The 72,089-nt window shown below is 45.6% G+C and overlaps 1 protein-coding gene and 1 long non-coding RNA gene across 2 annotated transcripts in view; one reads left to right on the forward strand and one right to left on the reverse strand.

Annotated features, from left to right (window-relative positions):
* The first annotated feature begins 13,389 nt into the window (after positions 1-13,389).
* Positions 13,390-56,564, forward strand: ADRA1B (adrenoceptor alpha 1B). Its single transcript, XM_068278315.1, has 2 exons — positions 13,390-14,644; positions 55,143-56,564. The coding sequence occupies exons 1-2, from the start codon at positions 13,675-13,677 to the stop codon at positions 55,619-55,621; spliced, it is 1,449 nt and encodes a 482-aa protein (XP_068134416.1). The 5' UTR covers positions 13,390-13,674; the 3' UTR covers positions 55,622-56,564.
* A 12,532-nt stretch (positions 56,565-69,096) lies between these two features.
* LOC137564434 (uncharacterized) overlaps positions 69,097-72,089 on the reverse strand; it is a 16,299-nt gene continuing 13,306 nt past the window's right edge. The window contains exon 3 of the long non-coding RNA XR_011030595.1: positions 69,097-69,180. This is a non-coding gene — a long non-coding RNA (uncharacterized lncRNA). The remainder of the gene's footprint in view (positions 69,181-72,089) is intronic.

Below are 72,089 nucleotides of genomic sequence, written 5' to 3' on the forward strand. Positions count from 1 at the left end.
CAGTTAATGCACATAATGACAGACTGCGTTTCTGCAGTAAATGCACATAAGAGCCTGCTTTTCACCAGTTAATGCATGTAATGACAGACTGCGTTTCCGCAGTAAATGCACATAAGGGACAACTTTTCACCAGTTCATGCACATAATGACAGACAGCATTTCCCCAGTAAATGCACATAAGAGACAGCTTTTCACCAGTTAATGCACATGACAGACAGCCTTTCACCAGTTAATGCCCATAAGAGACAGCTTTTCACCAGTAAATGCACATAAGAGACAGCTTTTCACCAGCTAACGCACGTAATGACAGACAGCCTTTCACCAGTAAATGCACATAAGAGACAGCTTTTCACCAGTAAATGCACGTAATGACAGACAGCTTTTCAGCAGTAAATGCATGTAATAACAGACAGCATTTCCCCATTAAATGCACATAAGAGACAGCTTTTCACCAGTAAATGCACGTAATGACAGACAGCGTTTCTGCAGTAAATGCACATAAGAGACAGCTTTTCACCAGTAAGTAAATGCACGTGACAGACAGCATTTCCCCAGTAAATGCATGTAATGAGAGACAGCATTTCACCAGTTAATGCACATAATGACAGACAGCCAGTGTCCCCAGGTGTATAGATGTCCCCAGTATATGAAGTCAGGCTAGTGATGGTGGACTGGGGGCCCCAGGGCACCTCAGGCCTGGCTAGTGGTGGGCTGGAGGCCTCAGTCCTGGCTGGTGGTGGTGGGCTGGGACCCCCAGGGCAGCTCAGGCCTAGCTGGTGGTGGGCTGAAGGCCTCAGGCCTTGGTGGTGGTGGTAGGTTGGGGGCCCCAGGGCAGCTAAGGCATGGCTGGTGGTGGGCTGGGGGCCGCAGCACAGCTCAGGCCTGGGTGGTGGGTGTTCTGAGGCCCCCCAGGGGGGTGCTCAGAGTCAGGCCTGGTGGTTGGTGGTGGTGCCTGCTGAGCTGCCCTAGGCCTGGGTGGCTGCCTGGTGCACAGTTGCAAAAAAACAATTTAGCAGTTGGCTGGCTGGAGTAAACAGGACAGGACACCCTGACCCACCACACCCACCTTGTCGGAGTTTCGACTCCTGAGTCCTGCTGGCTGTCTAGCTGACTGATTGGCTCGGCTCCAGAGTCCAGCCTTCAGTCCTGTGCGCTGTCCGTGGGTGCCTGGGTCACTCACTGCCACTGGATGTGACTGAGTGTTACTGACTAGAATGTCAGTGACTCTGCACCCAGTAGGTGGTAAGGTGCCCCCCCCCCCCCCCCAGTACAGGTAGTAGGGTGTCCCCAGGTGGTGGTTGGGTGGGTAGGTAGGTAGCAGTGTGTGGGGTTTAGGTAGGTGTGTAGCAGTGTATTAGGTAGGTAGATAGCACTGTGTGGGTAGATAGGTAGCAGTTTTTTTTTTTTTTAGGTAGGTAGATAGCAATGTGTGGGTTAAAGTAGATAAGTAGGAGCTTGTGGGGTTTTAGGTAGGCAGGTAGGTAAGTGTGCGGATAGGTAGGTAGGTAGCAGTGTTTGGGTGGGTGGTTATTTGGGTAGCTAGGCAAAGTTTAGGTAGCAGTGGGTGGTTAGGTAGGTTGGTAAGGTTTAGGTAGGTAGGTAGGTAGGCAGGCAGCAGTGGGTGGTTTCTGGTAGGTAGAGAGAATAGGTAGGTAGCAGTAAGTGGTTATGTAGGTTATGTAGGTAGGTAGGTAGTGTTTCTCTCCCCCCTCCTCCTCCCATCAGACCTGCAGATCAGCGCGGCGAGCAGGGACAGAGACCTCAGATCAGCGTGGGACCCGGCTGACAGAGCGGCACACAGTGAGCAGCCGCGCGAGTCAGTTCATATGCAGGAGGTGACGAGTGACGTCACTTCCGCATTATGACGTAGTCGGGTCCCACGCTGTCTGTAGTTCTGCTTGTTCCGCTCGCCGCGCTGATCTGCAGGTCTGATGAGAGGGAGGGGAACATGGGGGGCAGGCGGCAGCCCAACCCGAGCACCCTGCAGGGGTTGAGGCCACAGGCGAGCCAAGCAAAGCAGCAGGGGCAGCAGCGACTGGGGGGGCTTTCATAGGGGCTTACAGTTTGTCAGCTGGGGCTTCAGCCCCGGCAAGCCCCAGTGTAGCGCCGCCCCTGCTGAAGACACTCAGGAAGAGAACTCTTTGAACTGGAACTGAATAAATACAATGGCCCGTATGCAATTAATTTTTACACCTGAGTTATCTCCTAGGAGATAATTTTCATCTTCTCTGTGAGACTAACTTTTCAGCATATTACAAATGAAAAAGTACCCAAAAGTTAGTGAAAAAGTCCTATCAAATGTATTTAGAGTATTTTCTCGCTTGCTGGTGACTTAACCACTTGCCGACCAGGGGATTTTTCAATGATCGGTGCTGCATGGGCTCTACAGCCCGCAGCACCGATCAGGAGTGCAGCAGGGCGATCAGACTACCCCCCCTTTTTCCCCACTAGGGGGATGTCCTGCTGGGGGGGGTCTGATCGCCGCCGGCTGCATTTGCTTAGCGGGGGGGCTCTTCAAAGCCCCCCTCCGCAGCGTTCTCCGCCGTCTCGCCGCTCCCTCCCTCTCCCTCCCCCTGTGAGCTGCGCAGGACGGATTTCCGTCCTGCACATTGAAGGATAGGCTTCAGCCTATCATATGCCGGCGATCCCCGGCCAATCAGAGGCCGGGGATCGCCGATCTGCCTTACGGCGCTGCTGCGCAGCAGCGCCGTATGATGTAAACAGCGGGGATTTCTTCCCCGCCTGTTTACATTTTGCCGGCGAGCCACGATCGGCGGCTCTCCGGCTGTTCAGACACCCTCCGTGAACTGACATGGAAAGGCCGCTCGATCGAGCGGCCGTTTCCATGGTAACCCGCAGACGAACAGTTTACGCCAATCGGCGTTAGCTGGTCGTCAAGAGGTTAAAAGGCATTTTATGACAAGTTGTAAAAATATCACCTAGGAGAAAAAGTGAATTGCATATAGCCCAATGATTTATTCATGAAAGCGCTGGAGAAATCGCTTTACAAAGCGCTTTTTCAAGAGCTTTGCAATTTCCCAATACTTTGTATTAAAGTGCAAATGCTCAGGAAATGGTGCAGGCGCCGCGTTTGCGATGGGATAGAATGCTCATCACTCATGTGAGAACACTCACATAGACTAACATTGCAGAAACGCTTTTAAGGCAATTCTTAAATCGCCAGCGCTAAAGAATAAAAAAATAAAAAACCAAAACCTAAAACGTTATTAGTGTGAACCAGGGGCGTAACTAGAAATCACTGGGCCCCCCTGCAAAACTTTAGATGGGGCCCCTAATACCTCCAACCCTCTCACCTCCACACACTTTCAGCACAGGTAAACTGAGATGCAGTCATTAGAACAACTGTGCAGAAAACAGGAAGCTTTTTCTCTCCGTGCCCAGACTCCTCAAGCATCACTACAGGACACAGCACTTGGGAAGGGGTAGCAAGGCTCGGGGTAGAACAGGCTGTACACAAGACCCTGCTGAACACTGAATAGGGACTGTCCACAAATCTTTGCCTGCAAAACTTTGTATGATTCCTTATCAGTGGCTGAGGAGATGCAGTCATTAGAACAACTGCAGAAAGTTTTTTCTCTCCTTGCCTTTAGTTGTCAGTCTCTCAGGACGGGGCCCCCTGTGGCTTCTGGGCCCCCCTGCGGCTGCATCCCTTGCAGGGTCTATTGTTACGTCCCTGGTGTGAACAAGCCCTAACTGAATAGGTGCTGGCTTACTAAATAGGAAGAGCCGAGATTCAAACCGAGGTCTCGGGTCAGATTCTCTGAAATCTGCTAATCTACAGCGATTCACTGAGATCAGGTGTTCTATATAGATTCACTGAGATCTGGTGTTCTATATAGATTCACTGAGATCTGGTGTTCTATATAGATTCACTGAGATCTGGTGTTCTACAGAGATTCACCGAGATCTGGTGATCTATAGGGATTTATTGAGATCTAGGGCTTGATCCACTAAACTGTGATAACTCAAATATCACACCTTATCAACGATATCGCATGTTATCAAAGTTAACATGCCTTATCAGCAGGGGCGTAGCAATAGGGGGTGCAGAGGTAGCAACCGCATCGGGGCCCTTGAGCAAGAGGGGCCCCTAGGGGCCCTCCCTCAGCTACAGTATTCGTTCTCTATTGGTCCTGTGCTCATAATAATCACTTCTATAGATACTTTGAATAGTAGTAATCATTAACAAACTGTTCCCCAGCCCCTTCTTGAACCTCTGACACTGTAGTTACCATTGGCAGGTTTAGGTGCGTCGTATCAATTGTTATGTATAAAGTGCTTAGGGGGCCCCAATGTAAAACTTGCATCTGGGCACACAGCTCCTTAGCTACGCCACTGCTTATCAGAGTAGCATAGGGAGCGCTACGAACTTATGCCTGATAATTGGCAATGGCACTCGTCCTGCCCTGAGCCCCTGCGGGTTTGTAGTGCTCGCTATGCTACTCTGATAAGGAGTGTTAACTTTCATAAGGTGTGATATCTTTGATAAGGTGTGATATTTGAGTTATCATGGTTTAGTGAATCAAGCCCCTAGTGTTCTACACATTGCAGTCTACATAGACTAAGGTTGATGTCCGAAACAATGCAGTAAGCACTTTTTTACCCCGCATGCAAATCGATGTCAGGCTGTTGATCATTTAAGCATGCAGACTGTAAGGGCGGAGAAAAGTTTTGTTCAGGTTTGCTTTAAAGGGAAGGTTCAGGGACAATAAAAAAAAAATCCAAATCCACTTACCTGGGGCTTCCTCCAGCCCGTGGCAGGGGCAGGAGGTGCCCTCGGCGCCGCTCCGCAGGCTCCCGGTGGCCGACCCGACCTGGCCAGGCCGGGCTTCTTCTGCGCTCCATTATGCGTGTCACGCCGGCGCGCTGACGTCATCGGACGTCCTCCGGGCTGTACTGCGCAGGCTCAGAACTACTGAGCCTGTTTATAACAAGTATAGTTGATCATTGATCATTGCTACAGTCCCTGCCCATAAATGTATAATGAGTATATTTATAAAACATTGAATCGGTTTACCTATGAAACATTGCACCACATGTCTGTGTCTACCCACAACATACAGGAAGCTGTGTCCTCCTCCCAAAGACAAGCAAGCAATGATGAAGGCCAGAGAGTCGGTGGACCGCTCTCTGCTGCTGGGGCGCCGGGAGGTCTCAGAGGCCGCCTTGTATGCCCTGGACACCTGCCCTGATCAGCCTGAATGCTTGTGGGGCTTCTGGGACTCTTTCATCTCCACTTACTTTATTCTTAAACAGAACTCTCTGCTCTAAAAGACAGCAACAGCATAATAACCTTTAAAGAAAAACATTTCTTTGTTACAGCTGATACAAATTCTGCAATAAATCTGCAGCATTACTGCTTCCTGCTTTCAAGGAAGCAGACATAGGGTTAGCATCCTGTGTTTACAAATTAGTTGCTCTGCTGTGGCAGAGGAGATTCCTGAGTTGACACAGCTGAGAGATCAAATTTCAATAGTGATTAGTCACAGATGAGGGGGAATTAGACAGGCTAAACTCTCTAAATACATACAGGGTGCATTTCTCTATGTCTTCCTTCTGTCCAATTTTAACCCTTTCTGGACCAGCACCCTCTGCCCCCTTAAATACCAGAGGGTGCTGGTCCAGCAAACCGCCGCTTCCCGACGAATCGCCGCAAGTTACCGTCGCTCCCGCCGTACACGCCGCTCTGTCCCTGCCGCAGGCTGCTCTCTCTGCCGTCGCTATGACGACAGAGCGCTGTGCGCTGGTCAGGAGCCGCTTTCATTGGCTCCTGACCCTGTCATTCCATGTAAGCCAATGGGAACGGCTTACAGTAATGACAGGGCCAGGAGCCAATGAAAACGGCTCCTGCCCGGCTCACAGTGCTCTGCTGTCATAGAGGCGGCAGGGCATCACATTGCGGCGGGGGCAGAGCGGACCGAGCGATGGGGACGGGCGGGGGCGCGCGGTCAATGGGACGTAGAGTTTACGTCCGGTCAGGACCGCAGCGCCCCCTGCCCCCCGTAGATTCGTACTCACTCGGTCCGCAGGTAGTTAAGGAATTCCCGAGGTGTGTTTGTGTTTATGTGTGGTTGTGGTTGGGTTGGGGCAGTAGTTGTTCTGAACTTCCCACACTCTCCCCCACCTGGGTGATCCTTTACAGCCTGCCACTAATTAAGGAATTAAAAGATGTAGAACAGTGAATAAAATGTGAGCATACACAGTTCACTTTTTTTTTAATTATCACTTTTATGAAGCTCCGTCATCTTCTATGGCATTGTATGAGGGGATCTTAAATAGGAGGGTAACAGTTGTTTGCTTTTATCTGCCATGCAAGGTATTCTTCCAGTGTAATGCAACTTGTAACTGTCAGGTTCACCTCTACTCTCCCTGCATCGCTTGTCACATAACTGCAGAATGCCGGTAACTGTTTGTTCAGCAGCATTAACATGAAGCCTGCATCCCGATCCCCCCAAACCCATAGGTGAGGAGAAGATGTGATAAATGCCGAGAAATTATCAGAAGATACGGTGGCCCTTAGTCAATTCTCTTTTTCTCCTAAGTTTTTTCCTAGGAGATCATTTTTCATCTTCTGTTTTAAATAACTTTTCATCACTATTACAAAAAGTATCAGAAAGTAGGTGAAAAAGTACTGTCAAAATTATTCTCTGTTTGCTGGTGACGTGAGGCCAGTTTCACATCGCCAGCCAGCGGTTTCATATCGGTGTGATCGCATTCGCACCGCCATAAACCAACTTCGGAGATACCAGCATTAATGAGCATTAGGGCTGGTTCCCACTTCGAGAGCTTTTCTAAGTGCTTTATGATATTAAAAGCTCTTGCTAATGTTATCTTATGTATGTGTTCACACTGGAGCGAGGTGATTTTGTAAAAATCCCCCATAGCGTTGCATTAGCAAGAGCAACTAAAATCTCTAGTGTTTAAAAAGCTTGTGTAGTGTGAATCAGCCCTGAGGGCTTATTCACACTGGAGGCGCTTTTGGAGTTTTTTAAGCACTGGCGATTTTTCCAGATTTCCCTGAAAGCGCTTGTGCGATGATTCTCTATGAGAGAGTTTACATCTGAGCAGTTTGTTTGCGATCCGCTCAGATAAGCGTTGCATGGGCCATTTTTGAGGCGATTTGCCTCAATGGAAGATATAGAAAAACCGCAAAACGTTCACAAAAGCGCTTTGTGTAGCAATTGTGTTCACGGTTTTAAGAATAAATACATTGTATTTATTCTTTTCCGGATCAAAGAGTTCACTTCCTGACTGACGTCAAGGAGTGAAAAAATGGAATCGCTCTGCAAAAGCGCTTACAAAAAATGCTTACCAAAACCGCCCAACTCACAGAAATCTCCAGGAAGGGGGGAAAAAACATCAGAAAAAAACCAACGCTAACAGCAGCGGAACGCAATGTGAACGAGGCCTTAGGCCTCATTCACACCTAAAAACACTTGCGTTTGCATTTTTGTGCGCTTTTTTTTTCCTCTCCTGGCGCTCCACTGCACACTGCGTTTTTGTAAAAAGCGCTTTTCTAATCGCTTTTTCAGAACGGTTTTGTAATTCAATCGCTGACGCAAGTCAGAAAGTGAACTCTTTGACCCGGAAAACAATAAATACAATGTATTAATTCTTAAAAACGCTGACACAATCGCTGCACAAAGCGATTTTGTAAGCGTTTTGCGTTTTTCCTATACCTTCCATTATAACAAAAACGCCCCAAAAATGGTACAGGTACCGCTTTGCTGAGCGGATCGGAAATGAACAGCTCAGCTGTCGCTCTCTCATAGAGAATCATTGCACAAGCGTTTTGTGGGTGATTTTCAAAAACAGGGATGGTCGTAGTCAGCCAACTTCGCTACGTTGGAACTACGCGTATTTTTACGCAAATACGCTTCGCAATCTACGGCTCCGAAATCAACCATTTTGCTACGTTAGCATACTGTAGACTACGCATTAAAATACGCAAGCTTCACGTATTGCGTAGCGTAGTTGATGCGACCGCTTATGCCCTTATGCGGAAAAATTTCCGCAATAATCTGCTAACTATGCGCATACACAAACTAATATAAGCATACATTCCACCATCCAATGCGGAATTGTATGCGTATAAAGGGCAATTTCTGCGCTTGCGCAATGACCCATATAAATGCAGTTACCGCACGCGTAGTTGACTTCGCAATACATACGTCAACTACGCGTAGCGGGCGAAGCTTCGCATAGCGGGACTACGGCTACGCGGAAATGCGTACGTGTAGTTCTTAAACTTCGCCTACGAACTACGATGCGTAGTTGCGTACTATGATGCGTAGATTCGTGCTGGCGTAGTTTACGAGCAACCCTGTTCAAAAACGCACCTAGTGTAAACGGCCCTTAATGTGATTTTTGGCAGAAAAACACACCATAAGTGGGGCTCTCTACTGCTCACTACCTGTGGCGTAAATAGGTGTTACGAGAATTTTTTCCGTCGCAGAGATGTGAAAAAGTTTAAAATATCTGCGGCACCATTTACTTACATGACTTCTGGTCAACGTGCATAACCACAGATGCTGTCGCATAATGCGCTTATGTGTTCCCCTCAGATCGGATATTTACGGCACATGGCATCCAATCTGAAATGTCCCATAGACTTTCATCGCTTTAGCCTCAACCTGCGCTAAAAATGGGTAACGCAATGAAAACGCGCCAGTGTGAGATTGAAATTAATTAAAAATTGAATAAGGGCCACGATGTGACAGAGAAGTGAACAAAACGTAGGATGGGAGGGAGAGGACGACCGCATTCTGGGCTATATTGACTTTTTCTCCTAAGTTTTCCCCTAGATGATATTTTCTTACCAAGCAAGAAAATACTCAAAATAATTTATCTTTTTACCAACTTTTTGTTACTTTTTCAAGTGTAATATGCTGAAAAGTTATTTTAAAAAGAGATGGAAGTCTCATAAAATAACTGTTTTTCTTTTAAAATCCTCTTTAACATCAATGCCCAAACTGAAACGCCGCCACTGAAACAACAGTCAGTAAATCACCTCAAACTCCCTGGGGCACATTGCGGGGAGCGCTTCCGTGAAGAAGCAAAACTTTGGGCTGTAGCTCTGCCTCTAAACGTGTCCATCTGTGCTGATCGCCGCCTCTACCCCGCCCCTTTCAGTCTTCTTTCACTGAGAGGGGCGGGGGAGAGGAGGCGATCAACACAGATTGATTGGACTGGAGGCAGAGCTACAGCCCAAAGCTCTGCCTCCCCGGGCAGCAAAATCCACGACCAGGAAAGTCATGGATTTTTGCTGGGGAGTTTGGGGTGATTTATTTAGTGTTCAGCCGCGGGGATGCGGCGTTTCAGTTAGGGCATTGATGTTAAAGAGGATTTTAAAAGAAAAACCTGTATATTCAGAGTCTCGCTAATGAGAAGATGAAAATGATATCCTAGGAGATAACAGAGGAAAAAAAGTTAATTGCATATGGGGCCTTGATTCTGAGATTGGATTGTACATGATTTTTTTGCATTTTGGAAATCGCGGGGTGTATAAAGGTAAATGTGGTGCCTCGTCCCCACAGTGGTGCTTCCTCACCGTCTCCCCAGGCTGCTCTGATCCCCCGCTGGATGGCCCGGTACATTGCTGAAGTCGCGCATGTGTGGCCTAGCCATGAGTGCGCCCCATAGGCGGGAGCCTGCACAGCACTACAGCGCAGAAGCAGAACACTCCCGGCCACAGGAGTGCACGTGCCCAGGGGCTGGCAGAAAGCCCAGGTATGTATTATTATTTAGTATTTATATAGCGCCACCATCTTACTTAGTGCTGTACAGAGAATATATAGTCTTGTCACTAACTGTCCCTCAGAGGAGCTCACAATCTAATCCCTACCATGGTCATATGTGTTTATGTATGTATTATCATAGTCTAGGGCCAATGTGTATTTATCTGTATGCTTTTGGGATGTCGGAGGAACCTCTTCTCCGCGCTGCACCCCGCCCCGCATCCCAGCGTACACTGTGTCACTCCGTGACCAGAAAGTTCAAATAGAGCGCCCTCCATTTGAACTTCCTGGTCACTGCAGTGACACAGGAAGTTAATGTACGCTGGGATGGAAGCAGGAACAGAGCTGTGCAGCGCGGAGAAGATGCCCGGGAGCCAGCGTCAGGTAATGCATACCTGATCGGATCGGCCGCCGCTAGCGACGCGCTCCCTACCTGCGGGCGATCGGCGGTATTTTTCCGCACGGCGCGATCGACGGACCGATCCGATTTCGGGAGGAAATCGGATCGGCGGGTGCGTTTAGCGTGAACGATTGGCAGCAGATTCGATCCCAGTGATCGAATCTGCTGTCGAAACGGCCGCAAATCGGGCCAGTGTATGGCCAGCTTAAGAGTTTTTTGCGTGCTAGCTAAACAGATTAAAAAAAACTGTATATTTAGGTAGATTGTTGTGTTGTGCTTACAGAATGAACTACACATAACATTACTGTGCAAGATGGCTGCTTCCAGTGCTTGCTTCTGTAACCAGTGAGGAAGTGTGATTTTTGCAAAGAGGCAGGTAAGAGTCTAACTATATAAGGAGTTGGAAGACAGGTTTTTTTAATGGTATGTTATGCCATACCGTAAATCCTTGTTAATGAAATATCCGCTAATTGCTGTCAGGCAAACAAGGACACGTTGCTGGTGTTTAGCCCTTGTTGCTGAAGGCCTGCTGCGTGAAATTAATCTCCTCTACCTTTGCTTTAGTTTCTTTCCACTTACATGTCGCTCCTGTAGTGTGTAATTACACCGTGTTTGTTGTGCTTCTGTGCGTGGTAGAGAAAAGAGATCATAATCTTTGCAATGCCTATGCCAATGTATACTAAAACTCTCTGTAATGTAAGTGGTTAGGCAGTAAACACAGGAAGTCATCACAGGAGATCACAGTGGCCGCCGCGTAGGTATAGATCGCAAGCCGAAAGCACGAATAAACAATGACGATCTTTTTCCGGATCTCACCTGAGCTGTGAGCAATCATAATGTGTCTCCAGATGCAGAAACCCAATAACCTATTACTACTATTAGCAGAAGATTATTCGACAACAACAAAGCATTTGTAAAGCGATTTTCTCCCACAGGACTCAAAGCGCACATGCTTGTCTCAGATCAGTACATAGTGATGTGTACCGGGGAAACAGTTATGTGATCACAAATGCCAGACTCAACAGGTGAGTTTTCAATTTTGATTTTAACGTGTCCTAGGTTGGAGCTATCTTAGCAAGGTATTCCACAGGGTAGGAGCAACATGACAGAAATCTCTGGCTCCAAAGGTTTTTAGTGGTCAAGTTAATGGATCCTTTTGATCTGAGGTTGTGGGTGGTGTGACGCAGCTGCAACAAGTGTTAGCATGCCGATTTTAAAAGGATTCTCAATTTAATGGGGTAGCCAGTGTAGTGAGTAAAGGAGCGTGATAGCCTCGGTATTCCACCTTGACATTCCAGAACTGGGGCCTCCTGAACCTGTATGAGAAGGGCTCAGCAAAGAGGTGTGCGCGTCCGTGCTCCCACCCCGTGATTGACCACACCCACACTGCGCATGCCTGCCCGTGAATTAGTAGCCCATTCCCCTGACTTGGCTAAAAAATAGCCCTAAAAAGCAATGACCCACCATTACGCCAGCGCACCAATGTGCTACCGTAAATCCCCCATGCAATGAATGCGCTGGAGCATTCCGGTGGTTGATATACTGTAATCCTACCATAGTCATAGTCTAATATCCTACCATATTAATAAGTATTTATATAGCACTGACATCTTCTGCAGCACATTACAGAGTACATAGTCATGTCACTGACTGTCCTCAGAGGAGCTCACACTCTAATCCTACCATAGTCATAGTCTAATGTCCTACCATATTATTATTATGTATTTATATAGCACTGACATCTTCTGCAGCACATTACAGAGTACATAGTCATGTCACTGACTGTCCTCAGAGGAGCTCACAATCTAATCCTACCATAGTCATAGTCTAATGTCCCACCATATTATTATGTATTTATATAGCACTGACATCTTCTGCAGCACATTACAGAGTACATAGTCATGTCACTGACTGTCCAGAGGAGCTCACAATCTAGTCCTACCATAGTCATAGTCTCATGTCCTATCATATTATTATGTATTTATATAGCGCTGACATCTTCTGCAGCACATTACAGAGTACATAGTCATGTCACTGACTGTCCAGAGGAGCTCACAATCTAATCCTACCATAGTCATAGTCTAATGTCCTATCATATTATTATTATGTATTTATATAGCACTGACATCTTCTGCAGCACATTACAGAGTACATAGCCATGTCACTGACCGTCCTCAGAGGAGTTCACACTCTAATCCTACCATAGTCATAGTCTAATGTCCTACCATATTATTATTATGTATTTATATAGCACTGACATCTTCTGCAGCACATTACAGAGTACATAGTCATGTCACTGACTGTCCTCAGAGGAGCTCACACTCTAATCCTACCATAGTCATAGTCTAATGTCCTACCATATTATTATTATGTATTTATATAGCACTGACATCTTCTGCAGCACATTACAGAGTACATAGTCATGTCACTGACTGTCCTCAGAGGAGCTCACACTCTAATCCTACCATAGTCATAGTGTAATGTCCTACCATATTATTAGTATGTATTTATATAGCACTGACATCTTCTGTAGCACATTACAGAGTACATAGTCATGTCACTGACTGTCCTCAGAGGAGCTCACAGTCTAATCCTGCCATAGTCATAGTCTAATGTCCTACCATATTATTAGTATGTATTTATATAGCACTGACATCTTCTGCAGCACCTTACAGAGTACATAGTCATGTCACTGACTGCCCTCAGAGGAGCTCACAATCTAATCCTACCATAGTCATAGTCTCATGTCCTATCATATTATTATTATTATGCTTTTATCTACCACTGGCATGTTCTGCAGCATTTTACAGGGTACATACTGTATGTCAAGTCACTAAACAAAAAAAAAAATCGTGACAGATATTTACTGAGAGAAAAAGATACTTTCAATGTATCTAAATATAGAAGAAACTACTTATCTTTGTGTTCAGCAGGTAACGTTTCAGGAACAAAAACTGATACAAACAAAAGAGGAAAAGAAATATGACACCACATACAGTGCAATAGCTGAGTTAACCACTTCCTCGGATGGACACACTGATTTATTGTGTGCTGATTTAATGGGTCGCCTTCGGGTAAAGAAAGATACAATTATTAAAAGAATTCTGGCTGCAGAGATTGCTTCTCTCTACTTTGCGAACGAAAAGAAAAAAAAAAGTTTTGTTCTGCCTCACTGCGCCCCCTGGTGGTCAATCCTCAGAAAGGCCCATCTAGCCGTGATGTCACTGGTGAGAAAGCTAGGCAGCTGGATGCTACAAGCTATTCCTTCCTAGATCTCCCCAAGATGTTTGCTGGAAGCAGATTGTCAAGTCTCTCCTCGCAGAGCGGCATCTTCTGTCTCTTGCAGCCCGACTCCCAGCCCTGGGTCTCCTCATCTCACTGCCACCCAGAAGTGGACCTCCACACACCCTGAGGCATTGATGCAACTCCTGCAAAGTTAGCTGAGAGGTCCTCCTGACGGAACTTTCCCAGCTCTGCCTCCACCTCCACGTGCAGCATCCAACTTTTTACCTGACCATGGAGGACCCCTTGGACATGACTGCTCCTGCTGCTGCTGAGAACTTCTCAAGTTTCTCTCCAAACGTCTCCTGGGTCAATGGGAGCTCCATACTTGCAAATCAGACCAAAGGCAACGAGACCCATGTGCCACTGGACTTAACTAGGGCTATGATCCTTGGATTCACCTTAGGAGCCTTCATCTGCGCGGCCATCGTGGGCAACATCATGGTCATCATCTCAGTGGTGGCCAACAGACAGCTGAGGATCCCCACCAACTACCTGATCGTCAACCTGGCCATTGCGGACCTTCTCCTCAGCACCACTGTCCTGCCCTTCTCTGCCACCCTGGAGATAGTCAAACGTTGGGTGTTCGGGAGAGTATTTTGTGATATGTGGGCTGCCATGGACGTTTTGTGTTGCACTGCCTCCATCTACAGCCTATGTGCCATCTCCATAGACAGGTACATTGGAGTTCGATACTCTCTCCAGTACCCTACTATAGTCACCAGGAGAAGGGTCCTGCTAGCCCTGTTGTGCGTTTGGATATTGTCTACTGTGATCTCCATAGGACCACTGCTGGGATGGAAACAGCAAGGGGCCACCGATGAGTTTGTGTGCAACATCACCACCGAGCCATTCTATGCCATCTTCTCCTCCATGGGGTCCTTCTACATCCCTCTCATCGTCATCCTGGTGATGTACTGCAGGGTCTACGTGGTGGCCAAGCGGATCACCAAGAACTTGGAGGCTGGGGTGATGAAGGAGAAGGCAGACTCCAAGGACGCCAAGGAGTTGACCCTCAGGATCCACTGCAAGAACATGCAGGATGGGTCTCCCAACAGCAAAACCAAGAACCAGCAGCCCAGGAGCTCCTTATCTCTAAAACTGCTCAAATTCTCCCGAGAGAAGAAGGCAGCCAAAACGCTGGGCATAGTGGTGGGACTGTTTATCCTCTGCTGGCTGCCATTCTTCACCGCCCTGCCTCTAGGTAAGCCATAGGAACCATTGCAACAGGTGTGGTGTGATGTCTGTATAGGCAGGTGCAGCGCCTCCAAACAAACTTCAAAGTATATTCTTATATGAAGATACTAAAGGGAATGCAGAGGGTCTTCGTAATATTTCATGGATATATTGTATAGGACTCCCTTATTATCATTATCCATCATTTATAAATGACTAAAATATTATGCAGCACTGTTAACTAAATAACAAGGGGTGGTAGATACCAACTGAAGCCCCCATGGTCCAAGTATTTTTTGAGCTAGCCTTAAAGGGAACCTGAAGCGAGTAAAATTATTTAAAATAAACACATGGGGCTCGATTCACAAAGCGGCGTTACCTGAGTTTGGACATCTTAAAGGTTAAGACGTCCAAACTGCAGCGCAAGGGACTTAGCACGCACAGAACGTCACACTCTGCGCGGTAATGCGGTACGCCGAAAGCGTCACCCCGGTGCGCGCGCAACGTTGCATGAGGTGCGACGAAAACGGCGCATATGGTGCCCCTGAAAGGTTTCAGGGGCACCATATGCGCCATTTTCGTCGCACCTCATGCAACGTTTCGCGCGCACCAGTGCGACGTTTTCAGCACACCGCGTTACCGCGCGAAGTGCAACATTTTGTGTGCAATGTAGCTTTGCGTGACTATTAGTGCGCGCAAAGCTACTTTTCGTGCACTAAGTGCACTTAGTGAATCAAGCCCATGATGTAGCTGCAAATTAATATTACATACTAACCTCCCCATCAGTTCCTCTCAGAGGCTCACCATTTTCTTCTAACAAGGATTCCTTCCAGTTCTGACAAGATTTTGACAGATCTGAAATCTATCAGTTGCTGTCAGTTATATATCATTTGCTTTCAGTTATAACTGAAAAGACAACTGATGTGCAAGGTAATGTCTGTGTTTCCCTATGGCTCAAGCGGGCGATATTACAGTGTGCTGACCCAAAAGCTGTTACATGGCCATTGTTAAAATGGAGGATGAAAAATTCCATTGATCACAGAGGACAAACAGGATGCAGGAGAGGAGAAAGAGATTGATGAGTAGACTACATGGGAGGTAAGTATGACGTGTGTATGGTTATTTCCACTTTTCATTTTCAGTTCAGGTTTGCGTCAAACCTGGTACACACCTTCAATTTTGGTTAGCCAATGACTGGTCAATTATACCCCTCCATGTAGAATGAATGTCAAAAGATTTGAAATACTAGGAGCAGATTGTGTAGGTCAGTGTTGGTTGCGAATTTTCGCCTAAGTCATTTTCGCATCGAAAATCCCGTTTTCGAAAATCTTCAGAAATATTTGCGTTTTCGACCAGCATCGAAAATTGTATGCGGACGCTTATGCGTAAAAATGTCCGCAATAATCCGCATGGAAATTCATTGTATGCGGACGCTTATGTCCTTATGCGGGGAAATGTCCGCAGTAATCCGCATGGGAATTCATTGTATGGGGACGCTTATGCCCTTATGCGGAAAAATGTCCACAATAATCCGCATGGAAATTCATTCTATGCGGACGCTTATGCCCTTACGCGGAAAAATGTCCACAATAATCCGCATGGAAATTCATTCTATGCGGACGCTTATGCCCTTATGTGGAAAAATGTCTGCAATAATCCGCAAGAAAATTCGTATGCGGACGCTTATGCCCTTATGCGGAAAAATGTCTGCAATAATGCGCAAGAAACTTCTCTGTATGCGGACGCTAATGCCCTTATGCGGAAAAATGTTCGCAGTAATACGCAAAATGATGGGCATTAGGCGAAAATTAACGCGAAAAAATTCGATCGAAAATTTGCCTGTCAAAACGAAATTAGGCGAAAATTCGGCTAAACGAATTTTTGCATTTTCGCTCATCACTGGTGTAGGTAAGCTCTCATACCACATGGAGGAGGTAAAATTCGTCAGTGATTGGCTGATGCAGGAGTATGCACATTTCGTATGCGAATTTAAACTGACCCACCGAATCCTGCCAAAGTAGAATTCAATTGGTCCATTTTCAAGCTCCATAAAGTTGCATAATCCTGCATGAACTTGGAGGGTTTTTTTTTTTGCATCTTTTTGGCCATCCCTCCTGGCCCCCTCCATAATGTGCTTGTCTCCTTCATTTTGTGCTCATATGATGATGCCATTGCATGCGTCATGGAAAATGTGCTGTGATAGGTGGTTGTGGTACTTTAGCCCCACCCTCTGCATCAGTTTGACAGTGGGGGAGCAAGAACATGGGTGGGGTCAGCCTAAAATTGAGGCGAAAATTCTCTATGAGGCAGGACAGTCATTTCTATGGCAACGAAGAGGGGAGGAGCCTAGCAGATAATATTTTTTTGCAGGTAAGTATGTTTATCAATTAAACATTGTAAATAATGCATGTTTCATTGCATTTTCAGATGTGCAGTTCCCACATAATGACACAGCTAGACAAAAATATACTTTTTGACTATTATTTTTTTTTCATAAGATAATTCTTATATATTAACTATGACACCTGTAGGTAGAGTTCAGGTAATCCAGACTCAAAGTGGACCTGAAATATTACACAGGACAGAAGGAAAACATAGAACAATGCACCCTGTATGTATTTAGAGAGTTTAGCTTGTCTAAAGCCCCCTCATCTGTAACTAATCACAACTAGTAATTTGATCTGTCAGCTGCCTGCCTCAGCAGAGCAGCTAATTTGTAAACACAGGATGCTAACCCTATGTCTAACTCCATGATAGCAGGAAATAGACACACTGCAGAGTTATTGCAGGATTTGTATCAGCTGTAACAAAGTCATGTTTTTCTGTTAACCACTTGATGACCCAGCCTTTACCCCCCCCCCCCTTAAGGACCAGCGCTGTTTTAGCTGATCTGTGCTGGGTGGGCTGTGCAGCCCCCAGCACAGATCAGGGTGCAGGCAGAGCGACCAGATCGTCCCCCCTTTTTTCCCCACTAGGGGGATGATGTGCTGGGGGGGTCTGATCGCTCCTGCCTGCCTGTGTGTTGCGTGGGGGCACCTCAAAGGCCCCCCCCCCCCCCCTGTGGCGAAATTCCCCCCCTCCCTCCCTTCCCCGGAGATCCGAGGCTGCACAGGAACGGATCTGTCCTGTGCAGCCTCTAACAGGCTCCTGCCTGTCATGTGACAGCACTCCCCGGGCCGCTGATTGGCCGGGGATCGCTGATCTGGTACAACGCTGCTACTGTTATTAGCGTTGTACGAATGTAAACAAAGCGGATTATTTCCGCATGTGTTTACATTTAGCCTGTGAGCCGCGATCGGCGGCCCGCAGGCTATTCACGGAGCCCCCCGCCGTGAATTGACAGGAAGCAGCCGCTCGCGCGAGCGGCTGCTTCCTGATTAATTAGCCTGCAGCCGGCGACGCAGAACTGCGTCGCTGGTGCTGCTGCTGCCACTTTGCTGACGCGCGGTATGAGTGCGCGGTCGGCAAGTGGTTAAGGTTATTATGCTGTTGCCTATGTTTTAGAGCAGAGAGGAGGTTCTGAGGTCAGTTCCGCTTTAAAAGAACTCCTCCAGGCACTCAGCTACTGCTGTTTTTTCTTTCCTTTTTACTTAGTAGTAATTATTAGTAGTAGTATTTACAAGTAGCCCGTATAATCTGTAACATATTAGTAAGCAGCTCTGTTAACCCCCTTGGCGGTATGAAAAATACCGCCAGGGGGAAGCGCAACAGTTTTTTTTATTTTATTTTTTTTTTTTATCATGTAGCGAGCCGAGGGCTCGCTACATGATAGCCGCTGCTCAGCGGCATCCCCCCAGCCCCGCCGATCGCCTCCGGCGATAGGCGATCAGGAAATCCCGTTCAAAGAACGGGATTTCCTGGAGGGCTTCCCCCGTCGCCATGGCGACGGGGCGGGATGACGTCACCGACGTCACTGACGTCGGGACGTCATTGGGAGTCCCGGGCCACCCCTCGGCGCTGCCTGGCACTGATTGGCCAGGCAGCGCTGGGGTCTGGAGGGGGGGGGGGGCCCGCGCCGCAGCAGATAGCGGCGATCGCAAAGGGGCCGGCGGCGATCAGAGTGCTGGCGCAGCTAGCAAAGTGCTAGCTGCGTCCAGCAAAAAAAAAATTATTAAAATCGGCCCAGCAGGGCCTGAGCGGCACCCTCCGGCGGCTTACCCCGTGTCACACACGGGGTTACCGCTAAGGAGGTTAATGATCTGGTCATGTAGCCACAACATTATTGCATGTTTTGTATATCAACATACATCATGATGTTTCTATAAAAAGTTAACTGGCTGATGTCAGAGACATATGTAGGCCTCTGGTAGGTATATCATGCGGCCTTCGGTTGCATACACTTCAGAGCCGGGACAAGGTCCTCCAGCACCCAAGGCTGAGACACCAAAGTGCGCCCCTCCATCCCTCCCACCCCAGCCATCACACACTGATTGTTATTAGACTGAGATGTGCCCCAGGGCCTCCAACACCTTAATCTCTAGTTGTCTGGCTTGCAGTCACTGCCATGTATTCACTTTTCTTATTTCTCTCTGCTTCAAACACAATATGGGAAAGATAGCTGAGTGAGTTGTGCGACCCCTCCTACACTGCGCCCTAAAGCTGGAGCCTCTCTCGCCTCTGCCTTGGCCCTGCCCTGCGCCCCTCCTACACTGCGCCCTGAGGCTGGAGCCTCTCTCGCCTCTGCCTTGGCCCCGCCCTGTGCCCCTCCTACACTGTGCCCTGAGGCTGGAGCCTCTCTCGCCTCTGCCTTGGCCCCGCCCTGTGCCCCTCCTACACTGTGCCCTGAGGCTGGAGCCTCTCTTACCTCTGCCTCGGCCCAGCCCTGATACACACATCCACTTTTTATTGGCCAATATTTGTCCGATTTTACCATTTCCATGTAGTAGTAAGTGACTGGACCTGGTTTTGAATATCGGCTCTTCCTGTTCAGTAATAATAATAGTAACCCAACACCTATTCAGTAAGAAGTCCTTGGGCAAGACTCCCTAACACTGCTACTGCCTATAGAGAGTGCCCTAGTGGCTGCAGCTCTGGCGCTTTGAGTCCAACAGGAGAAAAGTACAATATAAATGTTATTTGTCTTGTCTTGTCTACTATAAAAGCCAACAGATTCTGAATACTGTGAACAGATTGTGTAGGTAAGCTCTCATACCACATGGAAGTGGTAAAATTGCCCAATGATTGGCCAATCAAAATTGGCTGTGTGTACGCACCCTTAGTTATATACCATCAATACTAGCTTGAATAAGTGCTAAGTATTGCTTTGGTAACGTCCACCCCCTCCTTAACCAGTCTAGCCTTTTGGACGTTTGTACTACGTCCAAAAGGTTTCTGCTGCGGTTCTGCGTGCTCCCGTGCCGCCACCCGTTAGCCCAGAGATCAATGAATGGGAACCTAGTTTCCATTCATTGATCTAAGTCCCCAGCAGAAAGCCAGGCGGCTTCTTTGAGAAGCCGCGTTCTTTCCCCAAAAAAAAAGTTTCCCGTCCTCCCTATACTTCCTGGAAGCGAGAGCGTTCGCTTCCAGGACTAAAAAAAAAAATTTGACTGTGGCCATCTTGTGGCCAAATAGTAAAAAAAATTCTACATGCTTTTTTTTAATTAAATAAACACACATTATTACATTTAAAATTAACTGTTTACCTCCCACACCAAAAATTACCCAAATAATAAAAAAAAAACATTACAATAAAAAAAAAAAAAAACATACATAGTTACCTAAGGGTCTGAACTTTTTTATTATGCATGTGAAGAGGGTGTATTACTAATATTTTTTAAATTATAAGCTTGTAAATAGTGATGGACGCAAAACTGAAAAAATGCACCTTTATTTCCAAATAAATATATTGGTGCAATACATTGTGATAGGGACATAATTTAAAAGGTGTAATAACCGGGACAAATGGGCAAATAAAATACACAGGTTTTAATTATGGTAGCATGTATTATTTTAAAGCTAGAATGGCCGAAAACTGAGAAATAATTAATTTTTTTCAGTTTTTTCTTAATATTCCCATTTAAAATGCATTTTGAAAAAAATAATTATTAGCAAAATGTACTACCCAAAGAAAGCCTAATTGGTGGCGGAAAAAACAAGCTATACCGGTAGACCAATATATTGTGATAAGTAGTGATAAAGTTACTGGCGAATGAATGGGAGGTAAAAATTGCCCTAATGCATAAGGTGAAAAACGACTGAAGGCTGAAGTGGTTAAAGAGAGCCCGAGGTGGGTTCTAAGAATCCTATTAGCACACAGAGGCTGGGTCTGCATATAATGCCCAGCCGCTCTCTTGCTATACAGCGTCCCCCCCCCCCCCCCAGGTCCCCCCTGCACTCTGCTGTCCCCTTAAATCAAACGCCGTACTAGCGACATCGCTAGCGGGCTGTTTACCTCTTGATGTGTCACTCTCGCCGCTCCCCCGCCTCCTCTATGTCACCGCTCCCCACCTGCGTCCCTTCCCTCCCCGCTGATTGGAGGGAGGGGACGCAGGCGGGGAGCAGAGATATAGAGGAGGCGGGGGAGCGGCGAGACTGACACATCCAGAGGTAAACAGCCGCCTATCGACACGCTTTGTGTCGCTAGCATGGCGTTTGATTTATGGGGGCCAGCAGAGCGCAGGGGGGGGGGGGGCCTGGTGGGGCGCTGTATAGCAACAGAGGCTGGGTATTATATGCAGACCCAGCCTCTGTGTGCTATTAGGATTATTAGAAACCACCTCGGGTTCTCTTTAAGTTCCTGCAGTGAAACCCTACTGCTAACTGTAACCACTGCAGCCTCATATGCCAATATTACCAACACAGGACCAAGAGAGAGCCAATATTGTGCTTGAGCGAGAGCCCCGATGTGGTCGCTACCTCTGCAACCCTTATTGCTACGCCACTTCATGTCACTGGCTGTCCTTAGAGGGGCTCACAGTCTAATCCTACCATAGTCATAGTCTAATGTCCTACCATATTATTATTATGTATTTATATAGTGCTGACATCTTCAGCAGTTCTTTACAGAGTACATAGTCATGTCACTGACTGTCCTCAGAGGAGCTCACACTCTAATCCTACCATAGTCATAGTCTAATGTCCTACCATATTATTATTATGTATTCATATAGCACTGACATCTTCTGCAGCACATTACAGAGTACATAGTCATGTCACTGACTGTCCTCAGAGGGGCTCACAGTCTAATCTTACCATAGTCATAGTCTAATCTCCTACCATCCTTGGTCACCTGATCTTGCTGCAGCGAATAGGAATACGGAGGTGGTTCTTTGTCGGCCTGGAGCGCTGATACACTCCGATACACTATTTCCTTAGGATGCTTTGCATGTTAGCGATGAAGTCTTCACTCAGGTCCGCCGGAGAGCTCAGGTAATATGATTGGCTGTGGGAGATTTGAATTGATTGGACAATTGGTATATATGTTGAATGTATGTGTTATCTCACTTGTGGTTGAAACAGCTTGAAGAAAGGTTAATACCTGAAACAGCGGGCTGTCGCTGTGTTACCACTGATTTTATGCTTCAATAAAGAGCTTTTTCTATTTTTGGAAGTGCCACTGCCAGCCTCCAACACTCTTTACTGCAGTCATAGTCTAATCTCCTACCATAATATTATTATGTATTTATATGGCACTGACATCTCCTACAGCACATTACAGAATACATAGTCATGTCACTGACTGTCCTCAGAGGAGCTTACAATCTAATCCCTACCATAGTCATAGTCTAATCTCCTACCATAATATTATTATGTATTTATATGGCACTGACATCTTCTGCAGCACTTTACAGAGTACATAGTCATGTCACTGACTGTCCTCAGAGGAGCTCACAATCTAATCCTACCATAGTCATAGTCTAATGTCCTACCATATTATTATTATGTATTTATATAGCACTGACCTCTTCTGCAGCACATTACAGAGTACATAGTCATGTCACTGACTGTCCTCAGAGGAGCTAACAATCTAATCCTACCATAGTCATAGTCTAATGTCCTTCCATATTATTGTTATGTATTTATATAGCACTGACATCTTCTGCAGTACATTACAGAGTACATAGTCATGTCACTAACTGTCCTCAGAGGAGCTAACAATCTAATCCTACCATAGTCATAGCCTAATGTCCTACCATATTATTATTATGTATTTATATAGCACTGGCATCTCCTACAGCACATTACAGAATACATAGTCATGTCACTGACTGTCCTCAGAGGAGCTTACAATCTAATCCCTACCATAGTCATAGTCTAATCTCCTACCATAATATTATTATGTATTTATATGGCACTGACATCTTCTGCAGCACTTTACAGAGTACATAGTCATGTCACTGACTGTCCTCAGAGGAGCTCACACTCTAATCTCTACCATAGTCATAGCCTAATGTCCTACCATATTATTATTATGTATTTATATAGCACTGGCATCTCCTACAGCACATTACAGAATACATAGTCATGTCACTGACTGTCCTCAGGAGCTTACAATCTAATCCCTACCATAGTCATAGTCTAATGTCCTACCATATTATTATTATGTATTTATATAGCACTGACATCATCTGCTGCACATTACAGAGTACATAGTTATGTCACTGACTGTCCTCAGATGAGTTTAACAATATAATTCTACCAGTCATAGCTTAATGTCCTCCCATATTATTATGTATTTATACAACACTGACATCTTCTGCAGCACATTACAGAGTACATAGTCCTGTCACTGACTGTCCTCAGAGAAGCTCACAATCTAATCCTACCATAGTCACAGTCTAATGTCCTACCATATTATTATTATTATGTATTTATACAGCACTGACATCTTCTGCAGCACTTTACAGAGTACATAGTCATGTCACTGACTGAAGCTACCTATCTTTCAAGAGACTAGAGTATTTATATGGAAACTGGTAAACAGCGACTTTGTAGGCAGGAATGCTAATTGCCTCTATTAGTAAACATTTGGGCGCTGGGTTGCCCAATAAAATAACTGGTACCAGGGCCACCTGCTATGCAAATTCTGTTTATAATAAAAAGCAGAGAGTGCGTTCGGCAGCGGTGGGAACCAGAAGGTTGTGGGGATCCCTAGAGGATCCAGAGGCTTTCTTCTTCTTAGGTATCTCATTTTACCTTACCTCGAGTACACTTTAAGTATTGACGCACCAGCAGCATGAGTCACCTATAAAGTGCAGATTTCAGATATTTAAAGAGAATCTCCAACCAAGAATTTAACTTTATCCCAGTCCGTAGCTGATACCCCCTTTTACATGAGAAATCTATTGCTTTTCACAAACAAACCATCAGGGGGCGCTGTATGACTGATTTTGTGCTGAAACCCCACCCACAAGAAGCTCTGAGTACCGCGGTACTCTGGGCAAACTGCCACAATGTAACAATGTTCACAGACAGGAAATGGCTGTTTACAGCTGTCTGTAACAGTCAGAACAGCTAGAAACAGCTACAAAACCTGCCCACAGTAACAATGTCACCATGTAATACATGTCAGAATGTGAATCTGGGAGAGGAAAGATTTTACAATGAGCAAACACTGACTACATCATTTATACATAATTATTGTAAAAATGAAGCACTTTTTTATTACACTATTTTCACTGGAGTTCCTCTTTAATGCTGATACTTATGGTCTTTGCCTATAAGTGTCTGAGAGGTGCTGGGATAAAGAACATAAATTGTCCAGTTAAAAGAAAAATAAACTTATGATATAATTAATTGTATGTGTAGTGCGGATAAGAAATAGAACATGAGTAGCAAAGATAAGAGGCTCATATTGTTTTCCAGTACAGGAAGAGTTAAAAAAAAACTTCAGTTATCTATGCAAAAGAGTTTCTCCGAGCTCTCTGACCCACTGGGTTGAATACAGTCCTGTTTTCTGAAGCACTTTAACAGTCAAGGAAAAGTGAGAGATAAGGTTTTACTGCAGGAAAGTTCAAAGGGTCAGTATTTCTGCTTTGTTTTATAGCTTATAAGACAGAGTGTAGTTTTAAAACTGCAAATATGACAGAATAATGCAATGCTAGTTAAAAAAAAAAAGTTATAATACTGAAAATAAAAATATGAGACCGTTTTCTTTGCCACTAATGTTCTGTTCATTATCCGTACTACACATACAATTCATTATATCATACGTTTTTTTTCTCTTCAGATTTGCTTTAATGTGTGTTATTAGCTGCATCATTTTACTACTGAATAACGTAGGATGTCTGCTTGCTTTGAGATTATAAATGAGATAGTTAGGTGTTTATTCTTTTTAGTGACATTGTTCATGTGACACCTTCAGTTTGCCTTGGCATACTGTGTTCCTTTGCTCTCGGTTAAGAAGAGATTAGGGTGTTGTGCCTCCTTTGTTTGAAGACGCTCCATCTCAAACGCCTGCGTGAGAAAGCTTCGATAGAAGCCAGAAATCTCGCATACCGATTTTGGGGCGGTGGAACCAAACTTTTATTTGTGAAAACTTCTCGGGGTAAAAGGAAATCTAAAGTTCAGTGGGGAAAGAAAGAAAATTCGTCCAGACTGATGATTGAGCATCTGAACAGAAAGTGGTAACTTGGTATGCCATTCACCAAACAGCATGCTGTTGTCATGGCAGCAAGTAGCGGAAGGGCTCTTTCATATCTGCGCAAAGTTTGCGTTAACGAAGGTAAAATGAAAGTCCATAGACTTTAATTTTACCCGTCACACCCGACGCTGCGTTTCGGTACGTTGCGGTACCGACGCACCTGGGCGCAGTTTTTCGTCCAACGCACCCGGGAGCCGGCGTTCTCCTTTGGGTTTAATTGATAGCTACCACCACTGATTGCGTCTCACCGCAGATTCCCGACGTCACGCCGCAGGCTATCAACGCGTGCAGGAGAACAGCTCCTGCACGCGTTGTCTGATGTGAAAGAGCCCTAAGGGTATGTTGAATAACCTATTTGGAAAATTATAGCTGGCTGCAGACTGAAATGCAAGGGTAGTTTTTAAACAAAACCGTTAATACAAAACAGTATTTTTCTGGCATCCATGCTTGTGACCATATTTTAAAGGCATTGACCTGAGGGAGCGGTCTGAGACCCGTGAAACGTGTTGTCCTTTTAATCGTGCTGAATAAACAATTGAATCTTTTTACATTTACCCTGTGGTTTGGGACCTTCCATCTTTAGTGGTAAAGACACCTCCCCCCCTTATTATTATTTTTTGCTTCATCACATTACCTATCTTTGGGCGCCTCCACCCCCCAGTACTATACATTACATCTCCTTTGGAGGTGTTCACCTTCTGAGTGTGGTGTTATCTACAACCAAGAAGGACCAACCAGGAGTGCGACCATGCAGTTCCAGTCGGACCTGGAATACTGAGCTGGGGCGGTTATTTCCCTGTTGGCGATACACGGTGGTTGCAGGGACTGTTACCCACCTTATATATGAGTATAAATACTCTTATACTACAATCTAACATCTGATACCCCACAATACTGCACCATTTGGCTCCTGGCCACTCCTTGCCATACAGGTGACCGTGGTAACCCCACAGTGACCACCTTTTCTAGTTTTTACACAACATTAAATTATAACATGATCTGTGCAGCACTAATATATGTTGAATGTTTTTTTTCAACGTTTAGCGATTCTGTAAAACCAATTTACATAGCGCTAGTATAGCATGCAGTGTTTGGAGGCTGCCATATTTACCATATTTGCCACCGTAGAAGGGGGCCCACTAGGGACAGAAAAGGGCACACCGGGCAACAGGAGGTGACACACAGGGAACAGAAGGGATCACACTGGGGACTGAAGGGGACACACTCGGGACGGAAGGAAAAACACAGGGTACAGAAGGGGACACTTGGGGACAGAAGGGGACACACGGGAGACGGAAGGTGACACACTGGGGACAGAAGGGGACGCACAGGGGACAGAAGGGGACACACAGGGGGCAGAAGGAAAAACACAGGGTACAGAAGGGAGCACACAGGGTACAGAAGGGGTCACACTGGGGACAGAAGGGGACACACTGGGGACAGAAGGGGACAGACGGGAGATGGAAGGTGACACACTGGGGACAGAAGGGGACACACTGGGGACAGAAGGGGACACATGGGGGGCAGAGGGGATCACACTGGGGACAGAAGGGGACACACTGGGGACAGAAGGGGACACACTGGGGACAGAAGGGGACACACAGGAGATGGAAGGGAGCACACTGGAGACAGAAGGGGACACACTGTGGACAAAAGGGGACACACTGGGGATGGAAGGTGACACACTGGGGACAGAAGGGGACACAGTGGTTTGTTTCAGGTGTGATTCAGACACTACTGCAGCCAAAAAGATCAGCAGGATTGCCAGGCAACTGGTATTGTTTAAAGAGGAGCTGTCAGCCATACTATCTCAGAAAAAAAGCACACATATATGAGTAGATAAATACTTGCTCTACTTACATAACATATGTATTGCACTGTCTACATTTAGATTTTAGTGATTTTTAAACAGAAAAAAAAGAAAATCCTTCTTAGCATTTCCCATTTTAACAGTGGCTCTTTTGAAGCCAATCCTGATGTCATTTCCTCCCTTCCTCTCCTCTGCCTGATTTGCCCGCCCTTCACTATAGAAAGTGCATTGTCTCAGCATGAGAAATATTGGCCAATCAGAGAGGAACAGAGGTGTGGGAGGGGAAAACAGGAGGGAAAGAGGCTTCAGCCAACCAGGCTGCATTAGTTAAGTCGGAGAAGAAGAAGAGAAGCAAAAAAAGACAACCCAGCATGCCCTGCAACTTCCTTTGTGCGGCAATGTACCAAATAAGAGTCAGGTAAACTGGGGAATGGTCATTTATCAACAAGAAAAGTAATGGTGATTTTAACTTTTGGATTGCCTGGTTAGCATCCTTGTTAATTGTTTACTAGATAAAAATAAAGAATTGATTTTTGAGTGTATGGCCTCTTTTACATGTGCCAGGTATACCTGTGTGGCGTCACCCTATTTCGCCTCTAGGGGCTACAAAAGCAATGAAAGTCTATAGAGACTTTCACACTTATTTGGTTCCCTTGTGGTGGGCTGGAGCAGATGCAAGGGCCACAGCGCGTTACCTCAAGCCATGCGCTTAATGCACGGTGCTTGGGGTAATACTAGTCTATGGGCAAAATGCATAGTCTAAACGACACAGAGTTACGGCGTCCCAGTGATGTACTTCCTGCCCAGCACGGACCTGAACTCAGAACTTCCTCTCTGCTCTAAAAGATAAGCAACTGCATAATAACCTATAAATCTGCAGTGTGTCTACTTCCTGCTTTCATGGAAGCAGACATAGGGTTAACATCCTGTGCTTACAAATTAGCTGCTCTGCCGAGGCAGTCAGCTGACACCGCTGAAAGATCAAATTACAATTGTGATTAGTCTCAGATGAGGGGGAATTAGGTTAAACTCTGTAAATACATACAGGATGAATTTCTTTATGTTTTCCTTGTTTCTTGTGCAAGACTTCAGATCCACTTTAATCTGTCACTCTGCAAAACGTATAATCAGGGGCGTAACAATAGACCCTGCAAGGGATTTCTCCGCAGGGGGGCCCAGAAGCCACAGGGGGCCTGCAAGGGGAAAAGTTAGAGAGACTGACAGCTAAGGGCATGGAGAAAAAAACGTATTCTACTCTCACACCATTGTTATATTGACTGCATGTGTCCACCACACACATAAGGAATCATACACACTTTGGAATTTGTACACTCTCCCTGCTCCCTAGGGTTCGTAAAAAAACATCTGTCTCACACTGCAGCAAAGTTCTGATGACTTCATGTACAACCTTACAAACAAAGGAGTCACATTTTGGAAAAAAGTTGTAGTCTTTCCCTTTTCAGCAATCACTTTGAAAGGATTCCTAGATTCTTATCTCGCAAGGGCTAATAACCTTATGGCCTCTAATTACTTTTACAACACAGTGGAGTGGAGATTGATGTCTTACTGTTGCTGCTTCATTGAGAGCTTGTTGTCTCAATGAAGTCCAAGATCCCTAACAGTATCAATCAGTGACATTCTGAACGTTTTGCCAAAGTTACAGTGAATGAATACTATATGTTATGTTCAGCATGTCATTGTTGTTCCTCCATATAGCATGTGCTCTCATGTAGTAAAATAATAAGGCTGTGTGTGTATGTATGTACTGGGAGCAGAGCTGTGACAAGTCCTTGTTGGCTGCAAGGGGCTGGAGGAAGCCCCGGGTAAGTAGATCTGGGGGTAGCATAGATTGCCTGATGTTTCCTTTAAGTCTAAGTGTTTTTATCTGCATGGGGAAAACACATTGGCCCTCAGTTTTCCTGTGCAGAAAGCGAGGGGGGTGGGGGGCCCCATCCAAAGTTTAGCGGGGGGGGGGCAGTCATGTCTAGTTACGCCCCTGCGTATAATTATTTAAAACAAAAAACAATAGTATACGTTTAACCACTTCGGTACCAGCAGCCTCTGCCCCTTAACCACTTCACAACTGAGGGGTTTTACCCCTTGAGCACCAGAGGAGCAATTTTCACCTTTCAGCGCTCCTTCCATTCATTCATCTATAACTTTATAATTCCTTATCACAATGAAATGAACTATATCTTGTTATTTTCGCCACCAATTAGGCTTTCTTTAGGTGGGACACTGTGCCAAGAATTATTTTATTCTAAATGTGTTTTAATGGGAAAATAGGAAAATATGTGGGAAAAAATGTATTATTTTTCAAGTTATTATTTTTATTATTATTATTTAGTATTAATATAGCGCCAACATATTACGCAGCGCTGTACAGTGTATATATATTTATAGATCTTGTCACTAACTGTCCCTCAAAGGAGCTCACAATCTAATCCCTACCATTGCCATATGTCTATATTATGTAGTGTAAGTACTGTAGTCTAGGGCCAATTTTAGGGGGAGCCAATGAACTTATCCGTATGTTTTTGGAGTGTGGGAGGAAACCGGAGTGCCCGGAGGAAACCCACGCAGACACGGAGAGAACATAAAAACTCTTTGCAGGTAGTGCCCTGGCTGGGATTCGAACCAGGGACCCAGCGCTGCAAGGCGAGAGCGCTAACCACTACGCCACCGTGCTGCGGCCTTTATAGTTTTTAAATTATGCATGCTACTGTAATTAAAACCCATGAAATTTATTTGCCCTTTTGTCACGGTTATAAAACCGTTTAAATTATGTCCCTATCACAATGTTTGGCGCCAATATTTTATTTGGAAATAAAGGTGCATTTTTTTCATTTTTGCGTCCATCCCTAATTACAAGCCCATAGTTTATAAAGTAACAGTGTTATACCCTCTTGACATAAATATTTAAAAAGTTCAGTCCCTAAGGTAACTATTTATGTTTTTTTTTTTAATTGTAATTTTTTTTTTATTACAAAAAAAAATAAAATTGGGGAGTGTAGGAGGTAATGAGTTAATTTTTAGTGTAAAAGTAATGTATTTGTATATGAAAAATGCTTTAGGGTGTAGTTTTACTATTTGCCCACAAGATGGCCACAGTAACTTTTTGTTTATGCGACCTGCAAGTGTACAGAAAGTACACTTGCAGGAAGGGTTAGGAGGCCCGGAAAACTGTTTTTTTCTTACAATGATCGCTGCTTCCTGTAGAAGCAGCTGATCATTGCGGGGGGGGGGGGGGGGCAGAGATCAACGAACGGGAAAGGTTTTACCTGTTCATTGATCTCCGGGCGCGCGGGGGCACGCGGACGAGCGAGTGGGAGCGCGGACAGCGGCGGGAGCGGCGTCAGGTGCGGATTTCTCCGTCCCTTGGTGTTAACAGGGTGGAAAAAGGGAAGGAGAAATCCGCACCGCTGGGGGTAAAGTGGTTAAAGAGACTCTGAAGCGAGAATAAATCTCGCTTCAGCGCTCAGTTAGCAGGGGCATGTGTGCCCCTGCTAAACTGCCGCTATCGCGCCGCTAAACGGTGGTCCCTTCACCCCCAAATTCCCCCCCCCCTGCACGACTTGGTCGTACATTTGGTCGCTCCTGGAGGCAGGGCTAACCACCGCAGCCCTGCCTCCAGTCGCGTCTATCAGCGGCGCATCTCCGCCTCTCCCCCGCCCCTCTCAGTGAAGGAAGACTGAGAGGGGCGGGGGAGAGGCGGAGATACGCGCTGACAGACACGCGTGGGGCAGGGCTGCGGCGGTTAGCCCTGCCCCAACCAGGAAGCGCTCCCCCCGCTGCACCGAGGGGATTTGGGGGATCAGGGACCCCCGTTAAGCCGCGGCATAGCGGCGTTTTAGCAGGGGCACACATGCCCCTGCTATCTATGAGGTCTGAAGCGAGATTTATTCTCACTTCAGACTCTCTTTAAGGACCAGAGGCTGCAGGTACGCTAAAACGCTGAATCCCAACGAATCGCCGCAAAAATCGCAGCAAAAATCCGTCGCTCCCGCCGGTCACGCTGCTCTGCACCTGCCACAGGCTGCTCTCTCCGCCGTTTCTATGATGGCAGAGCGCTGTGCGCCGGTCAGGAGCCGTTTTCATTGGCTCCTGACCCTGTCACTCCATGTAAGCCAATGAAAACGGCTCCTGCCCGGCTCACAGTGCTCTGCCGTCATAGAAATGGCAGGGCAGCTAATTGCGGCAGGTGGAAAGCGGCAAGAGCGGCGGTGTCGGGCGGGGACGCGTGGTAGAGCTTACGTCCGGTCAGAACCGCAGCGCCACCCGCCCGACGTACATTTATACTGCGGCGGTCTGCAAAAAGTAAAAAAAAACACACTCATAAACTAGTTCCATGAATAGATCCATGAATTTCCAAGCCTAGGCAGCAGGTACGCCTTCTGAATCATAAATAGGGAAGGTCAGTGGGATACTATGAATGCAGAGTTGATGCATTGTTATGCTAATTCTATGCAAAGTTATGCTACGCTGCTTCCAATTGGTCCATTCCTAAGTTGCATAACTTTGTAGTCTGTCCCAGCAGCCATGGAGTTCTGGCCCTGGGACTATTCATTTCTTTCAGACTGGGGAAAAGAATTTACATATGAATTAACGTTCTTGTTCTATTGCCAGCCTGCGACTCTTACTTACGCTTTCAATAGTGAGTGTTATAGTTTGTACAGGGACAAGTACTTCTATTCTTGTACCATCACTTTATTTATCATGTATTTATAGAACACTGACATCTTCTGCAGCACTTTACAGAGTACATAGTCATGTCACTGACTGTCCTCAGAGGAGCTCACAATCTAATCCCTACCATAGACATAGTCTAATGTCCCACCATATTATTATTATTATGTATTTATATAGCACTGGCATCTTCTGCAGCACATTACAGAGTACATAGTCATGTCACTGACTGTCCTCAGAGGAGCTCACACTCTAATCTTACTATAGTCCTAGTCTAATGCCTTACCATACTATTATTATTTGTTTATATAGCACTGGCATCTTCTGCAGCACATTACAGAGTACATAGTCATGTCACTGACTGTCCCCAGAGGAGCTCACAATCTAATCCTGCCATAGTCATAGTCTCATGTCCTACCATATTATTATTATGTATTTATATATCACTGGCATCTTCTGCAGCACTTTACAGAGTACTTCATCATGTCACTGACTGTCCTCAGAGGAGCTCACAATCTAATCCCTATCATAGACATAGTCTAATGTCCCACCATATTATTATTATGTATTTATATAGCACTGACATCTTCTGCAGCACATTACAGAGTACATAGTCATGTCACTGACTGTCCTCAGAGGAGCTCACAATCTAATCCCTATCATAGTCATAGTCTAATGTCCTACCATATTATTATTATGTATTATATAGCACTGACATCTTCTGCAGCACATTACAGAGTACATAGTCATGTCACTGACTGTCCTCACAGGAGCTTACAATCTAATCCTACCATAGTCATAGTCTAATGTCCTACCATATTATTATTATGTATTTATATAGCAATGATGACATCTTCTATAGCACTTCATAGAGTAGTCATGTCACTGACTGTCCTCACAGGAGCTCACAATCAAATCATCCTACCATAGTCACTGTCTAATGTCTTACCATATTATTATTATGTATTTATATAGCAGTGACATCTTCTGCAGCACTGTACAGAGTACACAGTCATGTCATTGACTGCCCTCAGAGGAGCTCACACTCTAATCCTACCATAGTCATAGTGTAATGTCCTACCATATTATTATTATGTATTATTATTATTATGTATTTATATAGCACTGACATCTTCTGCAGCACATTACAGAGTACATAGTCATGTCACTGACTGTCCTCAGAGGAGCTCACAATCTAATCCTACCATAGTCATAGTCTAATGTCCTACCATATTATTATGTATTTATATAGCGCTGACATCTTCTGCAGCACATTACAGAGTACATAGTCATGTCACTGACTGCCCTCAAAGGATCTCACAATCTAACCCTACCATAGTCATAGAGTGATGTCCCACCACATTATTAATATGTATTTACAGTATATAATAGCACTAGACATTCTTCTGCAGCACTTTACAGAATACATTGGGCTTGATTCACTAAGACAAATAGCATGCCTTATCCGAGATAACACAGCTTATCAGAGTTAACACGCCTTATCAAACTTAACATGCCTTATCAGAGTAGCATAGCGAGCGCTACGAACCCGCATGGGCTCAGGGCAGAACGAGTAGAGCTCTCCTCATTGTCAATTAGCAGGCATAAGTTCGTAATACTCGCTGTGCTACTCTGATAAGGCGTGTTAAGTTTGATCAGGTGTGTTGACTCTGATAAGGTGTGCTGTCTCTGATAAAGCGTGTTAACTCGGATAAGGCATGCTATTTGTCTTAGTGAATCAGAGGAGCTCACAATCTAATCCTGCCATAGTCATAGTCTAATGTCCTACCATATTATTATTATGTATTTATATAGCACTGACATCTCCTGCAGCACTTTACAGAGTACATAGTCATGTCACTAAATGTCCTCAGAGGAGCTCACACTCTAATCCTACCATAGTTATAGTCTAATGCCCTACCATATTATTATTATTATGTATTTACATAGCACTGACATCTTCTGCAGCACTTTACAGAGTACATAGTCATGTCACTGACTGTCCTCACTGACTGTCCTCAGAGGAGCTCACAATCTAATCCCTACCATAGTCATAGCCTAATGTCCTACCATATTATTCTTATGTATTTATATAGCACTGACATCTTCTGCAGCACATTACAGAGTACATAGTCATGTCACTGGTTACCTTGCCTGGGGCACCAGATAGGCCAGAAAATGCTCTATATATCGGTATAGGATCCCAGATTAGCTGATTTCAGACCGATTCATTTTAAGCTTAGTTGACACCAAAAGTCCCAATCGCTTGCACTTAGCAAATTTTATTCTGAGACGCAATTTTTTAGACGATTTTTGAATGAATGAGGATTTTTGCACATTCATTCAAGTTTGCATGTTTCAAAAACTGTACATGAAACGCGATTGTGAGCTTGTGAATTTAAAACAATCTAAACACTGTTGTGGGAACACCCTCATAGGGTTGCATTAGCCAAGCGCTTGGAAAAGTGCTCTAGTTGTGAACCTGCTAGTGCCGGCTAAGACCCCTCCCCTCCAGTGGTGCCTAACCCTAAAACCCCCCACCGTCGCACCTTACCCTACCCCCAAACCTTAATCTCCCCCCTTTTTGCATTCAGAAAGCTGTGTGAAAACAAACTAAAAAAAACCTTTTACATAGCTGACTCTTTACGGACACGCTGTGTGGTCGCTGTCAGGTTACAAGCGCCGCTGAAAAGGAAGTAAAAAAGAGCTGTAGAGTGCTGCGGGTTCTCTTTACACTTCTGGTCATGCACCGCAAATGGATTCCAGAGCACAGAAAACACTTCCATATACAGTCCAGGCACGGCGCGCGGTGCGGGTACCCCTGTCTCAGCAAGCTCAGGAAGGTAACGAGCTGGCAGCAGCCGCCAATGAGAACAACGGCCCGTCTGTCAGAGCCAGGCACAGAAAACTTTCCTGCCAGATCGTTCCTCCAGCTTAAAGCATTAGTGCGCTTATACCAAAACGTGATTGAAATGTCTAAAACAAGTCCGGCGATCAATAATGCGACATGGCTGCATTCCTTATTTGACCCTGTGTGTAACCACTTCACCACTGAGAGGTTTTACCCCTTAAAGAAACTCCGTAACAAAAATTGCATCCTGCTTTTTATCATCCTACAATTTCCAAAAGCTATTCTAATGTGTTCTTGCTTACTGCAGCACTTTCTGCTTTCACAGTCTCTGTAATAAATCAATGTATCTTTCCCCTGTCAGACTTGTCGGCCTGTGTCTGGAAGGCTGCCAAGTTCTTCAGTGTTGTGGTTCTGCTATGAACTCACCCTTCCAAGCCCCTCTATGCACACTGCCTGTGTATTATTTAGATTAGGGCAGCTTCTCTCTTCTCTCTTATCTTTTACAAGCTGGATAAATCGTCCCCTGAGCTGGCTGGGCTTTCACATACTGAAAAATTACAGACAAGGGCAAAGCTGTTTGCAGGAAGAAAAGAGCAGCCTGAAACTTCAGTGCATGAGAACTGCAGGGGGAAAGAAACACACAAATGATCTCTTGAGATTCAAAAGGAAGGCTGTATACAGCCTGCTTGTGTATGGATGTATTTTCTGTGTGTGGACATCCTGTACATCAACCTACTTACTGTTTTGGTGGCCATTTTGTTTGTTTATAAACAAACTTTTTAAAACTGTTTTTAACCACTTTTAATGCGGCGGGGAGCGGCGAAATTGTGACAGAGGGTAATAGGAGATGTCCCCTAACGCACTGGTATGTTTACTTTTGTGCGATTTTAACAATACAGATTCACTTTAAGCACCAGAACAATTTTCACCTTTCAGCGCTCCTTCCATTCATTCGTCTATAACTTTATTATTACTTATCGCAATGAAATGAACTATATCTTGTTTTTTTCGCCACCAATTAGGCTTTCTTTAGGTGGGACATTATGCCAAGAATTATTTTATTCTAAATGTGTTTTAATGGGAAAATAGGAAAAATGTGGGAAAAAAATATTTTTCGGAATATAAGACGCACTTTTTCTCCCCCAAATTTTGGGGAGAAAAGTGGGTGCGTCTTATATTCTAAAGATACCAAAAAATCAATGCAGAGTGCGCAGGGAAGCTGAACCGCCGCTATACATCACCTGATCCTGCAGCCGCGATCCTCCCCCCGGCTGTCGGCGATCCTCTTCCTCATCCTCCTTTCATCCTGGGTCCCGCAGTGTGTACCTCTTCCGTGGCAGCGGTAGGCAGGGACACCGGCCGCCTAACGCTGTGCAGAGCCGCCGGGCCATGTCCATAAACACTGCCGGGGTCCGCTGGGCCATCTGCATAATCGTCGCTGGAGTCCGCTGGGTCATCTGCAATAGCCGCTGGAGTTCGCTGGGTCACCGCCTCCATACATGCAGTTCTCTGTACTAGCCGTGCACGTGCGCCAGGGGTCATGCATGACGTCATGCATGACAGTGTATTGTAGTGTATTATAGTGTAGTTAATTGGAGTGTAGTTTAGTGTAGTTAATTGTAGTTTAGTGCAGTGTAGTTTAGTTTAAGTGTAGTGTAGTGTATTGCTGTATAGTGTATTGTAGTGTAACTGGTGGGGAAATAGGGCATAGTGTAGTGTAACTGAGCAGTGTAGTGTAGATAGAGTAGCTTAGAAAAATTTTTGGGGGGATAAATGTCCATAAGACGCCCCTGCACCATAGACGCACATAGGTTTAGTTTTCTGTTTTTTTCCTGATTTTTGCCCTCTAAACCTAGGTGCGTCTTATATGCCGGAGCGTCTTATATTCCGAAAAATACGGTAATTATTTTTCAGTTTTCAGCCATTATAGTTTTTAAATAATGCATGCTACTGTAATTAAAACCCATGAAATGTATTTGCCCATTTGTCCTGGTTATAAAACGTTTAAATTATGTCCCTATCACAATGTTTGGCGCCAATATTTTATTTGGAAATAAAGGTGCATTTTTTTCAGTTTTGCGTCCATTCCTAATTACAAGCCCATAGTTTATAAAGTAACAGTGTTATACCCTCTTGACATAAATATTTAAAAAGTTCAGACCCTAAGGTAACTATTTATGTATTTTTTTTAATTGTAAATTTTTTTAAAAAAATTTAATTACAAAAAAAAAAAAATGGGGAGTGTGGGAGGTAATGAGTTAATTTTTTGTGGAGAACTAATTTATTTCTATGTAAAAAATGCTTAGGGTGTAGTTTTACTATTTGGCCACAAGATGGCAACAGTAACTTTTTGTTTATTGCGACCTGCGAGCGTCCTTCCGGACGCTCGCAGGAAGTAGTAGGAGGCTGTGAGTGTTTTGGTTTTTTTCACAATGATTGCACTGCCCATCGGAGAGCAGCGGATCATTGTGGGGCTTAGATCAACGAACGGGAATTGATTTTCCCGTTCATTGATCTCCGGGCGAGCGGGCGGCGGCGTGTTTACCAGCGGCGGGCGGCGTGTTTACGAGCGGGAGCGTGGACAGCAGCGGGAGCACGGAAAGTACGGATGTCTCCGACCCTGGGGGTTAAAGGATGGAAAAAGGGACGGAGAAATTCGTACGGGCGGGAGTAAAGTGGTTAAAGTTTGAAGACAGTTCCTGAGATTATTCTGCCTGAGCTGCCCTCTGTAAATGCATTGGTGAGTTAACACAGTGGCATAGAGGTTAGCACGCTTGCCCTGCAGCGCTGGGTCCCCAGTTTGAATCCCAGCCAGGGCACTACCTGCAAGGAGTTTGTATGTTCTCTCAGTGTCTGTGTGGGTTTCCCCCGGGTACCCCAGGTTCCTCCCACATCCCAAAAACATACAGATAAGTTAATCAGCTTCCCCCTAAATTGGCCCTAGACTACGATACATGCACTACACAATATATAGACATATGACTATGGTGGGATTATGTGAGCTCCTCTGAGGGCAGTCAGTGAAGACAATGTACTCTGTACAGTGCTGCAGAAGATGTCAGTGACCACGCTATTTTTCACTAATTAGGCCACTGCAGCTTTAAGGCCTTGCTGCGGGGCCGTACGACTCAGCACACAAGTGATTCCACCCCCCCACACACTTTTCTGCTCACTAACAGAGCTCTCTCTCTCGCTGATTGCTCCTGGAGTATTTGTTTGGGGGGGTTTATTGCAAATATTTATTTGTTTATTTTTTTTAATTTTTTTGTATCCTTAAATCCCTCCCCCCACTAGCCAGTCAACGCAATCGGCTCTCGTAGACATCAACCTATGAGAGCGGATCGCTCTCCTGCCTCCCAGGGGGACAGCCGTGTCACACGGCTGTCCACAATACAGTGCTGCCATAGAGTACAATGTTAGTATACTGCAGTTTCGCCGTCTAACAGTCTCCTAGCGGCAATCTCCGCTGGGAGACGGATGGCAGAGCGGAGCTGTGTCATTCAAGCAGAGATGCGCGCATCAGCGCGTGCAATCTCCTGCAAAACCCAGCTCAGGACTTCACGGCAATTGCCGCTAGGTGCTCTCGGGGCTGCCGCCGCATCCACGCTTATCAGTGTGACGCGGTCATAGGCAGGTTAATGTTGCCATTCACCCCCAATCTACCCCAGTGGGCCCAGTCTAACAGGTTCCTTGCTGTGGTTCCGTTCAGCTCCAGTGTGCTGCTGCCACCTCTGAAAGATCAGCAAGTTGCACTAAGTCACGCATGCGTGGCCCTGGAGGTGCGCCTCCTCGATCCAGCTCCCATTATTATTATTATTTAGGTTGTATATAGTTCCGTCGTCTTCCACAGCGCTGTACAGAGTACATAGTCATGTCACTTAACTGTCCCTCGGAGGGGCTCACAATCTAATCGCTACCATAGTCATATTATCCATCATAGTCTAGGGCCAATTTTAGAGGGAAGCCAGTTAAAGTGGATCCGAGATAAACTTTTACTCATTGCATAATTGTGTTCCTTTCATATAGTTTGTAGGGCATTCCTCAAGCCAAATACTTTTTTGTTTTGTTTTATTACTCTAATTCCCTATAAACTAAACAAGCCTCGCCCACAGCTCCTTTTGTGCCTTGGCAGTGTGGCAAGGGCTTATGGGAGCTCAGTCTGGGCAGGAGGAGGAGGTTACTAGCCAGAGATTTCAGAGGCAGAGGGGAGGAGGGAGGAGGAGAGGGGACTGAATTTACACACAGGCAAGCTGATAGCATCTCCAGCCCTCAGCCTGTGACAATGTGACAATTGCCTCCCACGATGCGCTCCACGAGCGTCACATGATTACAAACACTTCCTCCTTCAACCCGGAAGGAGGAAGTGTTTGTAATCATGTGACCGCCGCTTGGACCGCATCGTGGGAGGCGCCGAGGGACGGACAAAGAAGACGTTAGACAGGTAAGATTGACCCCCCGCCCAGGTGGTTTACTGGGAGATATCCGGATAGCAACTATCCGGGTATCTCTCGGTTCCGGATTTGAGCAGCTCTACACACTACATCAAAGTTATCTGACTCCCTCTCAACTCTCTAAATTTTCTCCCTCAGCCTCGGCTATATGTCCCAAATGCTCTTCTTACAACCCATCCTTCTTTCATCTCATGTGGCTGGCTATATCCGCCTGTTGCTGACTTTTGGAAGCAGGTCACCGACTTCCTACATGATTTGATGGGCTCTCCTGTAGATCCAGATGTTAAAATATGCATTGTAAACCTTCTAAGTGAAGATACTCCTAAATTTGATAAGGTTTTACTTACTGATAGAGCTGCTCAAATCCGATCCGGGAGACATCCGGATAGTTGCTATCCGGATATCTCCCAGTTACCTGTGCGGGGTGGGTCAATCTTACCTGTCTGAAGTTTTCTTCGTCCGTCCCTCGGCGCCTCCCATGATGCGGTCCAAGCAGCGGTCACGTGATTACAAACACTTACTCCTTCCGGGTTGAAAGAGGAAGTGTTTGTAATCACGTGACGCGCGTGGAGCGCATTGTGGGATGGACGAAGAAGACGTCAGACAGGTAAGATTGACCCCCCCCCGCCCACCCCGCACAGGTTTACTGGGAGATATCCGGATAGCAACTATCCGGGTATCTCCCGATTCTGGATTTGAGCAGGTCTACTTACTGAGACCCTCTTTGTTGCTAAACAATGTATTACCTTTAGGTGATTATCTCCAATTTCCCCCACCCTTGAGGTTTGGAAGGCTAGAGTCCGCAAACACTTAGGCCTCGATTCGTAAACAGCAGTGCGATAAACAAAGTCTTGTCGGGAAAATACCGCACTCGGTATTTTCCCGGTCTGTGTGCTAATTCATAAAGATTTCCCCAGCTGCCCTTGGAGGTCGGTAAATTACCGCAGCCCATTGAGCGGTAGAGTAGAGCAGTGTCTCGATTCTCTTTGCCCTGCAGAAATGAATCACACAGACGGCTCTCTCTGGCTCTCTCCACTGATGACTCAGACAGATGAGTCACACAGTCTTTCCCTGCCTGCAGAAATTACTCACACAGACGGCTCTTTCCACTGATGACTCAGACAGATGAGTCACACAGTCTTTCCCTGCCTGCTGAAATGATTCACACAGAGGGCTCTCTGGCTCTCTCCACAGATGAATCAAACAGACTTCGGCTCTCTGCACTTTGCATTCATCAGAGCTGTCGGTAACTTGTTATCGCCTCACCAGAGGTGTCGGTAACTACCGCCAGGCTTACCGCTTGTTGCAGGCTTTATGAATTGACATTTGCTGACAATTTACTGACATGTGTTGTCGGTAACTGCAGCCAAGTCGGTAATTTATCTCCCTGGTCGGTAATGTCAGCTTTTCATGCGGTAACAGCCTTTATGAATTGACATTTTGCTAAATGGTCGGTAAAGTCTGCTGTTTTCAGCATTACCGCATGAGGTAATGCTTTATGAATCGAGGCCTTAGTTTGAGTCCGCAAGTGTCCGGGGGCCGCAAAGAGACCGTACAGGTCTCTGCGGTGGCCACAAGGCGGCACAAGTTGCGGATCCGGAATGTATCAGTTCCGGCTACAATAAAGTAGCCGGAACTAGATACATTGCAGTGCCAGAAAGGCACCGCTAGCATGGGGGATACCGGCGTGTAGTCCGGGCCCCCCAAGTGGCATAGGACCGGTGCTGGAAGCATCCGGTCCTATTGCCAGTGTGATGAGAAACATCCGTTTCTCATTGCACAGCATGGGCCGCATGCAAAGGGTCAGGATCCGGCCCGGGTCTGGAGCCGCACCGGGGACTGAAAAATGGAGCATGTTGGAAAAAAGCCGGATCGTCCCGGAGCTGCGTTCCCGGATCGGATTCGGACGGTCGCACGAGTGTGAATGGATACATTGATTAACAATGTATCCATTCACCATCCGCTGTGTACAGAGCGTTCCGGGTCAGGGGAAGCCGGACCTGGAACGCTAATGTGAACCGGGCCGAACCTTTCAAAAAGTTTACTCTCATAGAAAATGTCCAAATAAATTTAATCAAGTCTGGGACAGATGGCTAAATCATTAATCCGGTTTACTGAATGTTCTTTGTTAACATTGGCTTACTGTTCGAAATTTTAAGTGACCTAATACCCTTTATCTCTGTAATGGTTCCCACGCTATTCCAGTTTACTGTACCCACCTTTTATATATACATGTAAATGTTGATTGCTATTTTGTAAGATCGCTTCTCAATATCTTCTGATGTATGTAATTTTCTATGCTGTACAAATATTTTTTCAACAAACATCTTTGGTTGATGAAAAAAAAAAAACAATTGGGGGCGGGGCAAGAGCATAGGCAGATCGATGGCCTATAGCTTTGTACTGCACAGAACAGTGCAACTCTGCAGTTCCATCGACTTTCAATAGATTCCCTGGTAGTGTCTATTGGAAATTGATGTGCCGTGTATGGCAGAGATCGATTCCTTCTGAATAGATTATTTTCAGAAAAGAATCAATCATTTTGGAACATTGGGTGGAAATCTAAAAGTGTATGGCCAGCTTTTTAGGGCAACACAGACAGAAAAAAACAAAACTCTTTACAAAAAGGACAACTGCAAGTTCAGCTCTGTGGGTCGCTTGGAGAAGGAAGGCGTTAATTGAATTAGACCATGTGCTTCTGATTCAGAAATCTGCCAGTTGAAAGTTACATTCCCTGAGCGCCCAACTCTCCCTTTTGATCTGCTGACACTGCGGATTTCCCATGGACAGCTATGGGTTTGACACGGAAAAGATGAGGCTGTGGCAATGATTTAGTAACACTTCTGCACTGGCACTTTGAAGCTGCAGGATCGAGGATCAGAGGGAATAAATGTCAATGGAATAAATACTCTGAGTTGACCTGTGACCTGCAGCTTGGATGAAGATTCTCTGGAGGTTATCTTTAAAGAAAATATCAACTTAATGTCAAGCTACAGATGTTCATTAATGCAAGTCTCCTGTCAGTTACGTTATCCTTTAATATATTTTGCACGCTTCCAGATTCTTGAAGCTGACCCTGTATGAACCCTGCCATCTTCAGCATCTTCTTGGTAGCTACATGTTTAGAATTCTGCGCTTGAGGGTATAGAGTTGAGTGCTTGAATCCAGGGGCAATTCTTCCATGAAGCAAAGTGAATCGCGTGCCTCAGGGTTGCAACAATTAGAGGGCGGCAAGAGGCGGCTCCACACCCCAAATGTCCCCCTCCTTGCTCTCCCCGTCTCCCCCTCCTAAGATGCATGGCGCCGCTTCATTCACCTGCTCTAACCGTTCCAGGATGGGATCTCCATCCTGTATCCATGGCTACAGCCATAGCCGGCCTTTGATATGAGCGACCGGAGCGGTCGCTCAGGGCACCAGCTTCCAAGGGGGCACCTATAGCTGGTTACCTATACTGAGGGCACCTATAGCTTTACTGAGGGCTCCAACACCTGGCTCCAACACCTGGCTACCTTTACTGAGGGCTGCAACACTTGGCTACCTATGGGGGGATGGAGACCTTCAACTGACTTCCTATATTGGGGGCACCTATGCTTGGCAACCTATATTGAGGGCACCTACACATGAGATCCTATACTGGGGGCACCTATACCTGTCTACCTATCTATACTGAGTCTGAGGGTGTTTTGGGGGGGAGGGGAGGTAATGCGGCTATAATGCGTGGTGCAAATTGTCAGTGCTGTGCTATCATTCTAAATGGGGGGAAGGCGGCTAACTGTCCCACTGATTGTTTTTATTAGTATTCCTGAAAGGTTTTAGCCTAAATTTTTAAGTATATTCAGGATAATGCACTCTTTCTATCCATTTGTGGTTATTAATAGTATATTTTCTATATACATACGTGATATGTCACAGAGATCTGAGCATTTGGCATGATGTGTCACAACGTCAAAAAGGCTGGGAACCACTGTCCTAGGAGATATCTCAGGAGAAAAGGTGATTGCATATGGGCCTGTGTGTGTGTATATATGCATGTGTGTGTATATCCACGTGGGAATAGGATGATGGGGGCACAAAAATCAGGTTTCGCTCAGGGCGCTGTGAAACCTAAGGCCGGCCCTGGCTACAGCGGTGCCTCATGTGACCTGTTACGTGCTCCCGGGTCACATGAGGTGGCGCTGTAGTCAGAGAGGAAGCAGGACTTCAGGTGTGGCTGATGATGTCATCACTAATCTGCTGAGAGCGGATGAGTGATGCAGGGCCGGTGCAGCACCTACCCGGCATCCTGGGGATCAGAGGGTCAGCGGGCAGGAGATGCGGTCTTGGAGGAAGCAAAGGGAGGTAAGCGCAGTGCCAGTGCCTGCATTGTACAGCCGATGTGTCTCACTCCAGTCAGGCTTTGCACACATTGAATCAGGTGGCATAAAATCTAGAACCGGCCCTGCTTAAATCTCACCCACATTACTAGTGTGGAACCTGTATGTGTTCCCTGTGTTGCTGTGGGTTGCCTTCAGGTTATCCTGTTTTCTCTCACACCCCAAAAACCAGGGACATAATTACAAATCATGGTGGTGCCCTAACATAACTTTGATTTAGTTCACACCTCCAGAGGCGTATCTATGGAAAACTGTGCCTATGGCAAACACTGAGGGTAGCAACACACTAGGCAGAATCGCATATGTGTTTTCCACTATCAGCTATGGAAAGCATGGGCATAGTAAATGGGCACAGAGACAAAGTTAGAGGGTGGAGAAACGCAAGAAAGTTAATGGTGAATACATTAAAGAGAAACTCTGACCAAGAATTGAACTTTATCCCAATCAGTAGCTGATACCCCCTTTTACATGAGAAATCTAGTCCTTTTCACAAACAGACCATCAGGGCGCGCTGTATGGCTGATATTGTGGTGAAACCCCTCCCACAAGAAACTCTGAGTACGTACTCTTGGCAGTTTCCTGTCTGTGAACCTTGCTGCATTGTGGGAAATAACTGTTTTCAGCTGTTTCCAACTGCCATAAAAGCAAGCAGCTGCTACATCACCTGCCAGCAGTAAAAATGTCACCATGTAATAAATGTCAGAATGTGAATCAGGGATTTAAAAGATTTTACAATGGGCAAACACTAAATCATTTATACATAATTATTGTAAAAATGAAGCACTTTTTTTATTACATTATTTTCACTGGAGTTCCTCTTTAAGTACCCATTGGGCCCTTTCTACTCCTGGGCCCCATAGCAGCTGCTATGGCTATTGCTACGCCCCTGCTCTGAAACGTACAATAGCTTTGCAAATTGTACATCATTGGCAATTGTGTATTATCCCGTCTAGCAGAACGGGCTCGGCAGTTAGACAGGCTGGAAAAGTGTGCACTGTGTTTCTTGAGCAGCTGATTCACCACAGATCAGCTGCCCCGTTCCACACAGCTTTCCTCACTGCGCTGTGTTGTAGCCCGTCCCGAAGTCACAGCACTTGTCTGTGTGAGTAGAGGGGCTGTACAGCACACTGAATGCAGTGACCTCCGCTCCATAGACAGCAGCTGCTGATCCCCGCTTAGGTAAGCTCTTCCCTGGTGGGCTGTAATTACGGGCGAGACCCTTTTATAGACAAGCTGTATGATAGCGGGCAGATTGCTGCAGGGCACAGCGCTGTATATAGCAGGGGGTGTGAGGTAGTTCACCTTGTGCTGGTGCTCAGCAAGTCCTCTTCCCTGTAATGTGATTAGGCAGAGTTGGTATGCCGCTAGAATCACTTGTAATTACCCTCCTCCAGGCTGGGAAGGCTTCATGCCTCTTTCATTATTGCTCTCTATTGTTCTGCAGTCTGATCGCTGACGGAAAAGCCAACACAGCGCAGCGAGGAAAGCTGTGTGGAACGGGGCAGCTGATCTGTGGTAAATCAGCTGCTCAAGAAGCACAGTGCACATTTTACCAGCCTGTCTAACTGCTGAGCCCGTTCTGCTAGACGGGAGAATACACAAGTACCATATAATTTTCTATACATCTGCTTCTTACTAAACAATGACATTTTTTTTAATAATAAATAGACAACAGGATTACGGTCTGGCTGCACCAAACGCATTATTATTACACTAGTAAAAAGGCCCGCCTGTTAAAAAACGGGCGCTAGGTCACAGCCGCTACCTCATGCAATGCGCGCACATACGCGTCCCGCTTACTCGTTCCCCACCACTGAAGTATATGCACACAGGGAGCTGCTTGCTTGGCAGTTGGAAAAAGCTGTTATTTCCCACAATGCAATGAGAACCTTTGTGAACCAAACACAGCAAACTGTCAGATCCGGCCCTGTGTCCTAACTGCCCTGGCTGCACACATGCTCAGTAAAAAATAGCCAGGGACACACAACCATTATGGTGATGACGCAGGGATACTTTGCATTTTATTGTATAGGATTTGCAAGGCTGAAGATGAATTAAAAGGACAAATTTAGCGAGCGGTATATGGAGGCTGACATATTTATTTCCTGTTAAACAATACCAGTTGCCTGGCAGCTCTGCTGATCTATTTGGCTGCAGTTGTGTCTGAATCACACACCAGAAACCACCATGCAGCTTATCTCATAAGATCTGTCAATAATGTCAGGAACACCTGATCTGCTGCATGCTTGTTCAGGGGCTTTGGCTAAATGTATTAGAGGCAGAGGATCACCAGGACAGCCAGGCACCTAGTATTGCTTAAAAGGAAATAAATATGGCAGCCACCATATCCCTCTCACTTCAGTTGTCCTTTAAAACGTGTCATCGCCTCTAATTTAGCATTGAACTGAAGGTAATGAGCAGTGGTAATGGTGAATGCCTGTGTTTATATCTAATAATACGGTGATATAATCCAATTACCCAGGATCCACCACGTCTGTGGCGATGGCCCTTGGTTGACCCCATAATGTTTTTGGTGGAGTGCTCTTTTAAACGTTTGCTCCACGACAGACCTGGTCAGTTTGACCTCATTTATGTACACTCTACTATTTTTGCCGTGGAACGCACTTTACATGCCCTGGTGAGATTACATTTCGTAGAGCAGTAACCTCTCCTTCTAGGGCTATATTAGTGTTGGCTTCTGTATCTTCCAGTTGACATTTGTCTGGTTTCATGATGCATTGTCTGGGTAAAAAAAGTTTAAAAATCTAAACTGCACTAATTTAACATGACATGCAGAAGCTGCTCAGAAGACCAACAACCACTGTGGACTACTGTAGGCAGCCTGTGAGCCAGTGCCAAACATGGCTTCCACTATCATGCAAGGGTGGCTGCCATATGGTACACTTAAAGAGGAACAATAACTTCATCCCAGTCAGTAGCTGATACCCCCTCTCCCACAAGAAATCTTTACTTTTCCTTGAATAGATCACCAGGGGGGTCTGTGTGGCTGATATTGTAGAGAAACTCCTCCCACAGTGTGATGTCAGGGCCATGGCCCTGACAGTTTCCTGTCAATGAACCTCGTTGCATTGTGGGAAATAACTGCTTTTTGTAACTGCCAAACAAGCTGTACCTCCCACTGTGCATATACATACACACACACTGGCAGAAGTAATGATGATGACAGGAATGAATTACATAGTGAATATCAATCGTTTCTTGATCCATCCTCTATTTTTTTAACTTCTTACTTTGTAATGTATTGATTTTATTTTCCCTCCCCCAATACTATCTTTTGGAAAAGTTCTTCTTTAAGTGCACCCAAAATTCAGGAACATATAAAAACAAAGGACAAGGGTGATTCCCTCTCAGAACTTCAAACAAATCTGATTGGCTGTTTTTGGCTCTGCCCCTTTTCTGAATTTGAACCCCCAGTCACCCAATGACCAACTGTACCAGGTTTGAGGCTTGTGCCATTAACAGTGCAAGAATGGCAGCAATTAAATATTCCCCTTGAAAAGCAATAGGTAAATTTTGATTGGCTTTTTTAGGCTCCACCCACTTTTCTGAATATGAATCCCAGTCACCCAGTAACCAACTGGGCAAAGTTTGAGAACCCTGCCATTAACAATGAAGAAGGGATGCAGTTTACATTTACCAAGAGACATTTGTTTTTGACTCCACCCACTTTTTGTAACCTTGACACGCAGTCACTCAATGACCAAGTTTGTGAGCTTTCGGGTTCCTGGCATCAAAATTGTGTTCGATTGGCTGGTTTTGGCTCCGCCCCTTTTCTGAATTTGAACCCCAGTCACCCAATGATCGACTGTAGCAGGTTTGAGGCCTCTGCCATTAACAGTGCAAGACCGGCAGCAATTCAAATATTCCACTTGAAAATCAAAAGGTGAATTGTGATTGGTTGTTGTAGGCTCCATTTCCTGATTATGAATCAGTCACCAAGTGACCACCTGTGCTAAGATTGAGATCCCTGCCATTAACAGTGTAAGAATGGCTAAAGGACAACTGTAGTGAGAGGTATATGGAGGCTGCCATATTGATGTCCTTTTAAGCAATACCAGTTGCCTGGCTATCCAGCTGATCCTCTGCCTCTAATACTTTTAGCCATAGAACCTGAACAAGCATGCAGCAGATCAGGGGTTTCTTACATTATTGTCAAATCTGACAAGATTAGCTGCATGCTTGTTTCTGGTGTTATTCAGACACTACAGCAGCAAAATAGATCAGCAGCACTGCCAGGCAAATGGTATTGGTTAAAAGGAAATAAATATGGCAGCCTTCATTTACCTCTTACTACAGTTGTCCTTTAAATGTTCCCATTGAAAAATGTAGTTGTTTTTGGCTCGCCACTTTATTTAACTTTGACTCACAGTCACTCAATGACCAAGTTTGTGAGCTTTACTGCTGATGTAAAGATAGTGGCCTGGCTTAGATATGAACCAAAACCAGGGACTCTAGCACCACTGTCCCACCCACACTTCTAGATACCCCAAACTGCATTCATGTGTGCCTGTGCTGGTTTATGTAACTCACTCATTTTATAGTTCAGTGTGATTAAAAATAGCTTTAAAGAGACACTGAAGTTAAAAATTGTATGCGTTTTGTATGCAAGGCCGGATTTGCACTTTTTACCGCCCAAGGCCAGAGTGGCCTCCAGCCGCCCTGTCCAGTATAGGTAGCCAGATGACCCCTCCCCCTTTCCCTCCAGTATAGGTAGCCGGATTACCCCTCCCCCTTTCCCTCCAGTATAGGTAGCCAGATGACCCCTCCCCCTTTCCCTCCAGTATAGGTAGCCGGATTACCCCTCCCCCTTTCCCTCCAGTATAGGTAGCCAGATGACCCCTCCCCCTTTCCCTCCGGTATAGGTAGCCAGATGATCCCTCCCCCTTTCCCTCCAGTATAGGTAGCCAGATGACCCCTCCCCCTTTCCCTCCAGTATAGGTGGTCAGATGACTTCCTTAATCCCTCCTTTTCCCACTCCCCCCTCCCCTTTCAGTATAGGTAGCCAGCTGGCCTTCACACCACAGCAACCATCAGCATCACTCATTTTTCAGCTAGTCTCCAGTGCCAATGTTTCCTCCTCTCCGTTATCTTAAATGCTGCCCAAGTCCATAGGCGCCCGCCACAATGCAAACGTGCACAGACAGCATGGTGGCCGCTGCACCTCTGCGGTCAGCCCCGTGCCTGATCTCCCTGCATTGCAGCATTTGCAAGCTTGCAAATGCTGCATAAGTTCAACCTGCTGCTTTGGTGCCCTTGATTCTGTGGTGCCCTAGGCCTTGGCCTAAATCCGGCCCTGTTTGTATGTGTAGTAAAAAATAAAACATTAGGAGCAGAGACATAAAGTCTAATATTGTTTCCAGTACAGAAAGAGTTAAAGTGGACCCAAATTAAAAATACACGATTTCAGAAATAAAATCTATTTTCTAAATTATAATAATAAAAAGCAGCCTTTTTTTCAGCTGCATGATGACAAATATAAAATATTTTACATTTATTGGAGGAACCCCTCCCTTCCTTTCATATTGCCGGGACAGAATCTGGCAGACTGGTGGAGGAGATAAAAAACAAAACACAGGCTGCTACTGATGATGTCACAGGGGAGGTGATCTCAGCTTGTGTGAGATTTCACATAGACGACGCCCCTGTCAGGGAGAGTAGCTGATGACAAACACACCCATGATCTAAAAGCTCCTACTAAGCTCAGAAGTAATGGCTGCTACCTGCCATAACCCTAGTTATGATTATGAAAAGAGAAGGGTGAAAAGCATGCACTGAAATGCTCATAGGCTTGAAGGAGTGTTTATCTTTGTATGTGTCAGAGTGGTGCAACTAAATGTTTTGAATTAAAAAAAATGTTTGGTTTAGGTCCGCTTTAAGAAACTTCAGTAATTATCTATGCAAAAGAGCCATTGAGCTCCACAACTTTCAAAGTCGCAGAGAGCTCTGTCTTCTGAAGCTTGTTATCTCAACTGTCAGTCACTGTATTGTTTTTTTTCTTCTGCAGAGGACAGGTCAGAGGTTCACAGCCTGCTCTGTGAAATCATTTAGAATGCTGAGTAGTGTGTACACTGCAAATATTAGAGACTGACGCAATGTTATAAAAAAAAAACACTATATAACTGAAAATAAAAATATGAGACTATTTTATTTGCTACTAATGTCCTAGTAATTATCCGTACTACACAACCAATTCATTATATCATAATTTATTTTTCGCTTCAGTGTCTCTTTAATTGCATCAAAGGTGCTTTGAGGCCCTTGAGAGTTGTGGAAAATGTTTTGGAAAATACAGAAACAGCTGTATGGGGTGAATCTTTTTTTATTATGACAAAGTAGAGAGCTGACACATGGAGCCTCTGCTGGTAGGATGTTTGCTGTACTGGCGTCCTAATATTTGCACAGAGAAACGAAATGCCAACATATAAAGTAAATGGCAATACCGAGGGTTATATTATAATTCACAACCGCCTAATTCCATACTCTTGACGGGGGTTTCTCTGTGACGCAACGAAACGCGCTCTCCTCTGTGGGACTTGGTTGGGTAAAATCTGCGCTTTTCAGTCACACCCACACAAAAATAAAATATAGCAAAGTCTAAGCAATTCATCTCACTGTTGGAGAGCACAGAGTCACTGCTTGCAGTTTCCTTACCTCCCAGTGCCAAAGGTAAGTATGCACAAGGCTAAGGGCCAGAGGTTGTTAAATTCTTAAAGTTCACGTTGTTTGGTGTAATTTGAATTAGGCGTACCTCCCCAACTTTATTGAGATAAGGAAGAGGAACACTTAAGGGTAGCCATACACTGGTCGATTTGCCATTAGATCGACCAGCTGACAGATCCCTATCTGATCGAATCTGATCAGAGAGGGATCGTATGGCTGCCTTTACTGCAAACAGATTGTCAATCGATTTCAGCCTGAAACCAATTCACCATCTGCTGAGCTGCTCCTGCCCCGTATACATTACCTGAAGCTGGCTCCCGGGCGTCTTCTCCGCGCTGCACCGCACCGCTCTGTTCTTGCTCCATCCCGGCGCTTCCTGTGTCACTCCGTGACCAGGAAGTTCAAATAGAGCGCCCTCTATTTGAACTTCCTGGTCACTGCAGTGACACAGGAAGCGCCGGGATGGAGCCGGAACAGAGCGGTGCAGCGCGGAGAAGACGCCCGGGAGCCAGCGTCAGGTAATGTATACCTGATCGGATGCCGCTAGCGACGCGCACCCTACCCGCGGGCGATCGAGGGTAATTTCCTGCACGGCGCGATCGACGGACCGATCCGATTTCGGGAGGAAATCGGATCGGCGGGTGCGTTTAGCGCGAGCGATTGGCAGCAGATTCGATCCCAGGATCGAATCTGCTGTCGAAACGGCCGCAAATCGGGCCAGTGTATGGCCATCTTTAACAGTCCGCTGTTCAGCTGCAATAAGCCCTGATAACTGGTTCAGGCAGTAGACCCGACTGATGCGACTGGACCAGTTACCAGGGCTGATTGCGACTGAACGGCAGACCGCGGGTGGGCAGCGAAAGACTTAGACATGCTTATGGGGCTGGAGGAAGCCCCGGGTAAGTATAAAATCTTTATTATTCTACGGCTCTGGTTTCCTTTAAACCACGCCTCCTGCCACACCCACTAATCACACTCCCTCCACACCTCTAATAATGCCCCTAATGTAGTAGTAGGGAGTATATAGCCTATATTGTGTATACAGCAGTAGGGGAAATATAGTTTATATTGCAGCAATGGGCAGGTATATAGCATAGTGTATATAGCAGTCATGGCCAGATTTCAGGCAAGGACACAAAGGCCATGGCCTAGGGCACCAGTAAGCAAGGGGCGGGCTGTGGGCTGGCACATTCATGCAGTCAAGCTGCCAAACATGTGAACTGCAGCGGTCGGGCAAGTGTCTGGGACTCAGGGGGGCAGCAAACTTGGCAGGAGAAGCAAGGAAATAAAGCACTTATCTGCATCCTGCAGCAAAGCTCTGCAATGTCCCTGCAGAAACACATGAGAGCAATACACTGGCCAGGCAGGACCCTGCTCTCCTCAGCAGGCTGGCTACTAAGTGCCTGACTGAAACAGGCACTCACAAGTCAGCCTGCTGCTGAGAGCGGGGTCCTGCCTGGGCAGTGTATTGCACTCGTGTGTGCGGATGTGCCATCCTGGATACTGTAGAGCACAGATTTGTTCTGCAAGGGCTGTGATTTTGCTGCTTCGGCGGGACACAAGGGGTCGTGCCACGGGACAGCAGGACATACCTCCAAACCCGGGGCTGTCCCGCTGAATTCGGGACGGTTGGGGGGCTTGGAAATAGGCTCTGTTCGGACTTGAGCTAAGAGTAGGGCACTTTTTGTCCATTTTACCGATCGCAAACATGCATGTTATTAACCATTTAAGGACCAGGGGATTTTCCCCTTGTTTGTGCTGCATGGGCTTTTCAGCCCACAGCACAGATCGTGTTGGCAGCATGGCGATCAGACTTCCCCCCTTTTTTCCCCACTAGGGGGATGTCCTGCTGGGGGAGTCTGATCGCCGCCGGCTATAACTGATTTGCGGGGGGGGCTCCTCAAAGCCCCCCTCCGCAGCTATTTCCGCCCTCTTTGCCGTTCCCTCTCTCTCCCTCTTACCCACAGCTGCGCAGGATGGATATCCGTCCTGCGCCTCCTAGGATAGGCTTTAGCCTATCAGATGCCGGCGATCCCCGACCAATCAGAGGCCAGGGATCGCCGATCACCTTTACGGCGCTGCTGCGCAGCAGAGCCGTATGATGTAAACAGCGGGGATTTCTTCCCTGTGTGTTTACATTACGCGTGCGAGCCGCGATCGGCGGCTCGCACACTGTTCACGGAGACACCCTCCGTGAACTGGCATGGAAAGGTCGCTCGATTGAGCGGCCGTTTCCATGCTATACCACTAACGACCCGCCGACGCCTATCGGCGTTAGGCGGTCGTTACGTGGTAGATCCATTCACACATGGGGGTTTATCGTTATCAGATTTAGTTATCCACCCGCGCCATTTGATTATCAAGCCAAGCCCTTTTTTCACCGCGCCCTTTTTTCATGCACGCAGTAGCAGTGTAGCGTGCGTAACTAAACAGCGGGCGCTGGTTACCATAGCTGCGCGGTAGTGATGTGTCTCTATCGCAATACTTTACTAAAGCAGCCGCTGCTATGTTCATTAACATAGCTGTTCAGCAACAGGGATCCCTGGAACGCGGCTCCACTGCACTTCTGCAGTAGCACAGATACACTTGGGGTTCGTCGGAGCAAGCAAAGCCCAATCAACCGATTGCGCAAGTGGTCGACACTTTTGCAGTAGCATAGACCTGATTGGGCTTAGCATTTTCTGCCGAACCCTGAGAGTGGGTCCGTGCTACTGCACATGAGTGAGCCATGGACAAAGCTAGACAAGGGGTTTTGCAGAGTGGACAGGACTGGAACGGCCTGGTGGAGGAGGAAAGAGGATCCACAGGGTTCCCTCTCCCTAGGTAAGTACACAAATCGATCACTTTTCCCCCACAGGTTTCCTTTAAAGGAAACCTAAACTGAGAAGGATATGGCTTTTTCCTCTTAAAATAATACCAGTTGCCTGACTCTCCTGCTGATCCTGTGCCTCTAATACTTTTAGCCACAACCCCTGAACAAGCATGCAGCTAATCCAGTCTGACTTCAGTCAGAGCACCTGATCTGCATGCTTGTTTCAGGTGTTTGATTTAGCCACTACTGAAGCCAAAGAGATCAGCAAGACAGCCAGGCAACTTGTATTGTATATGTATATCCCTCTCAGTTAAGGTTCTCTTTAAAGAGAAGCTGTCAGCTACTACCTCAGAAAAAACATATATAAGTAGATAAATACTTGCTCCACTTAAATAACACATGTATTGTACTGTCCACTTTTTGATTTGAGTGATTTTTCTACAGTAAAAAAAAAGAGAAAATCCTTCTGAGCATTTCCCATTTTAACTGTGGCTATTTTGAAGCCAATCCTGATGTCATTTCCTCCCTTACTCTCCTCTGCCTTATTGTGTATGCATTACTCGCCCTTCAATATAGAAAGTGCATTGTCTCAGTATGAGAAATGTTGGCCAATCAGAGAGGAACAGAGGTGTGGGAGGGGAAAGCAGAAGGGAAAGAGGCTTCAGCCAATCAGGCTGCATTAGTTATGTCTGAGGGGGAAGTAGAGAAGCAAAATAGGACAACCCAGCATGCCCTGCAACTTCCTTTGTGCGTACCAAATTTTGTGTGCCCCAAATAAGAGTCAGGTAAACTGGGAATGATCATTTATCAACAAGAAAAGTTATAGTGATTTTAACTTTTGGATTACCTGGTTAGCATCCTTATTACTTGTTTACCAGATAAAAATAAAGAATTGATTTTTGATTTTATGTCCGGCAGTTACACTTTAACTCTTTCTGGCAGTAAAAGAAAAATAGAAACACAGCCTAGTTATTAATATGCTCGCCATTGTACATATACATTTATCTCATTAAAGTGAACCAGAGACGAAGCACCCTCATGTATTTTACCATATAGATCAGTGGGGACTTTAGAGAAAACACCTACCTTGCTTTCTGTTTCATTCTGCACTGCACAGCTTGCTTCTTATCAGACCTGATAAAATCCCGGACTGAGCATTCAGTCTGGCTTTGCTACAATGACTCAGCTATCATGATTCCTGAGCAGAGCCACAAGAGGGCAGGCTTGGGCTTGAAAAGACATGAGAGAACACAGACTGAGCTATAAATATTCCTGAGCAAAGTCAGACTGAATGCTCAGTCAGGGATTTTATCAGGGCTGATAACAAGCAGGCTGAGCAGTGCAGAATGAAACAGAGAGCAGGGTAGGTGTTTTCTCTAATGTTCCCACTGACATATATGGTAAAATACATGAGGGTGCTTCGTCTCTGGTTCCCTTTAAGGCCCATATGCAATTCACTTTTTCTCCTGAGTTTTCACCTAGGTGATATTTTCACTACCTGTTATAAAATACTTTCTAAGCCACCAGCAAAGAAGAAAATACTCAAAATAAATTTGATAGTACTTTTATTATAAAATGCTGAAAATTTCGCTTAAAGAGAAGATGAAAATGATCTCCTGAGAGGTAATTTGGGTGAAAAAGTTAATTGCATTTGGGCCTATGTCACATGTCACCTTGGGTACACTTTACATTTCACATGCAGTTTTCTGTAGGCTCAGCAAAGTAAGCAGCATGTACCGTACTTTACATGTATTTGTAAGTGTATTTTTATTGTTTCTGTGATGGTTCTTATTTATTCAGCTCATGGTCTTTTAAACTCATTAGCAGCTTCAATAGAGTTATCTCGTTTGAGATAAGTGTGCTGCTTTTGACCTCAAAACTCCTTGTGCTGTAAATTCTTGGAATACTTTGATGTCCCTCTACTAAGCAGAAAATATAGAAATTGAAACCAGAAATCCTCTGTTATTGTCTCACACTGCCCCCTAGTGACAAGTGGCCATAAATACACAGTACAGCAGTACTAATTAGAAGCAGGAAACTGTAACAAATAAGAAAAACAAATGTTCTGAAATAAATTGGCCTAAAACACTTGCAAGCCCCTTAATAAATTGGCGCTAAATGGTTAAAAGAACATCTTCCACAACAGAAAAGGTTGTCCAGTTGAGAGAACCGTATTTTTCTTTGGGTACATTTTTATTATAATTAGAAAAAAATACACAAAATGCTAAAGTTTGAAAATAAAATATATTAAAATCATTATATGTCTCCTTTATCTGCAGCCTCAATCTTCGAGCAGTTGAATCCTCCAGAAACGGTGTCGAAAATTATCTTCTGGCTGGGGTACTTCAACAGCTGCATCAATCCAGTCATCTACCCCTGCTCCAGCAAGGAGTTCAAGAGGGCCTTCATACGTATCGTGAAATGCCAGTGGGGGAGCCGGAGGCAATCCGTGATGCGCAGATCTCAGTACCGCCCACGAAGTAGCAGCAATTACTACCAGTCGCGGAAAGAATCCATGGATGAAAGACACATTGCCAATGGCAGTCAAAGGACGATTTCATCTGCCATGCCGAGCCCAAGCTACAAGAGCGTGCCGGCTAGGAAGGAGAGCAGTCCTGGTGGCTGGAACCAGTACCTTGCGGTAGACTCAAGTCAAAAACAGACTCAAGGGCACAACTCAACTGAGAAATCAAATAACGTCTTTGTCTTTCCAGTCCCACCCGATTATGACGGAGATAATGCTAAAGAGACTAGATAATACCCATTCTTTAGACTACATGTGACGCAAGGGTCATATTTATTTATTATTAGTGGGTATTTGTAACCCCTTCTAGGAATTTTTAAATGCTCGAGAAAGATGCGTGTGACTCTTAAATAGAAGGGAACCAAAGAACGGAATACAAAAATGGCAGAAGGTTTAATTTTGACTTGAAACAGGTCTGGTCCTAGCTAGGAGTCAAGTACCTAGAGCACCTGAAAACAATAAAGCTTGTACTAACTTCTTGGAGTCTTTTATTGTCCAACGAAGCCACCATTTCATCCTTAAAAGTGCCTCCTAGTTTCTTAGTGGCTCCAATATACCAATCTAATTTACTGAGCTAACTCAACTTGATAATAATGATTAATACAATTTCTAAATAAATGCCGATTTGGAGAAGAGGATACTTCACGTTTTGATGCCAAACCGTTCGAGGCCAGTGGCAAAAGGTTATATAACTGTGAGGTGTTGCAGATTGCCCAACGAGCTCATGGTGATTGGTGAACCAGAACTCCGAGGAGGTGTTGGCACTGCTGTATCGTTATATTTATATTGAGCTGGGCATGTCAAGTATTTCTATAGTTTGTGCTTATTTTAAAGCATGGACAATGACGAGGAACGTTCATGGAGCTAATTCAATGGAGCTGTACGATTCGAGTGAGCTCCATTCACTTACGTAGGAATATAGTGAATATGTTTCTGTGACTTGTGTTTTACAATGCGAAAAAAAAGAAAACCTTTTGTATTTATATTCCTATAGAATATCGGGGCACATTTTTATATATGAAGTGTTTGCATCTGTTTTACATCTTCTTTGCCTAGAGAAAAACTGTTTTTAAAGGGGTGAACTACAGAACATGGTGGAGCATTTTACGGCTCTTATTCAATTCGCTTTTTCTCCTAAGTTTTCTCCCAGGAGATCATTTTTATTTTTCTTTAAAAAAAAAAACCTTTTCAGCATTTTACAATTGAAAATGGGCCCAAAAATAAATCATTTAAAAAAATTTCTTATTCTTATTTTTTTTTTTTTTTTGCTTGCTGGTGGTTTTAGTTGCATTTTTTTTGACAAAGGCCCATATGCAAGTTTTCTCCTAGGTGATATTTTAACACTTTTTCAATAAAATGCCTTTGAAACCACCAGCAACCGAAAAAATACTTTATCTACTTTTTGGTAATTTTTCAATTGCAAAGTGATGAAAAGTCATTTTTAACCCCCTTGCCGGTTATCCCGAGCTCAGCTCGGGGTAACCTGCGCAGGAGGATTCCTCAGGCCCCGCTGGGCCGATTTCTATCAAATAAAAAGCAGCACACGCAGCCGGCACTTTGCCAGCCGCGTGTGCTGCCTGATCGCCGCCGCTCTGCGGCGATGCGCCGCGAGCAGCGGCGAAAGAGGGTCCCCCCAGCCGCCCGAGCCCAGCGCAGCCGGAACAAACAGTTCCGGCCAGCGCTAAGGGCTGGATCGGAGGCGGCAGACGTTAGGACGTCGGCTGACGTCCATGACGTCACTCCGCTCGTCGCCATGGCGACAAGGAAAGCGAAACAAGGAAGGCCGCTCATTGCGGCCTTCCTTGTTACTTTTGATCGCCGGAGGCGATCGAAAGTGCGGATCCGGAGCGCCCTCTAGTGGGCTTTCATGCAGCCAACTTTCAGTTGGCTGCATGAAATAGTTTTTTTTTAATTTAAAAAAAACCCTCCCGCAGCCTCCCTGCCGATTTTAATAGAATGCCAGGGAGGTTAAAGAAGTTGAAAAATTATCTCCTAGGAGAAAACTCAGGAGAAAAAAAAAATGAATTGCATATGGGTCCTTGTCATAAAATGCCTTTTAAACCAGTAGCAAGCAAGAAAATACTCAACATAATTTTGATAGTACCTTTTCACCAATATTTGGGTAGTTTTTCAACTGTAATATGCTTAAAAGTTATTTCAAAGAGAAGATGCAAATTATCTCCTAGGAGATAAGTCAGGAGAAAAAGTTGATATGCATATGAGCTACAGATGGGATATTAGAGTGCATATAAGAGTGCACATCACTCAGATACATTCTAAATGTGGCCACATACCATACAAATAAAATATTACATTTTTTTGGCAATTTGATAAAAACGATCAGTTGTGAAAAAAAAAAAAAATCTATAGTTTGGGATTTTTCTATTGGAGCAAGGCATCTGATTGAATTTCTGCTTTTATCTATATACATTAAGGGCTCAGACACATTATAAAATTATGGTAAAATGGCATTCGTGGTAAAATCGCTTATAGTGTGTCTGCGCCCTTAGACTGGTGTATGAATTTGAATGGTGTAGGATAGATTGTCAAGTTCTTAATTTATAGACCCAAGCAATTTTTTTCCAGAGTTTTCAATATTTTTTTAAAAATGTGTGTGGTACATTGGTGAGACGTTTCAAATGTTACAATCAAGCAGAAAAATTCATTGTATCTCTCAGTGGCGTAGCTAAGGAGCTGTGGGCCCCGTTGCAAGTTTTACATCCCCCCCAAGCACTCTTTACATAACAATTGATACGGCGCACCAAAACCTGCCAATAGCAAATACAGTGTCAGAGGTGCAAGAAGGGGATGGGGAGCAGTTTGTTAATGATTGCTATTCTTTAAAGCATCTATAGAAGTGATTATTATCGGCACAGGATCAATAGAGAGCTAATACTGTGCTGGAGGGTCTGGACCATGGGCCCCGATGCGGTCGCTACCTCTGCACCCCCTATTGCTACGCCACTGGTATCTCTCAAATTGAAAAGAAATTTTAAAACATTGTATTGTGTGTATGGCCACCTTAAAGGACAACTGACCTGAGAGATATGGAGGCTACCATAATTATTTCCCTTTAACCTCCTTGCCGGTCTAATTCCCCCGGCAAGATGGCAGCGCAGAACTTTTTTTTAATTTTTATTTTTTTAAAATCATGTAGCGAGCCCAGGGCCTGAGCGGCGGCATCCCCCCTCCCACTCCTCAGAGTAAGCAGTAAATCCCGTTCAGAACGGGATTTCCTGCAGGGCTTCCCCGGTCGCCATGGCGACGGGGCGGGATGACGTCATGGACGTCACAGGGAATCCCGATCCACCCCTCAGCGCTGCCTGGCACTGACTGGATGCAACAACAAAAAATTATGCAAATCGGCCCAGCGGGGCCTGAGAAATCCTCCTGCGCAGGTTACCCCGAGCTGAGCTCGGGATAACTGGCAAGGAGGTTTTACAATGCATTTTCCCTGGCGGTCCTGCTGATCCTCTGCCTCTAATACTTTTAGCCATAGCCCCTAAACAAGCATGCAGATCAGATGTTTGACTTAAAGGCATCCTGAAGCGAGAGGTATACGGAGGCTGCCATATTTATGTCCTTTTAACCACCCTGGCGTTCTGATTAAATCGCCAGGGTGGCTGCGGGAGGGTTTTTTTTAAATAAAAAAAAAACTATTTCATGCAGCCAACTGAAAGTTGGCTGCATGAAAGCCCACTAGAGGGCGCTGCGGAGGCGATCTTCCGATCGCCTCCGGCGCCCAGAATAAACAAGGAAGGCCGCAATGAGCGGCCTTCCTTGTTTTGCTTATATCGTCGCCATAGCGACGAGCAGAGTGACGTCATCGACGTCAGCCGACGTCCTGACGTCAGCCGCCTCCGATCCAGCCCTTAGCGCTGGCCGGAACTTTTTGTTCCGGCTACGCTGGGCTCAGGCGGCTGGGGGGACCCTCTTTCGCCACTGCTCGCGGCGGATCGCCGCAGAGCGGCGGCGATCAGGCAGCACACGCGGCTGGCAAAGTGCCGGCTGCGTGTGCTGCTTTTTATTTGACAAAAATCGGCCCAGCAGGGCCTGAGCGGCAGCCTCTGGCGGTGTTGGACGAGCTGAGCTCGTCCAGACCGCTCAGCAGGTTAAACAATAACAGTTGCCTGGCAGTATAGCTGAACTATTTGGCTGCAGTAGTGTCTGAATCACACACTTGAAACAAGCATGCAGCTAATCCAGTCAGACTTCAGACAGAAACATCTGATCTGTATGCTTGTTCGGGGTCTACGGCTAAGACGATCAGAGGCAGAGGATCAGCAGGACAGCCAGGCAACTGGCATTGTTTGAAATTAAGTAATTATGTCAGCCAACCTCCATATTTCACGCATGTCAGGTTCCCTTTAAGTTTGACTGCGTTTTCTGCATGCAAATATATAATTGAATACACTGAAGAAAAAGAGTGTTTCAGCGTTGGCAGAGCGGTCTGTTTTGTTTCCCCATATGCAGCTGCAGGTGCTGACATACTTTATAAGAGGCTCTGTGATCTCTCTCTCAGAAGAAAGCTTCTACTCAACTTGTTCCAGTAAAGCCCTTTACTATTTTCTCCCCTAATCATTCAGTTATTTAAAATTACATTCCTTAGTGAACTACCTTATTTTCGAGAGTCATTCAGATCGAAAGAAAAGATCATATTTCATTGTTCGCCTAACTTAACACTTAACCCTCCTGGCGGTTAATTTTTTTTGCCAAATTGGCAAAAATCCTTTTTTTTTTTTTTGTGTTTCATGTAAAGCTACCAGAGTGGTAGCTACATGAAACACCACTAGAGGGCGCATGTGTCCCTCTAGTGCGATCGTCGCCGGCATCAATAGCAAACAGGGGAACGCGTATATAACGCGCTCCCCTGTTTGGCTTCTCCTGTCGCCATGGCGACGATCGGAATGACGTCATGGACGTCAGCCGACGTCCTGACGTCAGACACCTCCGATCCAGCCCATAGCGCTGGCCGGAACTCATTGGTCCGGGCAGCGCAGGGCTCTGGCGGGGGCCCTCTTGCGCCGCTGCGTACGGGCGATCGCCACAGAGCGGCGGCGATCGAGCTGTACGCGCGGCTAGCAAAGTGCTAGCTGCGCGTACAGGATTTTAAATGGAGCAAATCGCTCCACCAGGGGCTGAGATATCTTCCTGCGCGGCATAGCCCGAGCTCAGCTCGGGCTTACCGCCAGGAAGGTTAAAGTATAACCGAGGTGACATGTGACATGATGAGATAGACATGTGTATGTACAGTGCCTAGCACACAAATAACTAGGCTGTGTTCCTTTTTTTCTTTTGCTGCCTGAAAGAGTTAAATATCAGGTATGCAAGTGGCTGACTCAGTCCTGACTCAGACAGGAAGCAACTACTACTCACTGATAAGAAATTACAACCATAATGCCCCGTTCACACTTGAAATCGCAAAACGCTAGCGATTACCGCAGAAAAAGCAATGGACAAAGTAGCATTTTGGGAGCAATCGCGATTAGCGGTTCTATACATGCTAATCGCAATCGCTTCAGATCGCCTCCAAAACGCTGCAGGTAACGCGTTTGCTCTTATCGCCAGGGACGGATTTAGGCCAAGGCCACCTAGGCCATGGCCTAGGGCACCACAGGAGCAAGGGCACCAAAGCAGCAGGCTAAACTGGTGCAGCATTTGCAAGCTTGCAAATGCTGCAATGCTGGGAGATCAGGCGAGCACCTGACCGCGGTACTCTGCTGCCAGCCGCCTGTGCAGCAGCCACCTTGCTCTCTGTGCATGTGTGCCTGGCAGCTATGGACTTGGGCAGCATTGGAGAGGGAAACAAGGAGGAAGCTTCTACATTGGGCGAGATGGTGGCTGCTGTGGTGTGAAGGCGAGCTGGCTACCTATACTGAAAGGGGGGGAGGAGGGATTAAGGGAGTCATCTGGCTATCTACACTGGAGGGGGGGGGGGAGGTCATCAGACTACCTATACTAGAGGGAAGGAGGGTGGAGGGGACACCCAGCTACCTATACTAGAGGGAAGGGGGAAGGGTCATCTTGCTACCTATACTGAAGGGGGGGCGGCTGGTGACAGTGGCCTTGGGCGGTAAAGAGTACAAATCCGGCCCTGCTTGTCGCTAATTACAAAACTCACTGCCATAGGGTACAATAGGATTATCGGTTTTAAAAACCGCTAACGCGATTCCCGCTTAGGTGTGTACGAGCCCTAAAACTCTTTCCTAGCAGAAAATGTCTTCTGAGTTCAGAAAAGAGCTAAAAAAGGTCAATAGTTTATAGATTTTAGCTCTGGCATACTTCAATGAATGTGTCATTGAGCAAAAAACTTAAAAAGTAGATGTAAATATAAAAAAAACTGTGGATTATCTTAAAAAGTCTTTTTTAGGTGAAAGAGAAAAGATACAATTGTTTATTTCATTCGTTTATTTTCACCACGGGTGTCCTTTAAGAATCCAATTTGCAATCATGGCGAAACTAGTTGCGATATTTATGGAAAAAAAAATCCACCACGCTGATCGACCATTTTTTAAGGAAACAATTGATAGCCAGGATCGATTGGAGCCACCAGCTTCTCTGTTTTCATGCAATCCAATCTGAAAAATCTGAACGAATACGATCGTTCACTAAAAACTGTTCATTGGGACCTTTACCCGAATCAGATCAAGGTGGACTGATGCAAAAAGGTTAGTGAAACTGTGGCCATTTGATCAGTTATATGAATCCATCTACAGCAAGAAATGTATGCAGTTAAAGCAGGCTGTCCCACATTTTTAAAGGACACCTGAAGTGAGAAATTTGGAAGCTGCCATATTTATTTTCATTTAAACAATACTAGTTGCCTGGCAGCCCTGCTGGTGTATTGCCTGCCGTAGTGTCTGAATCACACCAGAAACAAGCATGCAGCTAATCTTATCAGATCTAATAATAATGTCAGAAACATCTGATCTGCTGCATTCTTGTTTAGGGGCTATGGGTAAAAGTATTAGAGGCAGAGGATCAGCAGGACAGCCAGGTAACTGGTATTATTTAAAAGGAAATAAATATGGCCTCCATCTACCTCTCGTTACAGATGTCCTTTTAGTCCAGCCATGCTTTTTTTAGGATCGCTTCTGTTCTCCAGTGGACTAGAGGCTAGGGGATCCTAATAATCAGGGCTGTGGAGTCGGTACTAAAATCATCAGACTCCTCAGTTTATGTCCACCCACTCTGACTCCAGGTACCCAAAATTGCTCTGACTCCGCAGCCCTTGCAGGTCAATGAAGTGGGGGTCTATGGAGTGCAAAGTGGGGAAACCACTTAGGACCAGATTTGACACGTTTGTCTTAGATCCTGGAAGCTTTGCACTAGTGCAGGCGAGTGATGCGGGACCATGGCTCAGGTATGTCCACCTCCCGGCCATCTGCACACTGTCGCTCAGTGTCTGTCTCTGGGGTCTGCTTGTGTTCTGAAGCGTGGACTGGCTGCCTGATCAAAGGGGGAAGGGGGAGTCCGGATTGTTTTAGATCAGGGGGGTGTCAATCTCAAATACAAAGTGGGCTGAAATTGCACACTGGGATCAAGTCGTGGGCTAAGCTAGTGGCCACCTCCCTGCCTTATAAAGTTCCTTGGTGTCTAATGGCCCCCTCCCTATACAGTTCTCTAGTGTCTAGTAGCCCCCTCCCTTCCTTATACAGTCCCTGGTGTCTATTAGCTCCCCTCCCTCCCCTATACAGTTCCCTGGTGTCTAGTAGCCCCCTCCCTTCCCTATACAGTCCCCTGGTGTCTAGTAGCCCTCCTCCCTCCCTTCCTTATACAGCTCCCTGGTGTCTAATAGCCCCCTCCCTCCCCTATACAGTTCCCTGGTGTCTATTAGCTCCTCTCCCTCCCCTATACATTTCCCTGGTGTCTAGTAGCACCCCGTCCTCCCCTATACAGCTCCCTGGTGTTTAGTGGCTCTCCTCCCTCTCCTATACAGTTCCCTGGTGTCTAGTGGCTCTCCTCCCTCTCCTATACAGTTCCTTGGTAATCTAGTGGCACACCCCCCCCCCATACAATTCCCTGGTGTTTAGTGGTCTTCCCTCCCCTGTACAGTTTCTTGATGTCTAGTGGCCCCCATCCTCTCCGATACAGTTCCCTGGTATCTAATGCCTTTTCCCTGGTGTCTAGTGGTCCCCCTCCCTCTCTTATACAGTTCCCTGGTGTCTAGTAGTGCCCCTCGCACCCCTAAACAGTTCCCTGGTGTCTAGTGGTCCCCCTCCCTCTCTTATACAGTTCCCTGCCGTCTAGTAGTGCCCCTCGCACCCCTAAACAGTTCCCTGGTGTCTAGTGACAAGACAAGAGAAATAACATTTATGTCGCGCTTTTCTCCTGGCGGACTCAAAGCGCCAGAGCTGCAGCCACTAGGGCACGCTCTACAGGCAGTAGCCGTGTTAGGGAGACTTGCCTAAGGTCTCCTACTGAAGAGGTGTTGGCTTACTGAACAGGCAGAGCCGAGATTCGAACCCTGGTCTCCCGTGTCAGAGGCAGAGCCCTTAACCATTACACCATCCAGCCCCCTCCCTCCCATATACAGTTCCCTGGTGTCTAGTGGCCCCCTCCCATATACAGTTCCCTGGTGTCTAGTGGCCCCCTCCCTCCCATATACAGTTCCCTGGCATCTAGTGACCCCCTCCCTCCCATATACAGTTCCCTGGTGTCTAGTGGCCCCCTCCCATATACAGTTCCCTGGTGTCTAGTGGCCCCCTCCCATATACAGTTCCCTGGTGTCTAGTGGCCCCCTCCCATATACAGTTCCCTGGTGTCTAGTGGCCCCCTCCCATATACAGTTCCCTGGCATCTAGTGCCTTTTCCCTCCCATCCTCATATGGCTTCCCTGGTGATCTCGGGCTTCACCTCCAATATAGATTACCTAAAAGTCTAAAGTGGGCCAATAATCATGCAAAGTGGGGAAAATACTTGGGGCCAAATCTATACACTGATCGGGGGTAAAAAATAAAACATTGTACTGTAGGCAATATTTATGGATATTTAAAAAATATGTGACACTGGCTCATGTTAGGAGTGAAATTTAGCGGAGTTCCAATTCTACTTATTGGCCTGGCTGAACGGTGACACCTTCTGAACGAGGCGTCTTCTTGTTTTGTAACAGTGTAATATCGAGTATATAATCTGTAAATGACTTGTTTATTTTCTGGATGTTTTGTGTGGAAATATTTTTATATATTTGCACACGGTGATAACATATACCTATATATTATCACTATATTTTATTTATAAGATACACATGGTATATGCCTTCATTGTAAATATGGAATCCTGATGCCACGAATAAAGCAGCTATGTGTTTTAGGCTTGTCTGTCTGTCCACTATTTCATTTTTTTAACACACAAGTAACAGGAGTTTGTGTCTATCTGGCGTACTGTGTATTCTTTCTGTGTAATGTAACTTGCATCTGTGCAAGGGGAAGCTCTTCTCTCCCTGCACCACTTGTCACATGACTGCAGAATGCCGGTAACTGTTTGTTCAGCAGCATTACCATGAAGCCCATCCCCAATCCCTCCAACCTATAGGTGAGGAGTGTGATGCTACTACAATAAAGGGATTTAAAACCTTATAAAAAGACATGAAAAATACTTAAAGTGGTCTGAAAGTCAGCATTTCTACTTTGCCCTAAAAGATTCCTCACAGCTTTAAAGCTACTTTTAAGCAGAACATCACTGAAATGGTTAAACAAAGTACTTTGTCCTGCTATTCTGCTTCGAATCCGCATCCAAACTGGAGATAACAGTATCTTTGTTTAAATTTCAATGTTGATACGTGTGTGTGTAACAAGTAAAAATAAAACACTTTCTGAGAAGCTGTCTCTGCTTCGGGCACACACAGAGTTCAGAACAACACAGAAGATTTTAATATATGATAAAAAAAAGCAGTTGGAATAAAATGCAATGGCAGCTTTCAGGGCAAGAAAAACTACCCTCTGGAAACTTGTAATTTGTAGACAGACAAGACATGTGTATGTACGGTGCCTAGCACACAAATAACTATGCTGTGTTCCTTTTTTTCCCTTTCTCTGCCTGAAAGAGTTAAATATCAGGTATCTAAGTGGCTGACTCAGACAGGAAGTGACTACAGTGTGACCTTCACTGATAAGAAATTCCAACTATAAAACACTTTCCTAGCAGAAAATTGCTTCTGAGAAGAGATAAAAAGGGGAATTTCTTATCAGTGAGGGTCGCACTGTAGTCACCTCCTGTCTGAGTCAGGACTGAGTCAGCCACTTACATACCTGATATTTAACTCTTTCAGGCAGAGAAAGAGGCACTGAACATACCCATGTCTATCTCATCATGTCACGTCACTTCGGGTATCCTTTAAACAGTACCAGTTGCTGGCAGCCCTGCTGATGTATTTGGCTGCCGTAGTGTCTAAATCACACCAGAAACAAGCATGCAGCTAATCTTGTCAGATCTGACAATAATGTCAGAAACACCTGATCTGCTGCATGCTTGTTCAGGGGCTATGGATAAAAGTATTAGAGACAGAGGATCAGCAGGACTGCCAGCTGGTATTATTTAACCACCCTGGCGTTCTGATAAGATCGCCAGGGAGGCTGCGGGAGGGTTTTTTTTAAATTAAAAAAAAACTATTTCATGCAGCCAACTGAAAGTTGGCTGCATGAAAGCCCACTAGAGGGCGCTCCGGAGGCGTTCTTCCGATCGCCCCCGGCGCCCAGAATAAACAAGGAAGGCCGCAATGAGCGGCCTTCCTTGTTTTGCTTACACCGTCGCCATAGCGACGAGCGGAGTGACGTCATGGACGTCAGCCGACGTCCTGACGTCAGACGCCTCCGATCCAGCCCTTAGCGCTGGCCGGAACTTTTTGTTCCGGCTGCGCAGGGCTCAGGCGGCTGGGGGGACCCTCTTTCGCCGCTGCTCGCGGCGAATCGCCGCAGAGCGGCGGCGATCGGGCAGCACACGCGGCTGGCAAAGTGCCGGCTGCGTGTGCTGCTCTTTATTTGGCGCAAATCGGCCCAGCAGGGCCTGAGCGGCAGCCTCCGGCGGTGATGGACGAGCTGAGCTCGTCCATACCGCCCAGGTGGTTAAGCCCTCTTTCACAGTGGGACGTTAAAGTCGCACGTTAGAAAATGTTTCAACGCAGACTAACACACAGCAATATTAAGTCTGTGCGACATTCACAGTGCACACGTTGCGTTGTGTGTAACGTGCAGCGTTATTAGAAAGTGCTGCATGCTGTGCGTTTAGCAATGCATCCGCTGCGTTGTGTGTGGTGCACATGCTCAGTAATGTGTTTGTTTTTTTTAAATGTAACGCATGTGCCGTTTTTGTTACATCACTGTGCGACGAAAACGGCGCACCCAGGGACGCATAAAGAAAATGTCCAAGTTAAAATCTATATGCGTTGCGTTAGGGCCGCATTGTGCGACCTTAACATCGCACTGAAACGCAACGTCCTACTGTGAAAGAGGCCTCAAAGGAGATAAATATGGCAGCCCCCATCCCTCTTGTTACAGTTGTCCTCTAAATAACGGTTGTGATTATTTGAAGAAATATTCAGAGGATTAAACAGTCCTTAGGGCTCATTCACATCTAGAGCGTTTTCTGCATTTTTTCAAGCGCAGGCAGTTTTCAAAATCGCCCTAAAATCACTTGTGCAATGATTCCCTATGAGAGAGTTCACAGCTGAGCAGTTCATTTCCGATCCGCTCAGCAAAGCGCTGCCTGTACCATTTTTGAGGTGATTTTACCTCAATAGAAGGTATAGGAAAAATGCAAAATGATCACAAAACCGCATTGTGCGGCGATTGTGTTTGTGTTTTTAAGAATAAATACATTGTATTTATTCTTTTCCGGGTCAAAGAGTTCACTTCCTGACTGACGTCAGGGAGTGAATTACAAAATTGCTCTGAAAAACGCTTGGAAAAACGTTTTAAAAAAACCCACAGCTCGCAGTGGAGCGCACAACAGTGCACAAGAACGCAAAATGCTTGCGTTTGCGATTTCGATTTTAGATGTGAACAAGACCTTATTTAATACACTTTTCGCCTACGTTTTTTACTAAGTGATATTTTCACTCCTCATCAATAAAATGCATTTTATTGATAAGGGGCAATAGGCAATTCACTTTTTCACCTGAACTTTCTCCTGTGATATCTTCACAACTTGTCAGGAAAATGCCTATTAAAGGGAACCTAAACTGAGAAGGATATAGATTTTTCCTTTTAAAATAATACCAGTTGCCTGACTCTCCTGCTGATCCCGTGTCTCTAATACTTTTAGCCACAGCCCCTGAACAAGCATGCAGAGCAGGTGCTCTGACTGAAGTCAGGCCCAGTGCACACCAAAACCGCTAGCAGATCCGCAATACGCTAGCGGTTTTGGGAGCTGATTTCAGAGCGATTCTAGGCATGAGGAGGTTTTGTAAACATACCTAGCGGTTTTGGGTGCGTTTTTGTGTAGCAGATTACACATATTGTTACAGTAAAAGCTGTTACTGAACAGCTACTGTAACAAAAACGCCTGGCAAACCGCTCTGAAGTAGCGTTTTTCAGAGCGGTTTGCGTTTTTCCTATACTTTACATTGAGGACGAAACGCTTCCGAAAACCACAAACGCGCAGCAGGAGGCGCGTTTGCAGCTTGGCAAAAACCTCAAATCGCCGGTGTGCACCATCCCATTGCAATACATTAGCCAAGCGTTTTTACAGGCGGATGCGGCCGGTGGATCTCTCCAAAAACCGCTCGGTGTGCACTGGGCCTCAGACTGGATTAGCTGCATGCCTGTTTCAGGTGTGTGATTCAGTCACTACTGCAGCCAAAGAGTTCAGCAGGACAGCCAAACAACTGGCATTGTTTAAAAGGAAACATTCATATCCCTCTCAGTTTAGGTTCCCTTTAAGCCACCATCAAGCAAGAAAGAATAATTTTGGCAGTATTTTTCAATACTTTTTCAATTGCAGTGTGCTGAAAAGTTATTTGAAAAAAAAAAGATGAAAATGTATCTCCTGGGAGAAAACACAGGAGAAAAAGTGAATAGAATAGGGCTCAGTGGCCCATCTGCAATTCACTTTTTCTCCTGAGCTTTCTCCAAGGTGGTCTAGGTCCTAGATTCTCAACATGTGGTATGCGTACCCCAGGGGGTACTTCTGATGGTTCTAGGAGGTACTCAGGCCTGATATACTTAACCAAGAATAACAAATTGAGGGCCCATTCACACTTGAAAGAGCAAAACGCCGGCAATTTTTGCCAGCCTGCTTTATCCTCATAGAGGCAATATTTATGCTCACCAAACTAAATTGCCAATCACAACAGTTGGCAGAGATCGCGTCTGGCCCAGCCTGTCAAATGATTCCAATCCTGCTGTATCTTCAGCCGTTTTCCAGACGTACATGCAAAAGAAGGGAACACTCTATGGTATAGTACGTTTGAGGACCATCACCCCAAAGTGAACCACACACACTCTGAATAAAGTGACCCAACACCTAGGTATCTTCCTCATGCACAGTCTGTAGTGGAGAAGTACTAGCCTCTTACCAAATGTTCTGGCTGATCCAGCTTGACCAGCATGCTCGCTTATTCAACAACCTTTTCCTTCACAGCATCCATATAGCAGCTTCACCTTAGGCTCAAACAAACACTGGCATAGCGTAATACTGTTTTATTTCACATAAAAAGGTTTAAAATTGCACTTACAATGTTGCAGATAAAAATGCGCATATCAGTAAAATTCCACGTGGTCTAGCGTCTCCTTCCGCGTTTCGGACTCCGCCCAACTAGTTTCGTCACTGGATGACTCATCAGGGGCATGGCCCAACTACGGAGGAGACGCTATTTAAGTACACTCTACTTCCATACTCTTCATGTGTTAAGGTGCCGCCCACCTACTTGCAACAATAGGCGTAATCAGCCACTCCTCCTTTGCCCACTGCCGTCCTCCCCTTCTACTCGAACAGCCAGAAAACCGCCTACCCAGCAGCCCCATTGATTTCTCCGCACTAATGCGGATAAAGGATTCTTCACCCAATCATTTCGGACTCTGTCTGGCAACTACCCAATAGCGCCATCCCACACACCACTAGGTACCGCCCCCTCCCAGTTACCATGGTGTTAGAAAAAAACAGCGCAACAGCGCTTCGTAAACAAACATCTCTGATGCCCGTGTACTACCCGTGTGCACACACCAGGTTACAATGTACACTGGGCACAGTATAGCTCTCGGTTGACTTTCTGTAAGATTAAATTGAATACATGCCCCTACATATACTTAATACTTAAATTCACTTCGCTCTTATGTCTATTTTTAGCTTTTCAATGGCTCAAATAGCCCTCTCCTACATACTGTCATTACCAGCACAGCAGGAGTAAATTATATGCAGGTTGGGGCAGTCACATCATTGCCATATACTTCATTTCTCTCATGGGGTCCTCATGTCAAGACATCCACTCTCTTGGGTGGGCTATGCCGCCCCCCTATCTATCAGTATCAACTACTCGGCGTAATTGCCCACCAATATCCCTCCATAATTTCATACCCCATACAAACTACCCCTTGTGAGACACTACTTTAGTGCTGGTGTGCCCACCTTAACACATTCCTAACCGATATAATAATAAACAATGTACAGTGTATATTCCCCACCCCCTAATATTAATCATCAGCTATAAAGCAATTTATGTCCAGTTCTACATTCAACCCCCCAGGTTTCATAGTTTTGAGCTCATATATCCACCGCGTTTCTAACTTGGAAATCTCCCTAATTTTGTGACACCCCCTCCATTTGGTGGTTAACTTTTGTATCCCTTGAAATGTTAAAACACTTGGATCCCTAGCATGTGCCTCCTCAAAATGTTTTGAAACACTGTGCCCCTGAAAGCCCTTCAGTATGTTATTAATGTGTTCACCAACCCGTGCCTTTAATGTTCTTTTTGTTCTACCAACATACTGCAGTCCGCATGGGCACCCCAACAAGTAAACCACATGCGAACTGCAGCAGTGGATGAACTCCCGAACCTTGTGACTCCTACCAGTCACTGTGCTTGTCACAGCTCTACTTCTAATTCCTTGTGCTCTTTCACACGTGGTACAGTGCCCACATGGATAAAAGCCAACCTGGCCCCATGCATCAGTTCTATTTTTGACTTTTGGGCCTTCAATATATGTACGAACTAGCTGTCTCTGCAAATTATCTGCTTTTTTGTAAATAAACTTTGGTTTAATCGGTAGTGCTGCCCCTAGAACCGGATCACTCCTCAATAGCCCCCAATGTCTCCTAAACACCTTTTCAACCTCCTTGTACTGGGAGTTGTAATTTAAAAGAATTGCATGATCATAAAAGTTGTTTCCAGGATCTTCTGTTCCTCTTTGCGTTAGGAATTGTTCTCTGTCACACTGCAGAATTACTTCTGCTGTTTTCTCCAACTCACCCCTCTTATATCCTTTCTCAACAAATTTATTAATCAACATCTCTGTTTGCGTAAGGTAATCGGTATCTCTTGAGCAGTTTCTGCGGATTCTGCAGAACTGCCCCTTCGGGATATTCTGCAGCCATTTGGGGTGATGGCAGCTACTGATCGGTATATAGGCATTTCTATCTGTCTTTTTAAAAAAAGTTTTTGTACCTATTACTCCATCCCTCCTCATCAACACGATGTCAAGGAAATCCAACTCATCCTTACTACTTTTTACTGTAAGTTGGATACCCAGTTTATTATCATTGAGCCAATTAACATATTCATGTAGCTCATTCTCTGTGCCCTCCCATATCCAAAACAAGTCATCTATAAAGCGATGCCATTTGCTGACTCTACAGCTTACAGGGCACATCAGAATACTCCTCTCCCACCGATCCATAAAGATGTTTGCCACGCTGGGTGCATATTTTGCCCCCATGGCGCAGCCAAGTATCTGTAGATAAAAATCCCCATTGTACCAAAAGTAATTGTGGGTAAGGGAAAAATCAAGCAATGATAGAATAAACTCAATCTGTTTCCTTCCAATCACTCTGTGATTCAAGAGGGCCTGTTCGACTGATCTTAGCGCTTCCCCATGAGGGATAATTTTATATAGTGACGTCACATCTGCCGTCACAAGCAGACAATCTTCATTTATTTGGAGCCCATTGGTGGCTTGAAGGAAGTGTTTCGTGTCCTTTAGCAAATGGGGCAATGTTTGCACTACCGGCTGTAAGAACATATCTATGTATTCCCCTACCCTTTGGTTCAGCGACCCAATGCCACTGATAATGGGCCTTCCAGGGGGGATTGGAGGCTTTTATGGATCTTTGGATTTATATACATAACGGGGATCCTCGGAGCATCTATCATCAGGTACTTAAATTCTGCATCTTTCAATATCCCCTGGGTGAGGCCTCCCCTAAGAAGGTTTCTCAGAGTTTCTGTATACTCTTTCGTTGGATCACCCCTTAATTTCTTATATGTGGTATTATCATCAATAATTCTTTGCATTTCCTGCTTGTATTGCTCTACATGAAGAACAACTACCCCTCCCCCTTTGTCTGCTGGCCTAACAAGAATCTCCTTCCTACTGCTGAGTTGCCTAATCTGTTCGGATTCCGTATTCTTTTTCTTACTCTGAATTTCCTCAAGATCCTTGAGCACCATATTTTTGAATTTTTGAATCGTTCCATCCCTAGACTGATCAGGGGGGTTGAATGTAGACTTATTTCTCAGCTTTGTATGCGTAATTTCACTCGGGATCCCACC

The sequence above is a fragment of the Hyperolius riggenbachi genome, chromosome 3, assembly GCF_040937935.1.
Source record: "Hyperolius riggenbachi isolate aHypRig1 chromosome 3, aHypRig1.pri, whole genome shotgun sequence".
In the NCBI taxonomy this organism is placed as follows: Eukaryota; Metazoa; Chordata; class Amphibia; order Anura; family Hyperoliidae; genus Hyperolius; species Hyperolius riggenbachi.

What these genes read in the sequence shown, in the direction of transcription:
- ADRA1B (XM_068278315.1), top strand. Translation starts at nt 13,675, where the DNA reads ATGGAGGACCCCTTGGACATGACTGCTCCTGCTGCTGCTGAGAACTTC. An exon ending in CTTCACCGCCCTGCCTCTAG is followed by an intron (nt 14,645 to 55,142) that starts GTAAGCCATAGG and finishes CTTTATCTGCAG; the next exon opens with CCTCAATCTTCGAGCAGTTG.